Here is a 72,089-nt window from a genome sequence, read left to right on the forward strand (position 1 = left end):
CTAGAAGAAGATGTCACAATTACTGCATATCGAAAGCGCCACCAGCAATTGGAGCCTTTCTTCAGAAAGGAAAGTAATCTGATATTCTGTTCCGATATTGAGGGCCCCATGAATGCTTTAAAAATCACTCATGACCCACAAGAATGGAGACTATTTGTGGACTCTTCGAAACTGAGTCTCAAGGCTGTGCTTTTGCACAATGGAAACATTCTTCCATCTATTCCAGTAGCGTATGCTGTCCACATGAAAGAGACATACGATAACTTAAGGCAGCTACTGAATTCCATTGAGTATAACAAGTACAGCTGGCACCTCTGTGGTGATTTGAAGGTAGTTGCCCTTTTAATGGGACTGCAGCAAGGATATACAAAATACATGTGTTTCTTATGCGAGTGGGATAGCCGAGCAAGGGAAATGCACTACATGAGGAAGGAATGGACTCACAGGCAGAATGTAGCCATTGGAGAGAAGAATATCCAACACCCAGTTCTGGTTGAGGCTCAGAAAATCTTGCTACCACCCCTTCACATCAAACTAGGTTTGATGAAGAACTTCGTGAAAGCCATTGACCGGACTTTGCCAGCATTCCGATACCTGCATGAAAAATTCCCTCGACTCAGCGAAGCAAAGATTAAAGAGGGAGTTTTTGTGGGTCCTCAGATTCGAGAGCTTTTCAAAGATGACCGGTTCAACAACTTGCTGGAAGGTGACGCGAAACAAGCATGGAATGCTTTTCGCCTAGTTTCTACAAACTTCCTCGGAAATGTTAGGGCAGAAAACTATAAGGAACTAGTAGAAGACATGTTGATGAAGTATAAGAAACTTGGCTGCAATATGTCTCTAAAGATTCACTTCCTTCATTCCCATTTGGATTTCTTTCCTAGCAACTGTGGTATTGTTAGTGATGAACACGGCGAACGTTTTCATCAAGATATCGCAACAATGGAACAAAGATACCAGGGAAAATGGTCCACTACAATGCTGGCTGACTACTGCTGGACACTCCTCAGAGATGCTCCCGAACAGCTGTACAAGAGACAGGCGAAGAAATCTAAGATGTAGTCAATGACTTGATTTTTTATAGGTAGGCTATTACAGTTGACCTTTTACTATTGGAATGCATTTCGTTATGTAAACATTAATTTCTTGCAGATTACAAAAAAACTAGAGCCAATTTTGCAATTTGACTGTCATATTCGTGTTCAACACATAAAAATTGATAAGAATTGACTAATTTTATTTCAGTAACATGACTTTTGTAAAAATTTGTTGTCCAGTGAATTATTGGTCCGATTCATAACTCTGAATCTGTTTCCTGCGTGCATCAACATTTTTATTTGTTTAAAGTTGAGACAAATGTAGGTTACATTTTGATCCGAACGAGTAGTTTTTGTAACCTTCTCCATACGAGATCATTAATGTGATACTTCATTGTGATTCACTTTACACCTGTATAAATTCATATAGTCTAAATTCGCTTTTAAGTCGAGTCCAACTGCAAACAATATAGACCCTGATCTGTTGTCGCATAACACACAGGCAGACCAAGGTCTCGGTTGTATTGTTATACTGATTACTCCTGACAAACTGCAAACAGACCCAGAACTGTCAACGCGTTATGCGACGGCAGATATGGGTCTGTGCAGATTGCAGATGGATTCGCCTTATATGCGAGTAGCAGCGGGAGGGGGGGGGGGTCAACAAAAGAAAAGTGACGTCGACCTTGAGGCCCCCCTCCCCCGCCATAAAGGCACCAGTTTACAATCCGGGCCTTGTAACAATTGTAATACCTAACTCAGCAAACCAAAATATTAGGCTCTATTAAAAACTCCATTCCTTTTCCAATAGTAATACTAATAATGATAGGGTGCCCCGATTGGCCAAGTGGTCTAAAGCGCTCACCGTTCAGGATCACTGCCATCTTACCTCTGTCTGCGTGGGTTCGAGTCCAAGGCTCGGCTAGCGTGGGTACGTGGGAAAGTCTGCCAGTAGCTTCTCGTGGGTCGGTGGTTCTTCCCTGGGTTTTCCAAGGTTCTTCCTCCACCAGTTATACTGGCCGCCATGTATAGCCTATCCTGTGCTGAAAGATGTCGTTAAACCCTAGAACAACAACAACAACAACCAATAATGATAATGTAAAAACATGAAACAAAGTCAGAAAAACATGAGGCAATTCACGATGTTGTAATACTTTAATAGCATTGTGAATGGAGTTTTGCATGCACAAATATTGTCCAATTAATGTGAGAAGATTATTTGATGTTCAAGGTTGAGATGTGAGACGATGTTTGAACTACAAGACTTTGGCATATTTGATGTGTCATTTTATCTGTCACTGGAAACATCTACCACGTGCGAATTACTTCTTCCCTTCCTGAACCTATGCCACCCACCCACCATTATTTAGATTGCCATCGGCATCTCTCATAAATGTGTACTCTGTGTTTTATACTAAATGTGAGTATAAAACCCTGCTCTGGTTCTCGTAATTTCACGCTGTTGTCATGAGTATTAATGAATTCGTCAAGGAATTCATTTAAAGACATCAACAATTCTGTCATGTTTACCCCGACCCAGAGTAGCCCAGTTTGAAACATGTATAATCAAGGTAATTCTGACGGGTCATTGTTTGATGTTGAACATTGCCGAAGGCTAGCACTAATCAGTTACGTAAGATTGTTGTGGCCAGAATCGAAAAACCGGACATCGGAGTTGCAAAGTCACAGACAGCCAATTATCACCTAGGTGTCGAAATGTTTCCAAGATCAAAAGAAATTGCCTGAAGAAGTGGGAGTGTCCTAACTTCTTTCCCCTGCAAACAGACAGACAGGTTGAACTGGCCGCTAAGACGATTGGACAGGGGCACAGCGCCACCCAATCAGAATCGAGATGGGGGGAGACCTTGATTTGGGTAGAATGATATCCTTGCGTTTTCCGGCAAAAGTTAGTTCGCTGAGAGAAATTACCCAGAGAAGAGGTTAGCGTAACTCCGAATAGCCATTCGTTATTGGCGGGAAACTCTTAGAGCGGGAAATTCTAAGTACAGGAAGCTTCAAAAGGTCAGTAGATATTTGTTCGGTCTTTGTGGAATGCGACTGCATTTTAATTGTAGGTCGTATGTATACTTTATTAGTACTAGAATCGTAGTACGAAGAATTACTTTGTTTTGTTAATATGTTTGCATATTTTGAAGAAACGAGTTCATATTTGTAAAGAATTATATAGCTTGCCAGCCGTCGTAAGAGTTAATATTGTAATTTACTATGTGGGTATTTTATAGTAGACTAACACATATGTTCATATGATTATAGATTTTGCCATTGTTGAATATTTGTAATGTACAGACATGCGTCTGATTTTGTCAGATTGTAGTACGATGAGATTAAATATATATGTGTATATACTGACGTGACGCAATGTATTGATGTCTGTATAACAATTCGCTGATACTGTGTTATTACGCCATTGTTTACCCTGCAAGAAGTGTGTGGGAATTTCGATGTGTATGCATGCGTGGCCGAAACAGTGACAGCTATCTGATGGTTAATTGTCGTTATAGTGTGAGGTGAGGTTCGATAAAACATTTGTTAACGCCTTGTGGCTTTTCACAGGAAGCTTTGAGGGACAGATCAGTTAAAGTTTGGTCCCGTAGTCTCGGATAGAGAGACGGAGGAAAGGAGAAGAAAGGACAGAAGAAAGGTGAAGTGAAGTCTGGAGCGAAGTTGGAGGAGGAGATAGTAGAGAGGGAAACAGACAAAGGAGGAGTTAGAGGAACGGAAAGAAGGAAGAATCAGCGGGAAGAAATAGATGCGTAGATGCAAGGACAGGGGGAAAATCGAACTCACACTGTAAATCACGGGATGAATTAGGCTGTCACTTGGTCGAGGGAAAGACGAGTGATTGGAAGTTATCGTTTTTAAATTATCACATTTATTAAATTGTTATTGATTGAATTTCATCTTCGTGTTCTCTATAATTTAACCGTCGGCATTGCTGACTGGGGGCTCAGAGCTGTAAATCTACATCATCACTAATTTAACTTTCTAACCTAACGAGCCAGGGTGGAACTTTCAATTTAATTTAATTAAATTATATTGGGAGAACCCCACCCCAATACGACAGAACGTCACAAATTCTACAAGACTTGGGATATCAACATTAAGTGGAAAGAAGTTCGCATAAATGCAGTTATTGTGCCATATTCATTTTCATGTTGGACCACGCGTGTGTCGTGCTGGAATTTCACCTGAGTAGTCTAGGAAACGAATTATCTTACCTTCCATGATTTTGGAATATGATGTTAGTCCATAAATTAGTGACTTCAACCATCCGGTGGAGTTTATTACCGAAACAGCGGAGATGCAGGATAGTAATGGAATCCATGTGCCCAGCCGAATAATCACATTTCTCTTGTCAGTCTTTTGTTGAACAATAAGTTAGAACTAATGTTACTGTTCATTATTGTTTCTTGGTTATGTAGAACTTGCTATTTTACTTTAATGTGCGAAATAGTGTGCATTTGATAGGGGCTATTTCTAACCGTATTACGACTCACTGAATCAGCAGTACGTTGTACTCTATTTTCGCATCGAAATTCGCTTGTCCGTTTCGTTCAGTTCTACTTAATCATAGTTATGAATATATAAATAAGACTAAAAGTAAAAACGCATACCACGGACATTGAGAGGACAAATTACTTCTGTCTTAATTTTGTGTGCAGAGGGATTTTGCCCTACAGTTTGAACAGTTGACTCGTATATCGCCATGGCAAACCATGAGAAGGACAAACATTGATTGGCTAACTAAGGTCATGTGACGTGAATATGAGTCAATAAATACGAGTGCAGACAGTGCACTCGCAGATAGCTGTCAGAGCGGCAGAGTATGAACATCTAAGTAGAAAAAAAGTCAGTCATGTATTCTAAAACCATCACTTACATATTTTTACATAACCGATATTAACTTTGGCACTTTAAAATCCTAAATCTAAATCAAATTGGTATGAAAAATTTTAAATAGATTTGTTACATAATTGCTACTGAATTTAAATGCTTCATAATATTTAAATAATTCTTTATAAAGCCACTGCTATCTCCCAGCACACTGCTTAAGTACACTAGTACTAAAAAAAAATTTTTCATTGGAAATACGCTACTATGTTAGAATGTGTTACAGTCAATCTAATAAATTTAGCTGTTAATACACGCATGAATTTAATATAATTTCACTATAATATGGTGTATTGTATTGGCATTAGACAAACAGGTCTACTTTACATTATCAGAAATTTAGCGTTGTGACAGTCACTGTGTTTATGTAAAGTCACTATGCGAGATTGAAAAGCATGTTCTATCTCACCTTAGTTATTTATATAAAAAAAATTAGGTCTTGAACTCTTATCTTTTTCGGTATATAACACACGAGGTGTTACAGAATGTTGATTTTACCCGTAGAATGTTGATTTTACCCGTAGAAATTCTGATTTATTAGTTACCAAATGTAAATCTGAGGCTTGTATGAAAGAAGATTGCCACGCCCAAGTGAGTGATGTTGAATATTTATTGAATAACTTTCATGGGTAAATGCGAAACGAAATTTTAGAACGAAATTTAGAAATTCAGCGGGCTGTCCAGACTGAATTTTAATTGGCTAAGTTGTGATCAAGCACACACACCCCTAAGTGGGGACCCGGGTGCTATAAAACGAACACCCTTGTTTGGGTTCAGATGGGGGCCCAGGCAAGTGCACCTGTGTCAAGTTTTATAATCAAACTCTTCAATGATATTTCATCTTTTTCAACGCTCGTGGTCGCCCCCCCCCCCCTTATAATTATTTTTTATTAACGCCGACAAATATTTGACCGTCGCGAGATTTGAGTAAATTTCCACAGGTTGACTGAAAGATTGTCTATCCTTGATGCTCTAAACACATTACTATCGCCTGTGTTAAAAACACACAACTGAAATAAATTACATGAACGATACCAGCGGTGATCACATATAATGTTATCAGTATACATGCGTTTATAAACGGAGAATTTATTAGTGTAAACACCAATTATAAACAGACAGAAGAATTTTATCAGTATCAGGTGTCACACGTGCAGTTGCCACGTCCCAAAACGACTCAGCATGGACGGTTTGATTTCAGCATGCCGAACGAAGTTCATCAGGCAGATATATTATTTTTACCACATGACGTCATTGACATATCACGTAAACGGCGCACATACATTTCTCACCCATTTGCTCGAGGTCCACACATCACCACGCCATCGAAAGAAGCTGTGATAAGTGCATGTTTCATCTCTCTGGCAAGACGGTGAGTTGGCGTCAACAAACGATGATGTTTCTGCTAATTTAGTGGTGTGGTAATAAGCGCCGACTGGTTTAACATCAGCTGCTTCAGAATAATTATGTATCTGTTCACGTTTTATTCTCAAATGGCCCCAACGTGGATTATCAATGGCGTCGATAAATAGATTCACAATATCCATTTTCGATCGACTTAAATGAAATGAATCAGTGGCGGCTCTAACAGCATCTGATGAAAACCAGTTAATCATCGATAACAAGTATATTGACGAATATGCGAGCATCGAAAATCTCAAATAAGTAAACTGCGGAGAATCACCATCGTAGTAGCTAATCATTGTGCCAATATTTAGTTCGTCTTTTGTGATTGCACTTTTCCGCGACGTCAACAATGCTCTCGATGTTGTATCTGCGATCACCAAATCAAGTTCTGCTGGGTCCATGATTAATCTTGTGCAGCGGCGTTTACTATTAGATGACACACCAGATGTAAACTTACCGATAATTTTTCTGTATGTATCTTTATCATCGTGTGGTAACTAAATTTTCTTCGCTTATCTGTGAGCAATTATTGCTAATGTCCTCGGTTAACGAAGTGAGAGTCTTAGCGTCCAACATTTATCGTAATAACACTATTGGAGCCCAACCACTCTGATTTTTTGCACAACAGTCGTTGAGATTTACACTGGTATTTGGCGCATTAAAATGACGACCAAACCAGACGGGTACAACTCGATGAATATTTGCCGAAAACTCGAATGATTCAATCTCTGTGAATCCAGTGAGATAAAAATCCACCGGCAGCGGACCATTTATTACTACTCTTGTCAGTTCGTGTGTTGGACGACCGAATCGTTCAAAATACGGTTGAGATTCGCCTTATCCAAGAAAACTAGCTGGATAAAATGCCACATTATCTATATATATATATATATATATATATATATATATATATATATATATATATATATATATATATATCGGCGAAATTATATTTTGTGTTCTAAAGTCCACCTTGTCAAAATTCGACACAAGATCGTGATATATTGTCCAGAGATTCTTTTGGAGTTGGACGCCATAAAGTTTTGTGTTGTGCTATATGCGCCACAACAGATGATATTGTAAAACAGTTTTTGAGTAATTAATCACTTTCGCCGTCATACTTTACCGCAATCGCACGTCGGAAAGATTCCGTCCATAAAGTACACCAGATGCATGCAAAATGTGATCCAATGTTGATTCATCTGTGGCAGGTAAATATGCGGTGTTACAGTGAAATAGCCAGACCGATACAGGGTCGCACTTACTAATATTGTAAATTTCCTCCAAAGTATCACCGTCATAAAATCTAGTTGTTCTTTCTCGTGGAAACTTTGTTCCAGATTCAGTCCAAACGTGACTGTTATAATCAACTATCGCTATTTTGGCGCCTTTACTACAATAGTTGCCATAATTATACAAAACCTCGGTGGTTATTGTTTTTACCACGATTGGAAATTTTAGGCGCTACTCCAATACTAAGATATCATCTTTTTTAGCTCCGTCGATAAGATGGTTTTCCCATTCGTTTATTTTTTTATTTCTGATTCTGTTAGTCCGTTTCCACGTGTCGAGTTAATAAAATGTTCTCTGACACGCTGAGCCACACAATTAAGTAGTCCAGTTCGCATCGGCTCAAGCGCATTAATACCAGGATCGTTTAAACGGTATAGCGCATAAACTTACAGCGGATATTAGGTACGCGTTAACGTAATATGCTTTGTCTATTCGGTAAAAGTGCCCTGTTTAGAATTTTTGTCCACTATGACAACAATTATATGTCGTCGTGATTCCCTAACAGGGTCGAGTTTATCTCGAATAATCCAAGTTGGGCCATCCTGGCAACCATCAAGTTGTACAGTAAATTTTATTCTGAATATGTGCTGCTGTCATTTGCAAGAATAGTAGTGACAGTCCTCGCGCGTTCATCGTTCATTGTGGAGTCAACGAAAACACCATCGCCGTCTAACCTGAATGTTGACCAGACATGAACAGCGCCATCTTGCGCAAACTCAATTTTGGTTATTCAGATAAATTCGTGTAGTTTCAGTGCAAATAGTGGACTTTTTCTTATAGGTTAATCTATCGAAACCGAACCTGGTGATATCCTCTAGTTCAATCACGCCTAACGCCTCAATTTTCTTCGCGAATAATAACGATTTTATGTCGTTGCATAAAATTTTTGTGCAATTTTCGACCTTGGAGAAGGTGGTTTTATATCAGTAATTTTATAGTACTGTTCTCTCTGCTGATTTGCAACAGTCGAAGTACTCGTTGCTGTAGTATACGATATACTTTCTTTAGTATAATATAACCTGCCTCTAATTAGAAAAAAATACTATAATTATGCTAACGGCAACAAATACTGACCGGATCAGTAATTCTTTGTGGAAAAAGCTGCCACGGAGATTATTATAGTTTCCATATTATAAATATCAACCTTGACTGTAGCGGCCAGAAACCGTGTCTGATATGTGGAGTGGCTGAGAATGGGACAACAAAATTATGTGTTGCTTGTGGTGGACGAAATTATCGAGCTCTGAAAAGATATTTTGAAATAATGGAAGCTGATGGTAATATTAAAATAAAGAATAGTCGTGATTACATGATGTACATTAAAAACAATAATGTTTTATTAGAGAAAGTAAAATAATATAATTAATCAAGTTGAAAAAATATTGATCTTGATGAATTCAGGAAGCACCCAATATTTGTTAATTACGAAATTGTCGTCTTAAAAAGAAAATCGGCCATGTAAATAATATGGGGTACCTCACTATTGGTATTGGAATTCCGGGAAGTAAAAAATATAAAAAATATCGTTCTAACAGAATCGTATATGAATGTTTTAATGGTGTGATAGATGACGATCTTGTTATCGATCACATCAAAATCAAGTAGAGAAGATAATCATTTGGAAAACTTGCAAGCGTTAACACAGAGTAAAAACTCCAAAATAGGAAAAACAGACAAACACAAAAAACAGTGAGGCCAGTTAAGTCAATAAATTTAGAGACCGGAGGAAACAATAGGAATTTGTATCAATTGTAGCAGCTGGAAAATATTTTGATATCCATAAATATTCAGTACATCTTGTCGCAAATTGGGTAACTAACTCAGCTCATTCGAAAACATTTAATCAAAAAAATAAAATATGACTATATTAATCAGTAAACATCTTTGCTACTCTTTTGCATAGAAGCCTCTAGTTGACATTTCGATAACAAAATAAAAAATATTTTAATACTTATTTTTACGCAACGGATTACAGCATTGAGGTCTTAATTAGTGGAAGTATGGTCCCGGGGTCCTTTTTTGTAGGGGGGGGGGGGTCGACGACCCTCCCCGCAGAATCACTCATTATTATCATTACAACAACATTTACAGATCACTACCTGAGCTGATATAACAGATTTCAGTGATGTATTTTTTTTTACTACAGCGAATTGCCGGAATGCGAATTCGCCTCACAATTTAGAGGTCCTTATGTCACGTATTGTTGAGCTTAAACTAACGCCATTTAGTATACATATGTACACGGCTACAGATCTACTGGTGTAATTTGGGTCCATGCAGTTAAATATAAAGTCTGTTGTTTTATCAACGTCAATGGCACGTACAAAGCAAATTTGAGAAAATTATTGGCAACCAAGGCTGCTAGTAAGAGCGCATAGCAACTTTTTTTACAGAGAGAAGCAAGGAATCAATGGAACGTTATAAGAAAGTATAAAAATATACAAAGAAGACTTGCAAATTTATAGAAAGAAGAAACATCGAGAGGGAATTCTATTCACGAACAAGAAAGAGAGAAAAAATGGAAAGAACTTTGGAGAAATACTTTAAAACAAGGAGAATAGAAACATAAGAAGTGTCATTCCTTGAATGCTATTATCAGGAGGGTACCCAAGAACTGGACATGAGAAATATACTGAGAGAGAACGTACCTGCTACATCAACTGTAATAATAGCTCTGAAAACTAGAAACCCGGACCTACTATATAAACCGGAAAGGATATGAGGGATACATAATAAGACCCAGAGGAAACTTGCCGGTCCTACCGTTTGGACAATTAAACATCTCGGGAGAGACGGTAATAGTATTACAAAAACAGTACCACTCCTAAAACAAATCAAAAAGCAGACAGGAGAACTCCATATATCCGACATTCCCATGGAGATACCTCTAGAAGACACTGTTTACCGTTTCGAACACAAATTTGGCGTAAAAGCGGCAAAAATCAAGATTGGCGACCGTCCCAGGATTCTCAATATACAACGGCATTAGAATACTGGAAATTGAAAAGACAAAACTATGGGGAATTAAAAGGGCTTTCCATCCACATAGATTCTTGACAAAAGCTTGGTATAAGGGATGCATATGTTATGATAACGGGTTTTTTCATAACCTTCTTCTCATCTCTTGCTATGAGAAGGGATTACTCATAAGTTAAGAAATGTCTTTGCCTATGGTGAGAGAGAGAGAGAGAGAGAGAGAGAGAGAGAGAGAGAGAGAGAGAGAGAGAGAAGAAGAAGAAGAAGAAGGAGTTCAGGCTCTCTCAAGGGTGCCACCAATAACCGTGTAGATACGGCTACATCTTGGGGAATGAGGTATGGAATCGCTGTAAGGAAAAGACAGAGCTGTTCTGACTCGAGGAACGAACTTGTTATTGATATATATAATGCTACATTCTAAAGATACATTTATAAGACCTTTATATTAAAAAATACAAGAAATACATATAAAATTACACTTTCACATCGAGCTTCCCAACTTCATTGTAAAATTTCTGCCTTTTAAATAGTAATACAGATAGTTTAAATCTCGATTACTTCATGATATCCAGTGAGTATAAAATTCAATAGTTGCGTGTGAAGTGGCACATTTTATGTCGATCTAACAAGAACACATTAGTTGAGACCAGAGAACCATTAATTAGATTTATTGAGACAGGCGCGTATCATATCGCCATACTACCGTGTACGGTAATGTCCTTTAGAGGGAGAATTTTGTTCCTAATTAAGCATTTGTTTATACAGCAGCCAGGCGGACTATTTGGGACAAGGAAAACTTCATTTTCATGGTAAAGTTGTCACAAATTGAGAAATCGCAGAAACTCTGTTACTCAAACTACCAGGTCAAGCTGACCCTGACTTTGGCGCCTCTGGAAAAAGGCGGCAGAGATATTTGATTCTGATTGGTTACGTTAAATAAGGGGCGTGATTACCACGAAAAATTTTCTAGGTTTTTAAAATCGCCACATCGAAATTCAAATCAATCTAAGCTTTTCTACGTGGGACAACCAAAGTAGGACTCCTTGGGATTGCAAGAAATCCATCGTAAAAAGGAACTGTTGTCCAAAAGGGGACTATTGTCGAAAGGAACCGACGAACTAATTTACCGATTAGAGGGAGGAACGTTGAAAGCAAAGGTAGTGTGACAATTCCATGTAATTTGTTGATGCCATATATAATGCTTTGCTGAAGTTATTTACTTGTATCTGCATGAATCTTTTTTTTTTTCTACATTCGTGTAATAATTTGCTTTATGAAGTATAACTGTGTTGAGTATATGCATAGGAAGTCGTACATTAATCTTCTTTAGATAAGTTTGACGAACTGTTTGAACTTGTCTTCTTGTTTACATAAGAATTATGTTCTAAGAATTTGATACATTACATTAGTTAATTTGATTACGAGAATCCGTGTGAATTAGCCGAATTTAGAAGATTTCACGTGTGATAAGAATAAGTGTGTATTGACTGAAATGATTTTGTAATTGATTGATGTGATGTATCCTATTTATTTGCTGTGTAAATTGAGGCTGGCTCATAATCCCAGGCCTCGCGTCTGTGGTAATGTGTAAGGTCAAGGCGTAACGAATTAGCCATTTGACTAACTAGGGTCATTAGGGATACATGTGAAGTCGATTGATAGCCTTAGCGTCTGTTTAGCACTGATAGTATAATCTGATAACGAGGGAGAATAATGAAGAATTAACTGTTTCAGAAATAACGGGAAATTTAGGTTGTCTCTATTTACATTTACTTAAAAGGGAGAAAATAGCTCCTGAGACGTATGAGACATATTATTCTGGGGCGTATGATGTGATGTTATTCTGAGACGTATACTGAGAAGTATAGAGAAGTGCAGTGGGACGTATAATCCTGTGACGCAATCCTGCGACGTATTAATTTCTGAAACGTATTCTGAGAGTATCCTGAGACGGATGGTGGAAAGTATCATCCTGAGATCCAAGGGTCTGAACAGCTACAGAGGAAGCAAGACAAACTGAGGACGAGCAGGTTATGCAATCGTACACGACGTTGACTTCGATTGTTCACTCGATCCTATGATGAGCTATATCTATCAGTAAACAGATCGGCTGTTTTATTTAAATCTATTTGTATTTTCTTTGCATTTCGGTGAAAGTTAAATTTCTAAAAGCAGAGTACATTCCTGATGTAATGAATTTTCACAGTGTTTTTATGTAATTGATTAAATTGTTTGTTTACATGTACGGGGGCTCGTGTTGGCTTGTTCTATATACGTGCTCAGATCTCTATCTATTTCACCTATAAGTTTCACCACTTATATTTATATTTACTCGAACCGGGCAATAACATCGAGGGCGGTCAACCCCTAGATAACTAAAACCACATTTTTGGAGGGACAATTCTCCCCCCGTTTACATTGCGATTAATGCAACAATTATTTTGAAGAATGTATTTTACTATATTTAAAATAGAATACTAATTTGGAATAGGTTACTAACATTACTCATTATTACTTAAAGATATTTTTATTTCCAAATTAAATCTAAACATGAAGTTGGTAGCGAATTCATCTTTTACAATAACACATACCACAAGTAGACATTCCATTATATTATAATATAAAATATAAAGAAAAATTATAACCTTACCGTTAAAATCTCAAATATTAAAAAGTGCCCATTCTTTAAAGAAGTTTGCTAACACAGACAATTCTTACCTGTAAGGAAAAGACAGAGCTGTTCTGACTCGAGGAACGAACTAACCATTCGTAAGCCCGCTTCTCTATTTATACAGTTTTCGCTTTCGCTCATTCCAGTCAGAACAAGACTATTGACCTTTCCCAGGAAAATCGTGTGAACCATCTGCGTAACTCATCCATTACTGAGTTAATAATTTGCCTGTTCAGCAGCTTCGACCCAAATCTAAATTGCTGACACTTAGATACAAGCAAAATGAATTTAACCCTGACAATTGCTGACATTTAGATTCGAGCGAAATGTATTTTATGCTGACAATTGCAGACATTTAGATACGAGCGAAATGTATTTTATGGATTTCTGCACCTGCTCGTAAAGCGCGATCTTTATAAAATAACATACAGTTATATTACACAAATATATAAAATTTATCTCAGTATATTTTAGTGGACAATTACTTTCAATATAATTTAATGAAAAATTATTTTTTTATGCAATTTAGAGAAAATTTCAACCTTAATACTTTTACTTAAACGTTCTGTCCTAATTATACCCTCCGGGTCATTTGAGCCGAGTCATCGATGCTCGATAGAGGGAAAAAAATACATTCGTAAAGATGAATGATCAAAAATACAATAACAATTGAAACAGTCGGTAAAATTCTAATTCTACAATGGAAAAAAAAAACATTGCCAGACATTTAGTGAAGTTCAAAAATACAATGAGAAAACTGCAAATACTCAGTATAATGCAACCAAAAAAAGAAGAAAATAATACAATAAAAAGTACATTGCAAAATATTTAGTAAAATTCAAATAAAAATAGAATGAAAAGAACACTTCACGACATTCAATAAAATTTAAAGTTACAAGGAAAAAAGCATGGCACGACACTAAATAAAAATGTAAAGAATACAATGACGAAAAAAGTTTTAAAATTTTTCAGTAAAATTCTACGTTATCTACATTTAAGACTAGTCTTCTTAAATAATTATAACACTATTATTAGTATGCAGTTCTTGTTTTCTTTCTTTTTCTTTTTTTATGTTAGTTTACTCTTTTGTTTTGTTATTATCTTGTTTTTACTTGTGTAACATCAGCAGAACATATTTATGGGTGACTACTGTAATTATTTTCCTTCAGCCAAGTGTGGTGAAATGAATTCTCATTCTTCTAGATAATTCTAGTGAGCCGATATTGAGTTTATCGTCCTATTGCATACACAGGGCCGGCGCTACCATATAGGCAAACTAGGCAGCAGCCTAGGGCGCTGATTTCAGGGGGCGCATTTTTAAAAAAAATTATTGTTTATAAATTTTGAAATTGATATATTCGGGGGCGGGGGGGGGGAGGGCGCCAAAATCTAACTTTGCCTAGGGCGCCAGATAGTCTGGCAGGGTCTGGCGCCGGCCCTGTGCCTACATACTATCAACAATGATATACCAGCGACGTTGAAGTAAAAATGTTTGCGAAGAGAATGGCGTAAGAGTTCGGTATTAACCAAGAGTAAGGAAAGTGAAAATTTTAGTGCTGTGTTAGTCCTACCCTAATAACCATGACGTATGTTCACTTGCAATCAAACCTTGGCCCAAGTGTGTATGAAATAGAAATCGCATTTAAACCAACCGAAGAGTAATAAGTGAAAATATTATAATCGTAAAACTCGTTCGGTGAGATCCAGTGCAAATTTGAAATGGGCGTGTATTACCGACGTTACCTTTGACGTGTGAAAGAGAATGTATCGCCGTTATCGTCTCAAACAAATTTGACTTAGAAAATGGTCGTATGTAGGCCAATAGCTGCTCATGTCTTTTGAGAGCCATGCAGCACAGAAAACTCCGTGTCGAGCAAATGCTATGACACTTTGACTAATTTAGAATTTCATCATGCATATATACATATATTATGAACAACACGACAACATCAATTGATGTTGCCAAACCACGTAAGGAAGCACCTCTTCTGACTGGTTTGAAGGCATTAGAGCCGTTTCTATGGCGTTATCGCCGAAACACAATACCATAAGGTATTCATACGATTCGTATGAAAACATGAGAGAGAAACCTCAATAACATTATCGAACCCCACTGGGTTGACAAAATAAACATCTGCATCAATATGTTTGAGACGGCTAGGCGGAAATTACAATTCTCCCTAAGATAGGCAAATACGGTAAGACCTTGTTATGTGTGTAGGCAGCGAAACATGTATACACTGGTTTCAAATTTCAGTACGAACAGGTTTGTTGTAAAAGCTTATTCTATGGAATGCAAGTTAAAGTCAGTAGGTTCATTCACACTCTCTGTAGTAGAAACCTTAACAAGTGCAATGAATGTTACTGAAGTAGGTATAGAAAAAGTTACTGTTACTAAATAAGAAATTAAATACAGCATAAATTAGATACGTTTTTGGAAATATTTTGAAATTAACGCACTAACCTTGTAATTTTGTATTTCAAGAAACAAAATATGGTATAGCAAAAACATACCTATGCAAGAATTACCACAGTCCAGATATATTCTTCCTATGAAACGAATTTTATATTAAATGAATAGTAAACAATACACGTATTGTCTGTAATATAGAAAGAGTTCAAATTGTAAAAGTTAAAGTCACTATCACTGGAGAGAAAACTGTCATTGCGGCTGTCGTTGATTTGGGGCCTGGCGGAAATGTCACTGTTGGACATATGGAAATCTCTGTTTATGGCATGGATATATGTATTTCATCCTGTGGTGTAGGAAGCTCAAATTCGGGGCTGGGCTAGGTATAGTATGCATTCGACATGTCTGGAATTTCAAGTGTTACTGCAAGAAGAATTCTCACCGGCGATGTATACATTTATGCTGGAAATCGTTTCAGTAATTGTGTTCGTTCCCGTTGTGATGATATTCCTGGTGGTACTGTTTCAGAACAGACCCTTCTTGTGGGCACAAAATACGAAAATCACAGAAGAGTTGTCCAGTCGTTCCAGAGCTGATGCAGCATAGCCAGTGCCAGTAATTTTCCACTGAGGTCAGCATGGATTGTAACCAGTACCAGTAATTTTCCATAGAGATCAAAATGGACCAGAGTGTGAGAAAATCATGTAATAAACACGTGGCAGTAATTTTCCATTGAGATCAAAATGGACAGTAACCAGTGCCAGTAATTTTCCGTTGAGGTCAGCATGGATATTAACCAGTGCCCCAACCATGCTTACAAAACTCTGATTGGCTTTTGGTGATTAATAGGTCAGCATTTTACGGGTAAAAATAAATAAAAACAACCTCTTGTTGCTCGAGTACATGCGTTAAATTGATTGAAACTATGCTAGACTAACACGTTTTTCGTTCACCTTTATATGCAAAAATGCATGAAAGATGCGTAAACAGTCCCTTAAACGTTATCTTAGGTCACGTTAATAGCCTTGACCGCTCCCGTGGCCTTAGTGGTTAGAACGTCTGCCTCGGATGCGGGAGATCGCAGGATCCAAGTCATATCAAAGGTTTATAAAAATGGTACTTGCAGCTACCTCGCTTGGTGCTCAGCATGAAGAGGTTAGTTTTAAGACTGGTCGACCTGGTGTCAAAATAATGTGACTGGGTGGGACATGCTGATACAGGTCACTATAAACTGCCACACTGCAGACATCGTAGCGATATGACTACTTTTTAAAGCTACGTCAAAATTCTTAATCACACACAGCTAGCAATTTTTACCAAATGGAATTAAACAGTTTAAATAATTAGAAGAAGCATTGTATAACACGTAGCTATATGAAATGATACGGTCTGAGACGTAAGAAAGAACAGAACGAGAGAATGTATAAAAGTAACACATAATTATTTGTGAAATACGAATATTTTTAAAGGAGTATGTGTTTCCGCTGCACATAATCTCCCACCAATTTTCCAAGCCCCTAAGGATTGTCTATACGTTCCTAAACGTTGCAATTATCTCCTCTAAATCAAGCAATAAGTTCACGAACCTGTAAATAGGCCTGTGTGTTAGTGACCTGCGCTTCGTGCTAATAAAAATCATATTAGGTTGCAAAGTTTTATATTCACCTTATGGTAGGTCTATATTTGTTGTTATCTCTAATCATGCGTGCTTGTACCAGTCAATGAAAAAGCACATCTCACAGTAATCTAACAGTAATCTCACAGTAATCGTAATATAATCTTAAATAGTTTAGATTTTTAATATTGTTGTGTTTCCATAGATTTACTAAGGGAGCTGAATTCGAACCATACATCCTGTAGCAAAGCTAATCAACCCCACGCCTGTGGAATCAAAGGGAAGGTACAGTTTTCAGACCAGAAAGAATTGGGTGATTATACAGCTATTATAAAGACACAAGTGTTAGTTACTGTAATGACAATGAAGAAGAACAAAGAGGTGGAAGAAGAAGAGCAACTTGAAACGCAAGATGATGGAGGAACTTCTGTATATTGATTCGTTAAATGAAATCCACAGGAATGATGCCATTGCACAGATCAATTATTAATCTTGTCTTGTTGATGAGATTTGGGTGAATGAGTATGTAGCACGATGTTTTTAAGTCAAACTTACATAGACATTTCCTGTGTGTGTGTGTGTGTGTGTGTGTGTGTGTGTGTGTGTGTGATTTGGATTTTTAACGTAGCTTTAACAATTTTTCAGTCGTACCGCTACGATGTATGCAGTGTGGCAGTTTATAGTGATGTTTAGCACTAGGGCATCAATGCTGTAGACATGTAACATGATGTCCCACCCAATCCTATTATCCTGACACCAGGCCAACCAGATCTAACACTAACCACCCAGATCTAACACTAACCACTTAATGCCGACCGCCAAGCGAGGCAGCTGCAAGTAACATTTTTATTAGTCTTTGGTATATCCATCAATGTCACAAAATCTAGATGATCAATCATGGAACGAAAATTCCCCACCACATTGCCTGAAAAATGATCTAAACGCAAAACCTAACAAAGACGATTCAAAGACGTACGTACACTGTGTAACATAAAAACCTTTTGTCCTAAGTATTAGAATTTTTTTTTTACAAGTCCCAGCACAAATGCCTTTAATGCTATCATGCTTTTGTAAATTCAGTTTTAACATTGAAACACTATGAAATGTTTGATTAATGTCACACTTCACTAAAATTAGATAGGTGTGAACAATGGACTGCCCTGTTATAAAGACGTCAGTTCATTGGTTCTATCGAGCCCTGTTATAAAGACGTCATTTCAAAAGGTTCTATCGAGCAAATTGACCGGGAGGTTATACAGGTAATGGCACGAATAAAGCGTAAATCCAGGATATATGAACGTATGTGTATCAGGTTAGTATCCAATAAGTATTGTATAGTTTTAATTTGTTTACATTTGTCAATATATTTTATTGGTGACAGCCATATTAGATTAACTGCGTACACAATAAAATAAAAATAACAATTAGAAATGTGACTCGGGTGAGGGATATTCTTCTATTTACATTTATGTTGCTCTTAGTTACGTTGTTTAAGGTATTGTACTTGATTTAGCTGCATCTTGAAGCTACCGTGAATCTATAGTATTATCTGTATGTATGCATGCATGAATGTATGTATGTATGTATGTATGTATGTATGTATGTATGTGTGTGTGTGTATGTGTGTGTATGTGTGTGTATGTATGTATGTATGTACGTACGTACGTGTGTGTGTATGTATGTATACATGCATGTATATGTATGTATGTATGTATGATGTATATGTGTGTGTGTATGTATGTATGCATGTATGTATGTATGTATGTGTGTGTATGTGTGTGTGTGTGTGTGTAGGTAGGTACGTACGTACGTACGTATGTTTGTATGTATGCATGTATGTGTGTGTGTGTGTGTGTGTGTGTGTGTGTGTGTGTGTGTGTGTGTGTGTAGAAGTCGTGTGAATGGCTTATTCCTTGCCCATTGCTTTCTGAATGGCTAGTAATAGTCACGAGCGTTAATTTTTCTTAAGTGTAATTTATTCATAGAACTTTTGTCAATAACAAGACTTTGTAGCCCAGATCCTCTTATTTCCAAAATCCCAGTATTCGTGTATAAGGAATGGTCAATTACTGGACGCATAAGCACAATAGAAGACATAATCCGAATAAGTTGCGTTGAAATTCATTTGTAGACTTGTTGGGTGGTGCTATTGCTAGAAGTCTATTGAAATAGATCTTGCTTAAACCTTTATGAACATTAAGACAGTTTGAATCTGCTCCGAGTGTGTGTTTTGGGATTTTTAATGTAGCTTTGATAAATTTAGTCGTGTTGCTACCATGTCTGTAGTTTTGCAGTTTACAGTGATGTCTAGCACTGGGGCATCATACGCCATGCATTCACGTTATCCTGACAGTATATGTGTATTAGCACATGCACGCTTGTCTCGTAATGCTGAGCGCCAAGCGAGACAGCTGCTAGTACCATTTTTATAAACATTTGGTATTACTCAGCCGGGGATCGAACCCTCGACCTCCCGCATCCGAGGCGGACGCTCCACCCATTTGAGCGACCGGAGCGGTCTTCCAATATGCGAAATATGTGTTTAATGCATGCATTTTCTAACGTACGTGCAGGTACAGTACATGTACATATTGATGGGAATATTGAACATAGAAAGATCTTTATTTTGAAGCAGATTGTACCATATTTATATTGAATATAGACAATACTTTTATTTTGATTCCATCATAAAAATGTACCATATTTATACTGAATATAGACAATACTTTTATTTTGATTCCATCATAAAAATGTACCATATTTATACTGAATATAGACAATACTTTTATTTTGATTCCATCATAAAAATGTACCATATTTATACTGAATATAGACAATACTTTTATTTTGATTCCATCATAAAAATGTACCATATTTATACTGAATATAGACAATACTTTTATTTTGATTCCATCATAAAAATGTACCATATTTATACTGAATATAGACAATACTTTTATTTTGATTCCATCATAAAAATATAACGTTCTTATATTTAAACGATATATATCCACATTAAAAGTGGAATGTTGACGGACTTGTTGAAATTTTGAAACTTGTTTCTGTTTTCAGAATCGAATTGAAATGTTGGACGGATATTTGTCACGCTTCCGGAAATTTCATTTATTTGTTATCCTTGCCATCGGTTTTGCCACTGTGTATGTTGGATACCGACTCGGTCCACAGAGAGTTTCTATCGGGAGAGAAAGGTTTGTGTCTTAGCACATGCATGTTTGTCTTTTCAACAGAAAACTGTATTACAGGGTGTACGTTTATGCTAGTTTAGTATTCTTTGGTGTTTTACAGCACAGCAACAGAAGTAGATTCTTTAGTTTCCAGGCGATTTGAACAAAGAGCCTTGTCCAGAAATATACACAAAGGTAGTTAAAAACTCATCTAAACTCAAAACCTAACCAAGGATGTGCATGGATGTACGTACACTGCATAACATAAAGCCCGTGTTTTGGTTCTAAAATATTTAAATCCCAGCACATGCTATTATATATTCAGCATTAACAACGGAACACCATACAATGCTTGGTTTATGTTACACTGCACTATGAACAGGCGCAGAGGACGATGGAGTGCCCTTCAGATACGTAAGCGGGTGTATATATATATATATATATATATATATATATATATATATATATATATATATATATATATATAGATAGATAGATAGATAGATAGATAGATAGAGAGAGAGAGAGAGAGAGAGAGAGAGAGAAAGAGATAATGAGGTCATGTCGATCTTATTTTCATTCTACCGCAATTTATACTAAGGCTTTACATTTTGCCGATTTTCTCAATGAAAATCTTACATAATGTACCAGCGGAGCCATCAAGATTTATAGGTTACTGCGTTTGTATGGGAAAATATGAACGAGTTTTTCCGTATGGATGCTGCAAGACCTGTGGGAGTACAGTATCCATGCGAGAAAACGACTTCATATTTTCCCATACAAATGCAGCACCCTTTTTTATATGCTCATTTTCATTTTTTGCCTAAGGCTTAATTATAATAAAATACACTGCAAGAAACAAAGTAATTAAATTAACGCTGTATTTCAAAATAAATACACAACCGTAGATTCATTAATACACAATAACAATAGTAATGCGCACATATCATAGCCCAGCGACCTTTGAACTTCGTTGCGCGCTCGACTGTAGGTTAAAAAAGATTTTGTCGTTTTTGTCTGCTTAAAATTGAAATTTGGAATCATATTGTGAATGAATGCGCATTGTAACAACTTTTCCATTTGGTTTGGAATGGACTTCTTTTCTTCATGTTGATCTGTGTGGTATAATTTCTCTATTATACTCTCCCATGCTGCAGGAAATGCCGTTTAAGGCGAATAACCTGAAAAGAGTAAATGATGATTTTTTTTAAGACAACAAAAACTGCTAACTAATCAATGCATTTTACCTTCGGCTGATATTTTTTTTAAGGTTACAAGATATAAAAGCTACTAACCTGTACGCATCCATGCAAGTTATGTCTTTGTTTTACCGGACGATCAGCGTTTACGTTCGAGTTTGACTTCACGTCGGTAGTGTTTGGGCTGTCACGGTTGCTAACTGAAAAGAGAAGAACTAAACGTTTTCGAACCTTTGAATGATTCCATACCGGAATGTAAATATTTGGGAACAAATCTCTGGCAATTGGGTTTAGCACCGACGGTACAATGCTGGATTCTGCCTATGACTGCACTCAAATAAAATTAAACAATTCTACCTCGGAATCTTCATCTTCAAATTCTGAACTGTCGTCTGGAGTTTGTAAGCTTGACCATGCGTTGATCCGATGATTTCGCTGTTTGCAACAGTTTCACTTCTGGACTTCTTTTGGTGCCAGCTTCCTTTTGCTTTCTGGAGCGGAAACTTGAGGGATTTAAGCTCTTGGCAAAGGTAAAGACATATATGGATGGAGTAGGTTCTGTGGAGAGTTTTTGAAGGCCGGCATCCATTGTGCTTGATCCACACGTACACTAGTATCTCCACATTTGGCTAAGATTTCATTATGTATGTGTCCCGTTGCCATCTATCCGCCTGCTTAGTAGTTAAATTCCACGCCAGAAGGCGAAATACAGTTCTAAGAGGGGTCTCGAACTCGTATGTCGTTGTTGTGCTTCTGCTTATTGTGGCTTTTCATAGTTTCTCTGGTGCTTGTCTGGTAGGCACTGTCGCGACGTTTCTTCAAGTTTTAAATTTAAGAACTTCGACCTTTTAAGCCTTTATCAGGTGGATGGAAATCTAGGAAGGCATCTAGCACTAGATACTAGATGATGGTGTCTCCCAAACATCAAATAGTATGGAGAAAATGACGTATTGTCGTGTCGTGTTGCGTAATACGCGTGGACAAGTGGCGTTTTTATATCTTCCAGCCCTGTTTCTGGTTGTCTTGTAGAGTATCAAGCAGGTGTAATATGGTGTGGTTGAATCTTTTGCACATGTCATTACCCAGGGCAGGGTATGGGTTGTGCGTTGTTTTGTTTTTTTTACACCGGTTATACGACAGAGTCCCTTTATGACGTGTGATTCAAAGTAACGGCCCTGGTCGCTATGAAGGCATCAGGTGAAGTCGTAATGTACAATAAAATTATCAAGCAATAGTCTTGCTGTTATAACTGTCTGGTTTCTGGTTGGAAATATCTGGGCACACCTACTGAAGTAGTCTGTGAATATCTCGAGTCAGCAATTGTATGCAGAGATTCTTCTATCCAGGGAATATAGTAGACATCTTTGACGGTGAGAGAATTGAGTCTCCGGACGTCGATATAATATCTTAAAATGTTGTCTCACTTCCTTACTAACAGTAAATTAAAAGAGAACTGACTCTGTGACTCGCGGATGGCTCCTGCCTCTATCATTTTTCTCAGGAGTTATTTGTCCTATTCAATCATGGATGGAAATATTCTCCAATATGGTTCCTTGAATGGGTTCTTTTCATTAAGTTTGATCTCGTGTTCCTCGATATCCGTAGAATCATGATCCGAATGACTCTTACAGAAACAGCGCTACATCGATCGATGACATGGTTAAACTGAAATCGCTGTTCTGGTGCTAACTCTGCAACATTATCTTTTATTTCTTCTAATATCCTTGCGTACCGGTAGATTTAATTTTCGCTGAGGACGATCAGATGACCAAGTAAGAAAAACTTGTACATCTTGTGGATCACAAACTATTGACCTTGGAGGAATCCTCATGACCTTGGTTGATAAATTAATAATTCCTACGGGGATTCGTTGTTATTTCTTTTTAGCTGACACTCTTGAAGCTAATCTAGAACACATAAAACGACTTCTTGATATCCCAGAAGCATTTTTCTCAGTGACTGGACACTCTACCCCAAGGACTTTCGAACAATGCCGGACAGTATCACTGTCTTCATGGGTTGGGCAGGGCGCTTGACTGTGGATCTGACGTCCTCAACTGGTATTTTGACATCGCTAAAGACTAAAGGCCGGATTCCACTCCTCTGGTACATTCATGTCATAATTCAACAATATATCCCCTCAAGTTTTTTTTTTTTTTATACAGCGGCGAATAACGTTAGTCACGGCGATTAGAGGAACTTTAGCATTGTAATCAGTGTCGGGGACAATGAAAACTGCTGCATAGATAGGATCCTCACCAAAGAAATGAATGACTATCTCTACCTCAATGTAACCTAAACACGGAAGAGCGTTTCCGTCTGTGCCGTAAACGAATAAACCGAACTCCTTTAGTTTATGCAACCACGGGCTGGGGACCAGATACTCATAAAATCTGTTAGATACAGTTGTAACCATATAGCCTTTATCTACTAGACCTTTTGAAGGTTTTCCCACAAAATACAACGTTCGTCTCATTTGAACTACTAATCATGCATCTCAACATGCATCTTGGTTGTTTTGGGGTTCCCAAACCAGTCCTCTATTTGTCCCACTATAGAGACACGGTTAGAAACCGTGTTTTGGCGATCTTTTGATCACGTTGTCTACGCTCTTGTCCTTTCTGAAAAAAGTTCGACTTCCTGAAGCTTCTTGACCGGAATTATTATTTGAACTCGGCTGTTCTGGTAATTGAGTTTTGGAGAAAAAAATCCGCTGACACCTTCTCCAGTATCCGACGAAACCTGATTCTGTCATATATTCTTAGAGACAGAGTGCCAGGTTTCATGGACAAAACGTTACATTGCGTTGTCAAAACTCTATCTACCATTGTCACCTGTGCTTGAACGACCGTGTTGTTTAGTTTTGAAGGCTTTATCACTGTTAGCAAGCTCTTGCTTAATGGCTCGAACTTATCTCAATACATTGTCTTTCATCTGATTATACTTGTGACGGCTTGCGTTATTCAGCTCGTCGCTCTGAAATCCAGTTTAAAACCTGCATCTCAACAAATCACTTCTGGCCAACTACCATATATGGCCCTTTTCAATAGCCTTCTGTAACATCTTCCAATCTGAATTCTCTTGTAGTACGCTCTCACCCTGTTGTTGTTGTTCTACATAGAATTGTTGCATAATCTCCTCCTCTGATGAGACGTTTGCAAAATACACCAGCAAATTTCCGCACAGCCTCCTGACAAGACGCCGTTTCTCCAAGGAAAAGTAGCAAGCGACTAGCGGTACCACGCAAAGACTTACAAATAGCCTGCATAATAACAGACGCCAGATACGCCTTGTCGCGCAAGAAACACCTTACCTCGTAAACCCAACATCAAAACCTACTTCTGTCTTTGGTGTTGGATCTTCACTGGGAAACGTCGAAATTCGCGGCGTCTGCATCGAAGATGCAAGCGTACTCAACTCGGTCCGCGAACGACGGACGAGGCTATTGGTGTACTTGTAAAATGAAGTGATCTAATATGACTTGTACGGAGTTCGTTGTTTTCCTCCGTCGTAAGCACCCTATACGTACCAGTATAATTAAGATACCGTTTTAATAATCTTCTTCCTGCCTATTAAAGACTACATCATCTTGCTCCATTACAATAGAATCTCTCGAAGACATACTTATCAAGTACTTATTCTACTTACCACAGTAAGCTAAATAATATTGTTAGAGGCAATTTCACTAGCATCACGTGTAACAAAATGAGTTCTCATTGGAGCCGGTTTATCTAAAAATAGATTAAAACTATAATAATATCTTAGACCTCAGTGAATGATCCTGACACTATGCCAGTGTCGATGCCGTTGCTGCTGTTGCTACGGTAACAGTTATGCATATGACAGCTCCCAGCGGATCACAATAAACATCGAGGGACGAACAATAATTAAATCTTCTGAGAAATTATTCTTACTGACATACACAGATAAGATGCAACAGATAACATAAATCAAATGCACCCAATGCTATGAGATCATCTGATGTGACTAGTTGTTCATGACAATTAAAAAGATCTAGTTCAATTTGAAAACTTGTTTTAAAAAAAATTTAAGGAGAGGGGACGGTCTCCGTACTTTATTGGAGTATAGATATGCAGAGTAACGTGATGCCAGCAAAGCGCTTAGTTCACGAAGTGATTGGTTCTCATACCATTGTTAACATTCAAAGTCCAAAATATGAAAACTTGAATTTAAAATTGAAACAAATTACCAGTTACCAAAGAAACATAAACGACAGAAACTATATTAATAGCTATGAAAAAAATCTACAGCAAATATGATTGTGAAATACTATGAATGTAAACTCAGCCGTTTTCCCAACAAAAAGAATATAACACACAAATATTGCAATCTAAGATCTAAAAATGTCCTAAGCGATCAAAATGTCCATTTCCAGCGCCAAGAAGAAAGATAACAATCTTAAAGATGTTAAATTTTTCCAAAAGAAGAATGCCGGTGAATCAGGTATTCTAGTGTGCACATATCACAGACAGTTTCGGTGATACATTCGAGTTGACCTATCGAGTGTCTGTCCTTACTGGCCAGAACAACCTGCAGTAGCCTTATGATTCCGAATACTTACAGGTGACTCCAACAAATCTAGCCAGTGATGACGCAGGGGTATCCCTCGGGCGTGGCACCATGTCAGCAATCCAAATGCCGATAGTGTGAAACAATGAATTCTGATCCCTTTTTCCGTTGCCCCACATCGGGAGTCAAAGTGTATGTGTGTGTGTGTGTATCTTGTGTCTGTGTGTGTGATTTGGATTTGTAACTTGGCTTTAACAATTTTACAGTCATACCGCTGCGATGTCTGCACTGTGGCAGTTTTATAGTGATGTCTAGCATCGGAGCATCATGCTACAGACATGTAGAATGATGATACACCCAGTCAAATTATCCTGACACCAGGCCGAACAATCCTAACACTAACCTCTTAATGCTGAGCGCCAGGAGAGGCAGCTCTTATTGAGCAGTTAGAGGATGGCTTACTTCAACAAAATTTCTTATTATTAGATTGTTTTATTAAATAATTTACGTGATGGTTTTGGGGGTTTGCCATAGTTATATGTATTGCCATAAATGTTCATAAACGGAGTTGGGCTACAAATTCTCACAACTTACAATAAGCCCTTCCCCTATAATCGATGTGAAATTTACACGGACAGCGGCAGTAAAAATAATACGATTTCAGACTGTTATAAGAAAAGATACATGATTCAGGCAAGATTTTTGAGACAGAGAGAGAGAGAGAGAGAGAGAGAGAGAGAGAAATTAATACATTAATTAATTAATGTTCAGTGAATGATCGTGTCAAAATATGGACATTATGTTTTAAAACATACACCAAAATCAATTCAGTCCCTAAAAATTAAGAAAATCGTGTCTTTTTTATATTAAAAATTAAAATTAGCTGTAATTAATTGAGTAGAGAAATAATTAAAAAAATGTGAATACTCCATAACTATGTACAGCGTTTGGTGTCTTTAATATATGTTTGGAACCAGTCAAATAAACTATTATTAATGCTAGCTTAGTAAAGACGGATGATTTGTATAACAATTGATCTATAGTCTCTGCTGTATGGAGATGGTTTAAATAGACCAACCAGTTTCTTCATATATCTTATGCCACGAGACACTTCTAGTAAGCTCAGTTACAATTCTCCCTGCTTCTAAGGGGCGGATTTCTGTAATATATATCTTATTTAAGGTCTTTCTGCGAATTTATATTTCAGTATTTTAGGGCAATCATGTTTTAGGTCGACATAAATGTACTATCAATATGTTTGGTCCAGTTCGTAGACTAAACGTTACGCCAAGATTCTTGTGGAACTCAACAAAAGAGATTATTTCGTTTTTGAATTTTAGTTCACGGAAACTGGTTCTAGATTACTCGAGATTGACATCACTTCAGTTTTGGTTAGATTATCATAAACTAATCACTGCCTTGTCCAATCGTCAACCGTTTGTAAATCATCAGCAATAAGCCTCGTTGATCTCAAGAGGTCATTGCCTACACTGTTAATATACAAAATAAATAATAACGGACCTAAAACAGAGCTCTGTGGTACGCCACCTGCAACATATTTGCTATTTTGATTTGTGCACTATTTGCAAAATCTGTTCGAAGTCTATTTGATAGGTAGTCAGAGAACAAATCAATAAGCAATATCAGCCATAGCGCTTTGATTTAAGTATTAAACTTTTATGTCAAACCCGGTCAAATGCTTTAGATATATCGCAAAAGACCGTTAAAATGTCATCCATGTTATCAAGTGCAGTGCATATTCCATGGCACATATGTATGAGCTGAAATGCTGTAGAATGGTTGGTAATAAAACCGGATTGATATTTAAAATAAGATTGAATGGGTGGTTATCGAGATAATTAAAAATAATTCTTTCCATAACTTTCCCAACACAGCTTAATAATTAAATTGACATGTAACTGGATGAATCAATGGTACATTCCTTTTTATACACTGGCATTACTTTCTCCGTTTTTAATAAAGATGGGAAGGAAGGGACATATTGAATAGGACACAGAGTGGTTTAACTATGGGTGCGATCGTTTCTTTGAGCATATGGTGACTTATTTTATCCACACCATATGCTTTGTTGGCGGATAAGATGTTGAATACATCATAAACATCTTGTTCTGTTATTAATATATTCGTTAGTTTGTTAGTAATTTTGTTTTAACAGTGGAACAATGAGAATGCGAGCGTCGGTAGAGGAGCGTAAGTTTTATATGGAGTGTACACACGAGTGAGGTCAGATTGGTATATCTGACTTAAGCCAGTCAACGAAATGTAGCATGTGAACAGATTTTGTGTTTAATTATGGATCGAAACGGGTAGCCTATGAAGATTACAGAGCAGTAGGAGGTGTGCTCAGTTCTTCGTACTCTAAAGATGATACGAGCAGCTGTGTTCTGAGCTTTTTGAAGTTTCTGTAGTAGATACTGAAACGAACCAGACAGAAGTGAATTACAATAGTCCAGTCTTGAATGTACTAAGGAACACACGAGTGTTGTAGTGGCATCAATCGAAAGAAAATTGAGAGTGGAGCTGATACGTCTCAAAAGTCCAGATATGCAGCCTTGCATATGTTCATTACATGTATGTCTTGGCATGGTGATCAGGATGGCCTTAGTTTTATGGTCATTCATCTGCAGCTTGTTACATGTTATCCATGACCTCACATCAGAAATGCACATCTCTACGCCTTGGATGGTTGCCTCAACTTCAGCTGGGCTGCTAGATTTGTATAGTTCAGTGTCATCAGTGTACAATTGGTGAGACAACAGATGTTGATCTATGACACTTGAGAGCGGCTGAGTGCATGGAATGAAGTGAACTGGGACGAGAACAAAGCCTTATGGAACACCACAACATAGATCAACTGGACTGGACTGGAATGTTCTCCATTTACAAACACAATTTGTGTCATGTTGACTAAGTAGGACTTTAACAATAGTAAAGCTGTATCCTGAATACCAGATACATGCTGGAGGCGGTAAAGTAATATATCATGATCTATTGTGTCAAATGCCGCAGACAATTTAGGGAGGGTGAGGACTATAATCCTTTCACTATCCAAAACAGAGAGAAGGTCATTAATTATTCTCAGAAGGACAATTTTAGCATTATGGCGAGGGCGATATACAGGCTGTACATTGATATAAAGACTATTTGAATTCAGATGAGATAAAAGTTGGGATGGAACAACTTTTTCTAAGATTTTTTAAATGAATGAGAGGTTAGAAACAGGTTGGTAGTACTTTAAAGCGTTCGGGACTAGTGTAAGTTTCTGCAACGGAGACTTAACAACGGCAGTTTTGATAAATGGGCATTCCCCGGAAGAGAGAGAAGTATTGGTAACATCAGTTAGTGAAGGCAATATTGAATCTAGCACTCGAGTAGCAATGAAGTCGAAACCGGATTTAGTTCACGTGATTTTGTTGCGCGTATCGTCACATTTGTATGTACCAAATCCATACAGATAGGTTGAAATCATGTTGCCGTGTATATTCTGTATGGTGAGTCAACTGAAATTGTGTTGTCAAGCTTATCTCTAATAGATTGAACTTTGTCACGGACGAAATTTGCAAACAGGTCCGGAAGGTCGATAGGAGATCATGTTGTTGGAAGTGGTGTACATTTATTCCTTGGCAATAGCTTGTTCGTAATCTTGAACAGTTCTTTGCAGCTGGAACTTTCAGTGATCTTAGTACTGTAGCAGGCTGATTTCGCTGCATGAATTATGTTTGTAAAATTCTTATTAGCAGCTTCATAGATCTACTTAGGAATAGTGAGTCTAGTGGAAAGCCGAATTCCTCCAGCCTTACGGCGTTCCCTTTTAGCAGCGCGAAGCTAGTCCCGAACACTACTATACCATGGAGAACATTTTTGAATTGATACTCTGAAATTGGTTGCTGGGGCATGTTTGTCAAACAATAAACGCAAGCACTTGTCAGATTGTACTGCTGTAGAAAGAAATGAAACAATGTTGTTAGGGTTGCTTGGATGGCATGCATTAGTTGTGTTCTTTTTATCATAAGGAGGTTTCTCTTAGTAGCACACATAGATGGAGGTTTGTGGACTGATACGTTCAGACAGCATATGATGCAGAGGTGATCTGATGCAATTACAGTGTGGGACTACAATGTCACCTATCGTATTTCCCTACTCCAGAAGTTTAGGAAATTGCTCCAAATAGAGAGATTAAGTCAGCTTGTTTTCTTCAACTAGGAAGAAGGTTGTATGTGCAGTAAAAAATGGACAGACCTTTGTTCCATTGGGTGGGAAGTTTGGATCAGTTCAAACGATGTGTGTTCCAAAACTGATACTTGTAGTGTATTTAAGACCGTGAATTATGGAGTTCTTTGCGATGACAGCAAGTCCACCTCCGCGGGAGTTTCGTAGAAACGAGTTGATGGAATAACCGGAAGGCATCAGATCCACACGCTTTGACTCATCGCCTGACTTTTTTAGCCATATATATGTTAGGAAGAAAAGAATCAGTATCCCGACCGTTGATAAAGCTAACTATTGACTCTGATACATCATATATTGGGCCTGAATTCAGTTCAATATACCCTGATATTACAAGAATTAGAAACATTAATAATATACATATAAACAAATTTGGGTACATTGGAATCGCGAAAATATTTCAACTTGGATTAATTTATCATATCTATTAGTACGAATGATGTGTTGCTAAAACTCGAATAACTCTACATTGCAGCAATATGAACGGTACAATTTATCATAATATTATTAGGACAGCATCGTTACCCAATATAATAATTAAATTGATAAATAAAATATTGTTACAGTTTAAACTTTTCTTACTTTTCACAGTTTAGGTAATTTGAGGAAAAGTCCGATATTTATCCTATGTGAAATATTTAAAAGGGACATAGCGTAAAGAATGATTTAACATCAGTAGTAAGGTGTACTTTGCCTCGTGCTTTAGGTCTACCGAACACATTTTACGAAATATAACATCAGTGGTAAGATGGACTTTACCTCGTGCTTTAGCTCTACGGAACACATTTTACATAGTAAGACATATACAACGTACACAATGCAACCGGCCACTGTCGCAACGTGAAGCAGGAGACGGAAGAATGAATGCATGGCTAATAAGATAGAGAAGACCTTCAATTATTAGATTTCTTGCCATCTGAGACATTACAATCGTCAATGACGTAATTATGGACACTAATGAAGCAAAGTATATGCATATGTGACGATGCTGTTTCTAAAAACATCTTTGTATTTTACTTCAAGTTGTTGGCTTATTTAGCATAAGAAAACATTGGAATATATTTGTAATTGAACATGTATTAAAAATATGCATATTTTTTTCTTCAGGTTTCTGAGTCGAAATGAATCTTCAAGCCTCGGAAATCGTGATTTCCTCCCATTAAAGTTCACCTTACCAGACGACAACTTAACCGATCATAAGGCGACTGCCTTCGCAAACAATTCGAGAATGTACCTGGTAGATAAAAAGCGTCTCTTTGAAGTGGGAGAAACTATTGAAGTAAATGTTGAATTGTTTGATGGATACGGTAAAAGAAGGACTATTGGTGGTGATGATGTCAGAATTAGACTTTACAACGATGACCTAAAAGCATATGCTTGTGGCCACGTGATAGATAATGGTAACGGAAGTTACACTGCTAGACTGGTTGTACTTTGGGAAGGAAGGTCTCGAATTGATGTGACTTTGTATCACACTAGAGAAGCTATCAAGGCCTTGTACCGCACATGTGAACAGGTTTGAATCTTTCTCTTACACACATGCCTACCTACCTGACTACCTGTCTTCTATAGTTAAAGTCATGCAGGCGTTGAACAGCGATTATTTCAGTAATGGGTGTCTATTTTTAAAATCTGATTCGAAATACCTTTAAATGGCAATTACTATCTTTATTTGGATCCTCATACATTCATATTCCTTTGGATGGTCATTCTGTACACTGTCCGAGAAGTACGTACAGAAAAATCAATGTTGAAGCACGTATATATTTTGGACGAGATCATCCTAAAGGTGTGATCTAGTTCAGCCCGCATTTGAATATCGCGCGCTGTGATATCAAAATAAAAGCTACACATGCTGATAAGGAAACTCTTCCTACCATATATTGTGACAATTAGACTCGACGTGCTCTCTTCATGACCCAGTTTAGTACCTGTAAAGGTCCACAGAGTTCGATAATTTTCGTTTGGAAGTTTCTTGATAACAGTTAAGGTGATAATCATTCAGTAATCAGAACTGAATAGACTTTGGTTGAACAGAATTAGCGTTATATTGTAAAACAACAATTTGTATTTAGTTTAAGATGTGTAAATGCCCATACATGACCTGTATGACTTTTACTATATCATAGTCTGGAAGATGATAATAATAGGATTTTCAATAAATAATAATGAATTGTATTCTTGTACAGCTTTATACTTAAATTGAATGTTTGAACAGCATGACCACTTGAAGGGTAAAGATGTTAGCTTGCCAATTTAACTCTATACAGGAGAAGCGTTCCAGTGATATTTAATATTCTTCAGAATTCGAAGAAATCATACAAAGCATTTTATAATCGTTTTATAAATCGTTGCGTGACGCAAATAATAACTAGTACATTTGCTTGTACAGAGTGTAATAAAGAACACGATCCCTCAATACCTACCTTTCATCTCATTATTTTATTGCTCAGTAACATGTGTGTAAACAAAGGGGTATATACGCTGAGCTAGGCGCTTTAGCCTAATTTGCTCCAGAAAACAAAAACAGTGTGTGTGTGATTTGAACTTAAACGTAGCTTTAACAATATTTCTGTCATATCACTACTATATCTGCAGTGTGACAGTTTATAGTGATGTCTGCACTGGGGCATCATGCTGCAGACATGTAGCATCATGTCCCACCCAGTCACATTATCCTGACACCAGGACGTCCAGTCCTAGCACTAACCTTTTAATGCTGAGCGCCAAGCGAGACAGCTGCTAGTAACATTTTTATAAGTCTTTGGTATGACTCGGCTGGGGTTCGAATCCGCGACCTCTCGTATCCGAGGCGGACTCTCTAACCACTAGGCCACCAGAGCGGTAGAAAACATAAAAACACGTGAATAAACCACTCAAATGTGATTAGCAAATGAAATTTGGATATTTTTAAGATTCGACTGTTTGAAATTATATCAACGGTTGACCTAAAAGATCAAATCTTATCACAGACATTTTCTATAAAAATTAAACCCAATTTTAAAGAAGCAAATATATAAAATGTTTTATCAATAAATTTAACTTGCACGGCTAATATATTATTGACATTTGGCACAACCGTTACATCAATGAATATGTTTAGTATTGGAAGGATGGCTCGTTTTGGATGGACATCATTTATAGCTGCTAAATCAAAGATCACGGACAGCTCCGGTGGCTGCATGGTTAGAGTGTCCGCCTCGGATGCGGGAGGTCGCTGGTTAGAACCCCGGTCGAGTCATACCAAACTCACACACATTCAAAGACCACGTCAGGGGACGTAATGTAGTCAATAATTTCGACCATTGCCTCTTCACCCATTTTAGCACGAAATTGTTGGAATGGGTCAAAGTAAATCTTAGAAGCGGATCAGATTTTTGAGTTGCACAGATAGTTCAACAAATGACATTAAAAAGTTTCTTCTAGAAGACTTTGTTTATTATTTTTACCTTTCTGAATTCAGTCCGTGGGATATATTATGGGGAAGTTCAAGGCTGGTGACGTTGAGGAATATACGCGCTGCCATCCATTGGCACGTATACTTAAAGGGAGAGAACTATGTAATCTAACATTGGAAAATGGCGGAATGTCCTGGTACTGCTGGAAACCTTCCAATATTAAATTACTGTGTCACGATTGGGACGAAGTGACTTTAGGGGCTCCAAGTCATCGTCCTCTTTTCACTAATGCAGAGGAAGGTCTACTCTCTCCGTAAGTCATCGCACTGACAAATTTACATGAAGCAAGGTTTAGTTTGCATTTTAATTTACTTGAGTTTCAACAATTCTCCTTTCTTTTGACTATTTTTAGCTTATTGATTAAAATCCAAATAGAATGAGATAAATTCAAGTTGCAGTTTTTCTTGTTAATCTTTTCATATTTATTAAAGTTCATAATTTTAAAGTATTCACGGCATTTGTATTGTCCTTACAGTCTGTTTAACAGATTACAGAGTATGAATTTGTATCATCGTTGTATTCCAAAGGTCTTGCGCATGTTATTCTTCCGCGAGAGTGTCGAAAGGCTCTGTACAAAATTGTATTCAAAACTCCATTATGATGTTTTTCTACATTACTCTTTTCTAGAGGTGGTTATGGAATCTCTGTTCCTGGAAACATTGAGGTGGACGTTAAGAGTTGTAAGTAAGCACTTTAAAATTGTAAAATTGAAATATTAAATTTACGATTTCTTTTTGTCGTCTTGCAAATTTGTTTACAGTTCCCTACTTGTTATATCAGGTTTTTGGACAACATATTAACATTTACTGTCTGAATCATAAATTATGTCTGTTGGTGTAGGCGATCATAAAAAAATGGTAATGTTCTCCTCGTCGCTTCAACGGCAAATGTAAAATTTATATGCGGGTATGTATGTAACCAATAATGTATGCATTTTACATAACAGCAAAAAATATCAGTAACATACTAATAACATAAAATGTGTAACAAGCATCTGTTCATTGGACGTAGAAGTTACTTTAAATATAAAAGCAACATAATGTTCATGGAAGCATAGATGAACTACCGAAATGATAATAATAATAATAATAATAATAATAATGTGGACTTAGTACAGCGCCTAATGTTTAGAAGCTCTAAGCGCTTTACGATATTGGATAACACATTCAAACATGTACAACAATATTACAAAAACAAACACCATGAAATTACAAAACAAAAATCAAAGATGTTAGGTTTGCTTGAATGACATGCTTTAGTTGGGTTCTGTGCATCATATGGAGGTTTCTCTTAGTAGCAGACAGCGATGGAGGGTTAGGGACTGATGCGGTGAGACGGTGAGATGACATATAACGCAGAGATGATCTGATGCAGTTATTTTCATGGGACTCCAATGAAGGCTGTAGAATATTATCATCAGTTCAGTGAAGAATCCTGTCTAAAATGTGACCATGTTTGTGGTTGGGTTGGCTAACTGACTGTTTGAGGTTGAAAATGTGATAGAATATCTGAGTTTTGACGTGTAAGCATTTCCACGGCAGTCAAAGTTAAAATTCAAATCTGAAAGAATAATAAGGTTGCCACCCATCGAATATCCAGTCACAAGGAGGTTAAGAAACTACTACAAAAGGAGTTTTAGTCAGCTTGTTTTTTCGATTAGGAGGAGGGCGTTAGAAGAAAAAAAATGAACTGATCTTTGTTCCATTGTGAGTGAGGTTTGGACCAGTTCAAACGATGTGTGTTCAAAACTGAAACTTGTAGTACGGTTAAGACAGCGAATTATGGAGTTCTTTGCGATGACAGCGATTTCATCTTCACAGGAGTGGCATGTGAACGACTTGAAAGAGTAACCGAAGGGTATTAGATCCACACACTTCGACTCATTGCCTAAACATACTGATTTCATTAACTTATTGCCTAAATATACTGATTTCATTAACTTATTGCCTAAATATGCTGATTTCATTAACTTATTGCCTAAATATACTGATTTCATTAACTTGTTGCCTAAATATACTGATTTCATTGATTCATTGCCTAAACATACTAATTTCGTTAACCTATCTGAATAGTAAATAGTGCCTACTAAGAAGATAATTGACAATAAACTAAGATGTTTCTCTCAAATATTTTTACATTAACTGTTGCAACTTTAACTCAAGGCGGATTTTTCAAACATAAATCAGTAGCTTTAGCTTTTGATAGTTTTCCAAGTAAAACTGAGGACGTATTTTATTTAACGTTCGGTGTACACCTTCCAGTGTTACGTCAAATCAAGCGCCGAGGTGCAGCGTCCGGGACAAGAACTTTCTGCAATCCTCAAATGTTGGTGCATGGGTATAATGACGTAAGCACAACGACTTGAGACATTGACAATTTAGGTAATGCGTTTTTTTCCTCCATGAATCGTGTAAAGCTACACCAATGCTCCATAACAGCATTTGAGTTTTTAGTTTGTACATGAAAATAAAATAGCCTATGTTAATGTACGTATATATTACTATTATCTTAAAACGTAAGTGTCACGTGATCAGTTAGGCGGATTTAATGATGTGGCTTAAAGTCTTTGTGGTATTGGTTACGTATGTGCATTTGATAAAATTAAATTAAATATTGTTATTCTAAAATTTAATACTAATATAGTCGAACCAAAGCCTATTAAATCCTTATTGTTGAATGCTCTGCGTCTTAAATGTGATTTTAAAAAAAAAGCAACTTTCCGAACAAAATTATTGATCGCTATTGAGTTTTACGATGGTGTCAGGCCATAAACTTAATCACGTGAACAGGACATCCAGTCTATCATAAACAATGACAGGATAGTACGAATTTTTTCGACACTCGCAGCTTTCATTGTGACATCACAGCGCGCGATATTGAATCCAGTTTGTACTGGATCACATCTTTAAGCTGACCTCATCCATGTCTACGTACTTTCACATCGATGTTGTCTTATGCATTTCTCGGGGTGTGTAAATAAGAACCTTAGAAAAGATTTAGGATGTATGAAGAGCTAATAAAGTGAATTATCGCCATTTGAAAGGACGTGTAATTAAATTCTAAGAAATGAGACCCATTACTGAATGAGTCTGTGCTGAATGCCTACTTGATTTGTATGACTTGTATTATTTGAATCTTATTTAAATGTGGTAAACTTATATTATTTCGTGCTTATTGAAGTTTAAAACTCTGTGGGATGGTTTGCCGAATGTTGAATGTTTTTATGGATATTTCATTGGATGATGGCTGTTTTGCATATTCAGACTACAAAATAAACAGGAAAATAAGCATTGAGCATCATCATTACCTACCTAATAACGTTTTTATGTAAGTGAGAAGCATGCTGCTGGTAACTCAACATTACTAATAAAGTTACATCTCTGTGAAAGAGCTGGGACTGCAATAGAAGGCATAAAATCTTACTCAGACCCTTTTATTGCAAGATCATCCTCCAATGAATGCAGAGAGAACCTAACCTTCTGTTATGAAGGAAACCATCTTTTTATTAATTCTAGGAACTGCGCTCGACTTCATTCAGTCTCTAGCAGTGCACTGATCTAGTTATTTAGTTTAAGGAGGAATCAAGTGCGCCTTGAGTAACACTGTCAGTAGTAAAGGGGGACGCTATAGCGTCAAGGGGAATTAGCATTACAAGACCCTCATATCCACTATAGCGTCAAAATGTATAGCGTCAAGGGGAATCAGCATTACAAGACCCCCATGTCCACTATAGCGTCAAAACTTTGAAGTACACGCTGGGTCACTATAGCGCCAATGGAAATTGAACATGAGACTATTGAGTTTGTATAGCGACAAGGGAAAGTTGGGTTTGTATAGCGTCTGACGTCACGGTATGGGAGATTGGTAACAATGTTGCAACCCTGTGAGGTGACGTCACAGTACTCAGCAAAGGAGTGGGACTTAGACTGATATAACACAGAAAACAGACAAACAGTTATACAACATGCTAAAAAAAAGTTTGAGGCAAGAAAGCAATTCTTTTCGAGGCATATGAGTGGCCCTGAAAAGGGCCTTTGTGTTTATGTTAACATTATTCCGTTAACATAGAGGGCATCGCATTGGTCTCCTTCTTTTCCTCAAACTTTGTCTGACTTCTGGTCCGTAAATCAGAACCCTCTTCAAACAGCCTTGTCTCTCCACATACGTTCTTCTTTTCCAAATGCTTGTATCCGTGATCCTGACAATTGTCCATGATCACCTGACGACATACATGGGTAAGCGAGAGTAGAGGATTCTACGTTGGTCCACATCTTTGTGACGAGAACAGGTGAAGGGAATGCAGTGAACTGCGGTTATTTATAGGGGAAGGGAGGATCGAAACGGATTGAGTTTATTCACCAATCCAAACACGCGTTACAAAATTTAGTCTCAACACGGAACCAATCTTCCAATCCGAAGAGAGTGGACTGTGAAGTCACATTCCCTACATAGAGGCGCTAGCGTCTGTGCGCAGTCAATCCATGCGACACAGTTTTCAATCATGACTGAACCTAAGAAGACGATGCATTGGGGTGCACCGGCCGTGGAGACGGGAAGGAATGGAATAACAGCGGTTACTCAAGTCAACACAAGCCTACTTCCAGAAGAGGTTGATTTTAATTGGGATTTTGTCAATTTTCTTTCTTCTTCGCAAGAATTTGTTCCGGTGCGAGTACCTTCGCCATCTTCTCCTTCTTTACCACATGTGGATAATTTTAAACAGCGACAGAAAAATGAAATGGAGAAATTTTTACAGCAGCAAAAGGAAGCAGAACAAGCTTTTCTTCTTCAACAACAGCGAGAAGAAGAGGCAAGAAAGAAACGACAGGAAGAAGAAGCAGAGAAGAAAAAAGGTCTAAGAGAGAAGGAGGACAGTGAAAGTCAAACGATCACGGTATTCTTATACATTTTAGCAGAGTTAAGGAGTCTGAAACAAATGTATCAGACTTCTTTATTACGACCGAAGAGAAAAAGACCTTCCCGAGCTAAACAACCCAACCCTGTTCCTACGCCTGCCGTACCACCCCAAGTGATTTCTACCAAATCATCATCGACAGGAGGCAGTCCAGAAGTAGGCCTTGACCGTAGCAAAGGCTTAAGGCAGTTAAAGCTGATTGATTCCCATTTCTAAGTTTGTTTTTCAAAACAAATACTCAACGGTCCTTTTCAGTACCACTCACTTCTCTCGAAAAGAGATATTATTTCAATTGCCAAAATCAATTAAAACTCAAAAAGCCCTTTTTACCCATATTGTACGTGTGTGAGTGCATGAATGTAGTTTCTTATTCTAAAACTCAAAAACAAAAGACACGGTTTATGCCTGGTCTATTCTGGTACAAAATTTACAATCCAATTCACAGCACAATATAATACTTTAAAAAGTTCATAGGCTTCTTTTTTGTCTGTCTTCACTCTCTCTGTTTTTTAAATTTCTTCACTTTCACAAGTTTTTCCTCCAATCCTTCCTCACTTTCTCCTCGTCTTCTTTTCTTCTCATGTTTCTCTTTCTGCACGTGCCTGGGTTCTTCCTTTGGCGAGGGTACCTCTTCTTCTTCCTGTCCAGAACCCCTCTCTTCTTCATGTTCCTGTTGTTTCTTATGGCAATCTGAAGACCAATGTCCTTTTTCTTGACAATGATAACAGGTATCTTGATTTTTGTCTCTTCTAGCACCTGTTTTGCTTTTTTGACGGTCTGGACACTCTGAAGACCAATATCCTTTCTTCTTACAGATATAGCAAGTATCCTGACTTTTATCTCGAAAGGAGGGTGAGCAGTCCATCGGCTTGTCTGAAGAAAATTTTCTTATGACACCTCGCAAAGTTTTGATCAAAAGTTCGATCTATGTAGGTTCTTCCATCGTTCTGCTCGGTTTAAGAGTGAAATGACTATGGGAAGGGAAGTCACACACCCTTTATATATACACGTGGCTGCCATGGATATAAAGTGTCCCATGGCGTTTAAATGTAGTCATTTGACTTTTTGCAGTCAAGATGAAACGATCGCATAAATTAGTGAAGAACGGAGAAGAAAGTAAGAGGCAGAAACGTGATTTATCGGACCGAGCCAAACAACGAAGTGAAGCAGAACTCCTGTTACAGCAAGCATGGCTATCCAAAGACACACCCTGTGACATTCCTAAAATGCAAAAATTGCAAGACGTCTTGGCACCAAGCTACACCTTGAAAGTGCACCCTCAAGAAGTGCGCGGACCTCTGTTGTTTCGAGGCAAAGACTTCCAAGACGGAAAATACATTCACGTCTATTATCACAATGAGCATTTCGATACCATTACCAGTTTCATTGGATTCCTGGGATACAAATATTATTGTGAGAAATGTGACTATGGCTATAACAATCGAGAGCAACACAAACATTGTGGATCAAAATGCTCAGGATGTTTGGCCTCTCAACCCTGTCTGGACGAAGGACAAGAACGAGTGCATTGGCCTGCTTGTCAGCGCACTTTTGTCTGTCAAACCTGTTACCAACAACATCTAAAGACGCAAGGTTGACAGCAGAAAAGTGCTAGTCAACTCCTGAGATTGTGTCCTACGTGTGGACAAGACATACGTACAAATAATGTCAAGGCACACGTATGTTCAGGAAAGAAACGATGTCACATGTGTCACCAAATCGAGGACTTGGAACACCAATGCTACATTCAAAAATATCGACCCCAACAGGAAGATGATGACCACAAGAAGAAAGAAAATTTCATCTTTTACGATTTCGAATGCATGCAAGAGACCGGCATTCACATTCCTAATTACTGTGTGGCTCATCGAGCGTGCGAGAAGTGCATCCAAGAGCCTATCTTTAGTCATTGTCCTCACTGCAGTAAGATTCCTAGAGGACGTGAAAAAATCTTTCGAGGCTCGAACACGCTGGCCGATTTCGCCCAATGGATCTTAGACCCCATCGACGAAACGTGGAGCCAAGAGGACATCGAACGTTACGGAGATTGTCATCGCCATGCCACAGTGATGGCTCACAATTTCTCTTGATACGATAGACAGTTTATTTTGAGATACTATACGGAACAAGGCACCGAACGTCCTAAAGTCACTTTGAACGGAACCAAAATCATATCCATGCAAGTGGGACAAGTACAGTTTAAAGATTCGATGAGCTATTTCGCCATGCCTTTGAGCCGAATGCCAAAAACGTTTGGAATGACATAAATGGCCATGTGTTATTTTCCTCACTTTTTCAATACCGAAGCCATTCAACACGTCGTTCTACCCCATTTTCCCGAGGCTCACGAATACGACCCCGACAACATTCTTACGTAACAACGAGAAGCTTTCTACGCTTGGTACCAGGCTCACGCCTCGGATCCCTTCGACTTTCAAGAAGAAGTGTTAAACTATTGTCGTTCCGATCTGGACATTTTACGGCGTTGCTGTGGAAAATTTCGCGAACTGGGTAGATCCTTTAAAAGAAGCCTGCACCATTTACAAAGAGTGTTCCTTAGTGTACCGTCAAGGATGCATGTCTGAAAACACCCTGGCTGTCATTAGTCCTCAAACAAACAACTTTGTCAAACGTCAGTACTCGGTCAAAGCCCTACGCTGGTTATATTCCTTGTGCGACAAGGAAGACAAATGGATTCAGCACGCACGCAACGGAGGAGGCGAAAAGACCATCGGAACGTAATCGGTGGATGGCTGGGACTTAGAAAACCCCAAGATCGTGTACGAGTTTAACGGTTGCTTATTTCACGGATGTCCCATCTGTTACCCTGAACGTGGCACTAAAAATCAGTTTTTGCAACGAACCGTGGAAGACTTGTACCAGGCCTCTTGTCAGCGACGCTTGAAGTTAGAACAGCAAGGATGCCAAGTGGTGAAAATGTGGGAACACGAATACGATCACCGTTTGAAAACTGATTCCGAGTTTAAACGTATCGTGGAAAGTTACACGCTGGTGGACCCACTGAACCCGAGGGATAGTTTGTACGGAGGACGAACAAATGCTACCTTTTTGTTGTACCACGCTGACGAAGAGAAAGGAGAAGAAATCAAATACTTGGACGTGTGTTCGCTGTATCCTTACGTGTGCAAATATTGTCGCTTTCCTGCAGGGCACACGCAATTGCTGACAAAACACAATGACCTTGACAACATTCGACAATACGAAGGTTTGATCAAGTGCCAAGTCTTGCCTCCCACGGACTTGTACCATCCAGTGTTACCTCACCATTGCCAAGGGAAACTGATGTTTCCCTTGTATCGTACTTGTGCCGAAACATGTAACCAAGACCAGGCTTGTCAGCACACCCAGGAAGAACGCGCCTTGATGGGAACGCGGGTTAGCGTAGAATTGTTTAAAGCTCTTGACCTGGGATTCCAACTGTTTGAAGTGTACGAAATTTACCACTTTCCCAATACACAAAAATACCACAAGGGCGACGAGACTCAGAAAGGCATTTTCGCAGACTACGTGGATGTCTTTTTGAAACTGAAACAATAAGCCAGCAGATATCCCTCCTGGTGCCAGATTCCCGAAGACCAAAAGAAATTCAAAAAAAATACTGGGAGCAGGAAGGCATCACTTTTGACCACGTGGAGAAAAACAAGGAATTTTGCTTGTGGGGTAAAATGGCACAACGACCGTGTTTACCCAAGACAGAGTATTTGACCGAACCTTCCCAGTACTGCCAGATAATTTACGACAAAACCATATACATGAAACACGTAGACGTCGTTCGTGAGGACTTAATCTTAGTCAATTACGAAGAAGAAATGGACTTTGTACAAGCCGACGAATTTGGAAATGTCATCATTGCGGCTTACGTGACAGCCCATGCTCGCTTAAAATTGTACGAAACTTTAGAACTGTTAGGTGATCGCGTCCTGTACTTTGACACGGACAGTTGCATCTACATCGATCTCCCGGGTCAACATCACCCTGACATCGAAGGAGACCGTTTAGGAACCTGGACAGACGAACACCCCAACGAAAAGATTCTAAGTTTTGCTAGTGACGGTCCTAAAAATTACGGCTACGAATACCGGGACAAACAAGGAGATGTGCACACCGAGCGTAAAGTCAAATAATTAACTCTCAATTATCTCACCTGTGAAGTGGTGAACTTTGGGGTATTGAAAGAAGCCTTGCAGTCTGGAGAGGATGGAGACTTTAAAGCGACCACCTACCAACCGAACAAGATTGTACGTTTGCCCGCTCATCAAATCGTCAGTCGACCTTTGGTAAAGCTGAATCAAATCGTGTACCAGAAGAGAGTGCGTCTTCCCAATCACTTTACTTTGCCGTACGGTCACATCGATATTGGTCAGTATATAAAAAAGGACAACGTCCAAGATCGATAGTTCATTGTGACTACCAAGACCAAGCGAGCAAGATTAATTCTTTTAAACAATCGTCATTCAAGTTCAATGATTCTAAAGATGAGTGCGATGCTGTGCCTTGCGATGAGAGCGATGCAGTAAAGCATCATGAAAACATTGTTCTCACTACTACTACTACTACCACTACACCTACCATAGAAAGGGATGCTGTGCGTGTCAAACCTGATGGATGCAAAAGCGATGCCACTCGTTATCGTGGAGTCTTTACTGGTTTTCATTGTCAATGTCAACTTTCACGTGAGGCCATGCGTCTACCACCCTACGAATGTCATCCAACACTGAGCCAACTCCTGTTGATTTCACCCTGCCCTCATGAACACGAACCTGTGAAACACGAATATTCGTTCCCTGTGCGTTTGCCTGAATAATGTGACTTTGAAAATCGTCTTCAAACCTTCCAAGGAAAATGGCCTAAATCTATGGGAGGACCGACCCCCGAAAAATTAGCCAGAGCCGGATTTTTCTACTTGGGCGAAGGGGATAAAGTCAAGTGCTTCAGTTGCGGAGTGTCACTTCACCAGTGGGAGCAACAAGATACGCCATACCTGGAACGTGCTCGATGGTCCCCAAATTGTCACTACCTACCTTTAGTGGGACCGAATTATTCAAGTGACATACCATGTCCTTTAAGAAACTAGATTGGCTAGGAGTCAAACGTTGGACACCACCGAGACCAGTATTTAAACCCCATTTAAAAATAATATTCAAGCATTACCAAGCGAACTGCAAGAGAAGATCTACAAGGACGTTTGGCAGGGACTTGCCAGAGCAAAATCTCAATGGGTGACTGTAGAACTTTTGTGTCGAGAAATTCACAAGAGGTAAATGAAAGACGTCAACAAACGGATTAGATTTTTCTGGATCAAGTGTTCGTTCACCCTATTATTCAGCTTTAGGACGTTTACATTAGAAAATTTTGTTGACATTCTGGACGGTTACACTGAATGGCAGTGGTCATAAATTACTCACTATGTTCATTACTTTCGCTCTAGGAGAAGATTTTAAATAGAATAATACTGACTGACATGATCATGAATACTTTGCAAGAGAATATTCGGGGCTTGCCTGTGGAGTTGAGAAAAGTATTTACTAAGAACAGGTCAAAATTCAAGTAAAACGCAAAGAACAATTGCATCCGTTACGTCACCGGAGTTTAAACCACTGGTACCTAAATGCTATAAGAGGACTGATTCATTTGAAAATGTTCCAATGGTCAGACATTGTTCAACTGGACAAGGACAGTAAGACTTTGGTGTCTATTCATCCTACTACTTACATGTTGACCATATTATAACGAGTACCAGAGGAAGAGTTAGTGGATTACCAAAATCTTTTATGCGATCGAATTTTGTCTCATGAGGTAAATTCTGTGCAGTGTGTAGTGTGTCAACTACAGACTAACAAATTTGGTTTAGCTACTGGAGTACAATCAGTTTTGAACAGAAAGTACACTTATTACCTCCGACAAAAGAGCGTTTTAGTATGACATGATCACGGATACTTTACAAGAAAACATTCGGTGCTTGCCTGTGGAGTTGAGAAAACGTATTTACCGAGAGCTGGTCAAAAGTGAAACGTAAAGAACAATTGCATCCGTTACGTCACCGATGTTTAAACCATTGGTACCTGAATTCTATAAGAGGACTGATTCAGGAGAAAGTGTTCTAGTGGTCAGACCTTGTTAAACTGTTCGAGGATAAGAAGGATCGGTATTTTAATGATTTTTTTAAACTACGAGATACACATACTGCAACGAATTCCAGAAGAAAAGTTGGAGGATTACAAAAATCTTTTACACAACGCGAACTTAGTTGAAGAGGAAGGTTCTGAACGAAGTGTGATGTGTATGTTAGTGACTGAACCATTTAGATTCGATGCTGGAGTACGATTATCTCTGTGCAGAAAGTACATTTATTGTTTCCGAAAAAGAGGGTATAAAAACAGGCTACCGTGCCACAACTTTTATCAGAAGTGATACAACAGATTCCATGGAAGGAAATCAATGACTCTATTCAGACAGTAGAAGATTACCAACACTTATTACAAGAACTGTGTCCGTTGAATCTGGGGCGACGTGTGGTGTGTGTCTTAGTGACTCGTTTTCTGGGATTTCGTTTACCAGCCGATTCCTTGTGGACTCTTTACGAACAGTACTTTTTACCACCCAAAAAGACATGAAAGTGGACCCTTTAAATGTCCACGAGAGACTCATTCTGCTCAAAGCTTTGCTTTTTCGTTTGGATACTTCTCGACCTCTACGGGAAAACAAGATTCGTCAATTTTTAGGTACCAAAGATGTGTATGACGATGTGTGTGTAGCTTGTGACTTACACCCTCATTAGACAGATGTACGTGACTGGAAAAATTGGGGGTTTGAGGCTTGGACCCAAGAAGTGGCCCATTATGCTCAAGATTTGTGATCTTCCATTCAAATGTCCAAAGAAAAAAGTCACTTTTAAACCTGTGTTAGTGACAGTGCCAGAAGAACCCGTCACCGAGGACAATCACTCTCTTCAGTACAGGACTGTCATGGACATTCATGAACGACCATTCCGGGAGGATACTTGTGTGACTGTACACTATGTAGAGCCTGTAAGAACATTATACAATGACCCTAGGACATCTTGGTTACCAAACACATGTTGTACAGTGACTTGTTTATATTCCATTTTGATCGTTTCGATGTGTTTTTTTTATTGCTGTACATAACCCTTTGGCTTTTGTGTATTTTTGTCTTTCGTGTTTATTTTTTAAAAAAAATCATAAAACGTGTCCTGAAAAAAGTATAAAAACTCTTGTCTTGTCTGTCTTCGTGTCAAAAGTGACATTCCTGACACTATGGCTACCTCTGCTGTCTCTGCTCCCACTTCCTCCACTTTCAAAGTCACCGACGAACACTTAGATCTTATCAGTTGGGAGGCCTTGTATATTCGCCATCCCTTGAACATGTTAAATGCTGGACCTAGCGGTTCAGGCAAAACCGAATGTGTCAAACGTTTGATCGAAATTAACATCATTTGATCGATCGTCCACCTCACCGAATCGTGTGGTGTTACAAAGAATGGCCATCGGCGTACAGCCTCTTGCGAGAATGTGAAGACGATTCCATCGTGTTTGTGGAAGGCATTCCTAAAGAAGACGACGGAATCGTGTCTGACCCCAGTCAAATCCATCTGGTCATTTTTGACGATATGTTAGGAGAAGACGAAGAAGAAATTAAACTGTGGTTTACGCGCAAAGGGCATCATCGTAATGCCAGTTTCATTTACATTACTCAAAATTTGTTTCAACAAAGTACAGCCCATCGCACCATCAGTCTCAATGCTCATTACGTGGTCTTGTTTAAAAGCCCTATAGATAAATCGCAAGTGCAAGTCTTAGCCAAACAGTTAGGAACGCCTTGGCTAACTCAGGCGACGATGCCACTCAAACCCCATACGCCTATTTATTCGTCGATTTGAAACCCACCCACCCCCCGATTATTTGCGATTTCGTACCCATTTGTTTCGCCACTCGTGTCAAGACGCAGGGCCTGTCCTGTACACGTCCCCGTCGTCGACTTAACCAAATAATCTATTAAAACCTCGGACACTTTGGGTCTGTCTCACACAGCGTCAACATGACCTCAAAATGATTAGTGCCTTGTATGGCATCAGTCGCGAAAAAATCCATAAATACGTGCTCGTGTCTTAGAAGCCAGTATCACAGAAGTCTTACGATGGTTTACGGTGACAGCACTTAAATTACTGCAAGGCATCACTCAGATTCCTCATCGAACCAAACGCTTTTTTGACAGAAACAAAGTAGCCTTGACATAATTGGCCAATCCCTGCATCGACACTCAAACCAAAAAGCAAATTATTTTGAAACCTGGAGGGAGCGGTTCTCTAGGAGGTGTCATCATTCGCTCCCTCTTAAAATGGGATCCTAATGCCCCAAAGTTCTCCCAAGAAAAAAGTCACTCTCAAAAAAAGCCAAACGAAGCCCAAAGAAGGAAAAAAGCAACAGTGGCAAGACCAGGTCACAACCCCAGAAAAAGAAAAAGAAAAGTCCACAGAAAAAGAAAAAGAAAAGTCCTCAGAAAAAGAAAAGCTCTCAGAAACCATGGAAACCCGCGTCTCCAAAAACTTCTCCTCCAGCGGTGACACACCCTCCTTCTCTTTAGCTGCAGTGGCAGCTGCTCACAAAGTACCTGCTCCCAAAATCAAAGTCCAAAAGAGATCGGGTATGTTACAGAGTTTACTGGATTTTTCCAAGCAAGAACTGTCCCAAATTAGTCCGTTGCGACCCCCCTCCACGACGCGTGATGCCTGCCATCAAGTTGATAGGGCGTAAAGACAATCAGTGGCGACGCGTTCCAGTATAAAAACGCCTGAGGCAAAGCATGAGTATTAGTGTTTTTGTGCTCCTAAATACCCAAAGATGTCACCTCAAAGAAGTGCACACCGTCACTATCGTCATTCTTCTGTCCAAAAAGGAAAGATACAAGGACGGTCTCGTCATCCGACAAAATGCTTAGCCAAGCATCCACGTTACCTCAAGAAAAGACTCAGCAGTCCAAGGAAAAAGAGGAGTAACCAATGGGTAAGATTCTTTGGCGATTTTAGAAAACACATTGTCACTTTTTTGACGAAGCGATAGTCAAAAAAAGATTAAAGGGCGTGTGCTTAGTCATGGACGCCAGTGTATTGTTTGTGTGTGTCCCGGAACCAACAAGCAAAGATGTCACACACACACGCGCGAAAAACATCCCTCTCCTAAACCCAAAGGAAAGAAAAGGAAAGGACTGCCTCCTCGTTTAGTCAAACATGGGGACATGTTGTCCGTCCTGTCCAAAGCTTCTCCACCCATGCGGAATAAGACCTCATTCTAACTGCCTCCAAAGATGTCGTCGATACCGTGTACGAATGTTGTTTGAACGTCTTAAAAGGCACGATACCTTTGTCAAAACACCAGAAACAATGTTTAGCCAAACATCGTCATGTTCTTCGCCAAATGGTTCACAAGAAAATCCCCATTCGTCAAAAGAAAAAGATGTTGATACAACGTGGAGGAATTTTGTACTTTCTGTTCAAAACTGATTGTACCTGTTAGGACCCGTGCTGAAAGGAGTACTGTGAACCATGCTGGAAGGTCTCGTGAGAGCAAGATAAAAGGGGCCTCTGGAGTCCAAACATTAGACGTGACCATTAAAATCGAATGGAAGCACGAAAACTGACTTTAGTGCCTTACAAACGATGGATGGAATACCATCGTTGGCAAGAACAATTTGACCGAGATGTCCCAGTTACACCACGAATTGCAGTCATTGACGGATCGTCACGATTTGTCCGAAACAGAGAAATCGCAAAAGTACGGTCAACTCTTGCAACGACTGCAACTCTTTCACCAGAAAGCTTAAGAAGAAACAGCTCTAACCACACTGAAATATTTTAAGGCCTTGATGAAAAGCCCACCACCATCACTGCCCCCACAGCCCCCAGTGGTCAAGACAGACGCAACCTCACGAAAGCCTGAGGAAGAAGAGGCACGAGAAGTCTTTCAAACACCGTCAGCAGCTCCCATTTCTAGTAAGATTGCAGCGTCCTTGTTGACCCCTTCTCCTACACCCCAACGAGAAGAAATGAAAGCTTGGGTGAAAAAGATGATGTCCACTCCTCCTTCGACAGAAGTGAAAAAGAAAGAAGGGGAACCAGAAGTGAAAAACGAAAAGATGACCAAAGTCATTCCATTACCACCACCTCCACCACTACCATCGACTTCTACTCTCGTAGCCCATCGGACACGTAAAGCGGTTCCCAAACCATCCTTTCGCCCCGTCCAAAGTAGCATCAGCGAAGAGTGGGTAGCTTATTAAAAATGGAGAAGGTTTTAGCCAGCATTTACTACGATCCAGCCCATCCAACAGGTTACAGAGGAGTTCAGAAATTGTATCGTGATGCCAAACCTCGACTGAAAATTCTCCGTTTACCTCAAGTGCAACGATGGTTACAAGAACAAACCACGTACACTTTACACAAACCCATTCGACGAAAATTTTCCAGACGTCGCACTCGAGTGGAGGGCATTGATCATCAATGCCAATCCGATTTAGCCGATGCCTCTCATTTGGCTACCTACAATCGTGGCTACAAATATTTGTTTTGTGTCATCGATGTCTTTTCCAAATTTGCCTGGGAGGTACCATTGACTTCCAAATCGAGCAGTGAGTTAGTGCGAGCCCTCCAACTGGTGTTAAAACGAAGCGGTCGGCACCCTCTTCGATGGCAAACTGACAAAAGGCACCGAATTTCTGAACCAAGCTTTCCAAAACGATTTAAAGAAACGTGACATTTACTTTTTCACCACCGAGAATCCCGAAACCAAAGCCAGCATCGTGCAACGTTTTCAACGCACTTTGAAAGAACGCATGTGGAAATATTTTACACATCACCACACTCTCAAGTACATCGACATCTTACCGCACTTGGTCCAAGCGTACAACCAATCGTACCATCGAAGCATCGGACGTGCTCCCCAAGAAGTGACTCCCGATAACGAAGCGACCGTTTTTGAGTGCCTGTTTGGTACGTCCCCGACGGTAATTGTCCCCAAGAAAAGTGAAGTGTTGGCAGTAGGAGATTGGGTTCGCATTGGCAAAACCAAGCGCACTTTTGACAAAGGTCACTTACCCAACTGGACCACTGAATTGTTTCGTGTCACTGGACGAGTGCATGGTCGTCATCCTGTCGTCTATAAATTGGAAGACATGAACGGGAAGTGTTCAAAGGAACGTTTTGCTTGTCCGAGTTACAACGTGTCACCAAAAAAGATGACGACGTGTACGACATCGAAAGCATTCTCGAACGTAGAGCCCGAAAAGTGGGTTAACGACGTGTCAAAGAAGTCAAACTACGTTGGAAACAATATCCACCCAGTTTTGATTCTTGAATCGTCGCTTCGCAAGTCATCGACTATAAAGAGTAGTGACCATCATGCCCTCCCACACAGCCTCAGCTACCGCTGCCACTGCAGTGACCACTCCTTCACCCAGTTCTTCTCTGCAAGGTCTACAAAAGCAACCCTTGTGGGTGTGGTGTGGAGAACGTGTGCCTAAAACTCAAATCGTCTTTTTCTACCAAATCTTTGTGGTGTATTGTGTCATCGGTGCTGCCATTGCCAATATGAGTTTGCAACAAGGAGTACAAACAATTGTGGACCATTTTACTGAGCAGTTGCATCGGTTACCTTCTTCCCAATCCTTCCCTGAAATACTCCTCCAACGGGAACAACGGGAATCTTGCGACTAGTGTCAGTCACCACTCCAACAACAACAACAACAACCCTGTTTTGGGCGGAGACACTCCTCTGACTTCCATTGACCCCTCGGACAGTCACAGAACTCTGGAATTGTGAACCACAACGACCAATTTTACTTAACCTTACCCAGTGACAGTTCCAGGGAGGTGTTTCCCAATAACACTCTGTGTTGTTACACGACCAAATTACCTCAGGCCATCCAATTAGATCACGAAGCCCATTGGGAAGTGGCTTTGGTGGAAATCATTCACCCGTCACAAGTCCTCAATGTCCTTCCAAATGAATTTTTTGCGGTTGAAGTTCATGACGAGCAAGTACAAATGAACTTGGATTCCAATGTAAAATATGAGAATAAAACATATAACTCACAAACTCAAAGGTGGACCTATCGCTTGATAATTCCACCAGGCTATTATTTTAGTGGTCAACATTTAGTGAGCAAAATTGCTACCAGGTTTCTTAAAGCTTTGGAGAGTGCCAGAAAAGGTATCACCATCGAGTACCATAAAGTGTCTTGTCGCCTGCTAATGAAATTTCCGGAGGGTAAAGTGGTGTCCATTTTATTTTGTCCTGAATTGTTTGACATCTTGGGCGGCTACATGGAGATGAGGATGACAATGCTCAAGAAAAAGAAATTACAAACCATTTACGACAACGATTCTTTTACCAAGTTATTTCGTTCCCCGGTAGAAATGAACCAAGGACTGAATTTGATCTTTGTGTACTCCGATGTGGTGGAGTATAATGTGGTGTGACACACCTCCGTACCGTTACTGCGTGTCATTCCTTTCAAAGTAGATTCTGCCACGAACGCTGACGAGGAAGTGGAAACACCTATCACGTTCACCGTGAATTTGTACATCCTTATTATTTGCCCATCAGCAAGTTGTATTTGGACACTGTCAACATTGCTATAAAATTAGATCCGGGACATAATATTCCATTCACCAAAGTGAAAGTCACGGTGAAACTCCATTTTCGAAAACGATTCTCTAACGACCCGTAAGTCATGTATCCAGTGTACCAACGTGTCGCTCGACAGCGAGGACAAGGTTTAGGAGATATGCTGAAATCGGCCTTTCGTTCGGTGGTACCCGTGTTGAAACCTATGGTGACACGTGGACTGCACGCCTTGAAAGATGCCGCATTGACACAAGCAAAGAATTTCTCCAAAATGTCATCATCGACAAACAAAACCCTAAAGAAGCATTCTTGAGAGCAGGCAAAAATGTCTTGCTACAAACGGGCAAGGATATTTTGGGCCGACGAGAAACGCCTATAAATGCTCTGGGCCTGCTGAGTCAGGCATTCCTGCTTCCCTGACGCCACAGCAAGGTCAAGGAAGAAAGAAACGACGAAGAAAACACTCCTTCAGAAGCCTTCACGCTTATAAAGCTAGAAAGACTAAGAAAATAAGAACTGCTCGAGACTTAGAAGTTTTTGATTATTAAATCATAGAGACAAAAGAAAATGATGCACAGAGAGTCTTGCGCCTGCTCCAAGTCGGAACTAGATCTGTTTGCCATGCCGCCCACTATGATGACGATGAAAGAATCCCAATGGGTCGAATTTCATCCCTTCTCGTCCTTGACGGATTCAGCTCCCATCGAATTTGAAATCAAAGGACAGCCCGAAGATTACCTTGACCTGAACAGCAGTTACTTGTACCTGAAAGTCAAAATTGTAGATAAGAATTTAGGTAATATAGACGGCAATGAGAAAGCAGCTCCAGTCAACAATTTCATGCATTCTTTGTTTAGCGGAGTGGACTTGTACTTGAATAACAAACTAGTCAGTAGCAACATGGATACTTACCCTTACCGTGCCTACCTGGATAATCTCTTGACGTACGGGACAGACGCTAAGGACACTCATCTGGATGCCTGAGTGCTATGGAAACCAGACGACGCAGACAAATTCGACTTAATATCGGATGACAATGATGGATTTGAACAGCGACGAAACAAAATCAAAGATGGACAGATTTTAGAACGAATGGATCGTTTGCATTTTATTTCTTTATCTTTGTTAGAAAGTGCGACTATAAACACTTGGTTTCCGTACTTTGTCAAATTTGTCAGTAAAAAAGTGAGTGAGTGTTTCTTTTAAATCCGCCCGTTTTTTGTGATAATATGGGCAATGGAGTACGCCCGACGCCTGTTTGATGAGCTGGCCATGTAGGCAATTGAAGAGAAAGAGAGAATAGAGAAGGAGGAGGAGGAGAGAGAAAAAAAGAAGAGGAGCAAAAGAAAAGGCCAATGTTGCCTCACCTTATCACGAGGCAAACAAGTGAAGTTAAGCCTGTGGCGAGGACGCCTCCACAGAGAGCACCAGCACTAGCACGACAACCACAGCCACAACAACCACATCAACCACTTGCAGCAGTACCACAATCTGTAGCAGTACCAACACTTCGTCATCCACGGGTGTGGTATAGAATACAAGAACATTTCAGAATCCCCCAAACGGACGTTTGGGATTCTGAAGTCAATCAACCAGCCTCTGTGCTCCCAAGAGCAAGACTGAATTGGGAGCAGGATTGGAGTAGGAGATGTGTTTGTGGTGCCAGGCCGGGGAGATGTCACCATTAGTCAGGTACATCTGGAGTTTAGAAAAAAACCTTTTCATGGCTAACCAAAGCTCTAGAAAAGAGACACTATTCAAGTTGCCAATTTGTGTGAATGTGGAGTAGTGTGAATATAAACACTCACTCCTTTAATAATATGATTGTGTGTGTGTGTGTGTGTGTGTGTGTGTGTGTGTGTGTGTGTGTGTGTATGAGCTCACGTACGTTTGTGTGGATAGTAGATTGTTGGGGTTTAGAAGCACTCTCGTACGTTTGTGTAGATAGTAGAGTGTGTGGTTTTTGAACTTTCCTTCTGTGTGGATAGTATATTTGTGTTTTGTTTAGCTCCTTCCCGTGTGTGGATAGTATAATTGTGGTTAGTTTATGCTTCGCGCGTGTGGATAGTATATTTGTGGTTAGTTTTTTGATTCTTCGCATGTGTGGATAGTATATGTTTGTTATGTTTTTTGCTTCTTCTCTTGTGTGTATAGCATATTTGGGTTTTGTGTTGCTTCTTCACGTGTGTGGATAGTATATTTGGGTTTTGTTTTGCTTCTTATCGTGTGTGGATAGTATATTTTGTGTTCGTGTTTGCTTCTTCGCATGTGTGGATAGTACATTTTGGTTGGTTTTTTTTGCTTCTTCGCGTGTGTGGATAATATATTTTGTGTTTGTTTTTGCTTCTTCGCATGTGTGGATAGTATATTTTGTTTTTGTTTTTGCTTCTTCGCATGTGTGGATAGTATATTTTGGTTATGTTTTTTGTCTCCTAACCTCTGTGTGGATAGTAGATAATATGTGAAGAGAGAAGTAGGGGACGTTTTCCGTCACGTCCGTGCTTAACAAATATAAAGTCAAAGCATTGGTCGTTCGCGCCATTCTACAGAATAACCAAAAGAAGATGGTAGCAGTCTCGGTTTTATTCAACAACTTGAAAGAAAATTGGTATTGGATAGTGGATGGCTATTATGTAGTGGAAAGGCTTGAGAAGGAATGGAGGCTGTTGTCTGTGTTATATCAATCTATGTCCCACTACTTTGCTCAGTACTGTGACGTCACCTCACAGGGTTGCAACATTGTTACCAATCTCCCATAGCGTGACGTCAGATGCTGTACAAACCCAACTTTCCCTTGTCGCTATACAAACCCAATAGTCCCATGTTCAATTTCCCTAGACGCTATAGTGGCCCAGGGTGTACTTCAAAGTTTTGACGCTATAGTGGATATGGGGGGTCTTGTAATGTTAATTCCCCGTGACGCTATAACTTTTGACGCTATAGTGGATATGAGGGTCCTGTAATGCTAATTCCCCTTAACGCTATGCGTCCCCCTTCACTACTACTGTCATTTTAACAAAAATCAGTGTTCAGCTATATTGTCATTGCACTTTTCTCTACCTTTTTTCCTAATGGTACATTGTAGAATCAATAGGTAAGAAAATATGCGCGATTGATTTATATCTTGTTGTATATAATTACTGAGACAATGAACTCAATTATTATTTTTAAGAATTCTTTATCTTCACTAAACAGTGAATGAGTTTCTACGACGCTTTGAATGACACTTGTTTCGTAAAGTGGGGGATTTTAGAACCATTTTCGTATTGGATAGTACTTTATCAATTTCTAGATCTTTCTTGCAATTGTTTTATTCAAAGAAGTTTGAATCCCTTGTTCTAACTGGCTTCTTTCTTACAAATTAATTAGTCCTTATCTGCTTTCTATTTATTTACTGACGGTGAAAGAAAATCTTAAAAAGAAATCCATGTGGGATTTTTTTTTTGTTTCGCAAACAAATGAAAAAATATATGTTGTCAGAGAAAGACCATAAAGACATCTCTTAATGATTTCTTTCTTTTACATGAGTACAATCATTCATGGCATATTTACCATATCGCATGCAAGGTAGTGGGTTCTTTTAATCGGTTGTTTGCTTCCATTACTCTATTATGGCATATTTACACTCAGAAGGCGTCGAGATTTTTCTAAAAGGATGTTTGTTTCTGTAATAGCTTTTTTCTTTTTGTGGTGGCTATCGATATTTAGAGGATGATCGACCACGGTGTCATTTCCCTAATCGAGCGAATATTAAAATATGAAATTAATGGATGAATTAATTGAAGATCTGAGCAGAGATATAGAACAGAACAATAAGAGCTCCCTTTTATACAAAATATAACAATTTAATTAATTAGATAAACAAATGAAAATTGTGCCGGACTAATGATACGATGCATCTCTGCCAGAAATAATTAATTCAGTGTTCTAAAATCCAATTAGCAGTTCCGCTTTATAAAGGTACTGAAATTTCATCACAAAATCGAGTGATTCGAACTTTAATTGTCCGGCATGTCTTCATAACATGTTGACTGTTTGCTGGTCACTCTCCAAAATCAACATAGTGTGTCGGTTGGGGTCGACGTACACTGGAACACTCTCGAGTTCCCTCTGGCCTACTTGTGCATTACCGCCTTATGTAGATCCTCGCGGTCATCTTATAGTGGTCGTCTTATAGTGGTCGTTCACTCTCTTACATTCAGTCGTGGAAGCTATTTTCATCATAAAAGAAAACAAATGCAGCATAATCTTTGATCATGAACTGAATATACACACCACTGTCCGGTACAAAATAGCCAATATCAAATTTCCCAACAAGCAAATATTGTTAATTGGTTTCAGGTCATAAACTTGCATCCAATACAAAAATGCCGTATTTGTCTACATACCCTTTAGCTTATCTCTTTCCTTATACAATTAACATAGTACTGGTTAATTAATGTATTTCTCCAATGGATATAGTTCCGATACTAGTTGATCGATAGGATAGTCTGTTCTCGTGTAATGACAATGAAGCCCTTGAAGTATTAGCTATTAATCACTACCTCGAACTAAATCCGAACTAAATCCGTAATAACATTATATCCTACAATCCTGCTAAAATGTTAATACAACTAATTCAGAGGTTTAAAAAAATCACTTCTTAAATAAACAGAGAGATTAAACTAAACTCACTTCAAAACTTAACTACACTATTGCTAACAAACAAATCTCCGTCAGGAAACATCCTACAAGCCTAATAATGACCAATTCTTGGCATAAATGATTTATATATCATTTAAGACAAATCAGTTCAAACCATTATCTTAAGACTTATATTAAACAATCTGTATGAAATTAAGACACAATCCATTTTTAGCGTGGAGGTTCGCCCTTTCTCCGTTTAAGCGGAACCGTTCCTTACACCCCTGGCTACGTGTCTCTTACAGTCTCTCAACTACACGTCCCTTGGTCTCGCCCACCCCCGGGAGGCAAAATCTTTTCACATTACACAGAAGCATGGACTTCGTGATTTTCGGTGTAATTCATTTTTAAAACACCAGACTTCGCCTGGGAAACACACCCAAAACCATTACATTACCCATCAGAACTCGGGTAATATACGCACCTCCAGGGCTTAGAAAATTCAAAACGCTGTTTCTGTAACACTACAATCCCTGTGCATTTTGATAAACAAATCCCAATCTTCACCCGTGTACAGTTTCGCCTGACATAGATATCAAACGAAATCTCATTAATAATCCATCAAGTCCCCCATCCATATGTACTCAAGGACTAGCATCGTTAAACATGCCACATATTTAACCAGGTACAAAATTGCATACATCAATTTAAAATTCCCATATGTTACAACGACATCTGCAAAATTCTTTCTATTACAGTTTCCATTACTCTTTCATGAAATATTCACTTACACACATGCAAGGCAGCGGGTTTTTTATGGTTGATTGTTCCCATTCTGCTGTACTATATTAATTCATGTATTATCGCTTTCTTTTCAGCGTCCATCATGTACATGAACTTGCCTGAGTGTGCAAATGTCGGCTCTGCCATTACATGGAATCAGCAATCACCTACAGGGTATTACTATAACAATGTATGGAAGCCACTTCATTGCAAGGGATTTTCAAACCTCACGAAGATACAGATGTGCTTAAAAGGGAAGAAACTCGTACTTTTTGGAGACTCAACAACACGACACTGGTTTGAAAAGTTGGAGCCTCTCTTGGAATGCAAATTAGTTTCAGAAAGCTGGTCTACAGCCAAGTGGCACAAACCTACAATAGCATTGTGTCAACATAATTTCTCAATGCAATGGTTTCCACACGCAATGCCCTTTAGTGTAGGACGGAGGTGGGAACCAAGACGATATTTACGTCCTATTTCGGCGTATCTGGAAGAAATTGGACCTAATGAAAACATCATAATTGTGGTACACATGTACGTTCATTTACTAGAATACCATCCTGATGTTTTTTGGGACAGAATGCAAAGAATAGCACGTAGCGTAAGACATCTTTTGCAGAGAAATCCGCATGTCAAAATTTTCATGAAAGGGACACACACATTTTTATCTTGGAGTCGTGACAATTTTAGCTCTATGTACGATAACATGGCATACGAAGCATTTCATGGTTTATACGATCAAGTTGTTTTCTTGAAAATACGAGATTTCACAGATGCAAAGAAAACATTTGATGCTCATCCACCTTTCGAGGAAGTTGAGGAAATGGTTAAATATATGTTGTCTTATATATGTTAACTTCCTAACGTATTTCTACTTCCTCTGGTCACCATAATTGCCATTTCAAATTACGTCTACACCAAGAAAGGAACGTATTTTCGTGCCTAGTTCTGAATGAGCCTTATAAACTTGTCGCATTTTAGGTTTTAGTTCGAAGCTGGTGTGGTTGAATATAGGTGTGGCATATAACATGTCTTTGCCAGTAAATAATTGTCTTTCATTTCTAAAGATATTACTCCCGACGTTTATAAGAGTGAAAAATGAAATGGACAGAAGTGTGATAAATCCACCACGTTGAGTACGTTGATGGGGATAGGGTAGACTACATATGGTACAAAGTTTAGAGGTTACACTCTGCACACATTTAATGCATGAGGTATACCTAGTTAGTATTAAACACACTCGAATTCAAGCTCACTGGTACGTGGAATTTAGATACATGTATATTCATAGATATTAATATACGCACAAGTCGGTGTAGATGGAATGCAGGTTATAAAGAGAAAATACAGACGGAGGGATGCATGGGAACTGACTGCCGTACAAACAGACATGACCAGTCAAAATATGTCCGTTGAAGGATAAGTTATGAATAGGTTAATAATAATAATAATAATAATAATAATAATAATAATAATAATAATGATAATGGCTACACAAAGAGCTTAAACTTAATTATTCTGTGATGCATGTTTTTAAAGATTATTTTTTATACACATATAAACAAATAGAATTATCAAGATAACGTAAATTGAAGCAACGTCATTTAACAAGTAGGTATCTGAAGTGATACTATCCGAGGCGTAACTAGAAGTAACAGAACGAAAGAAAGTGCAAATAGTAACAAAGAAATATTTGTGAAATACGAAAACGGAGGCTGTGTTCTTACAAAGTAAATGCAACTGGTTATGTACACCATTAACTTGATTTTGGAAGAGGTCAAGCACAAATATAGATGTACATACATATACTCATCAAGAAAGGTCAACAAATAATACAAACTTAATATAACACCTCCCCTCATAAAGAAAAATAATGATTTATAAAATGAAGCTTTGTTTTAACTATTAGCCGAATATACACGTGATTGAAAATTATATAACATGAAGTCTTATGAACAACGCAATTAAGCAATATAATATTTTTAAACATGTGATAGTGCATATGCAATTAAATTATATTTTTCTGTTGATGTGCTTGATTTCAATATTGTATTTCTGCAACATCAAAACTCAAACTTAATAATCTCTGATTTTTGTTTTTCATCTTGCTAATGAAAGTAAGGGGATTGTCATCACAGAATATAATGTTTAGAGAAGGAGTTGAAATGATGTACACTTCAAAGTGTTGCAAAGCCAATATCAAAGCCAAACATTCCTTCTAAATTATGGAGTAATTTCCCCGGTGCTTTTTAATTTTTTTTAGAAAAATAGCACACTGGATGATCTACACCATTTTTATCTTCATGAATCAATACTCCATCAACCCCAACATCACTTGTATCAACAGACATTTTAAATGATTGACTGAAATCTAGAGCTGAAAGAACTGGTGCACTCTTGAGTATGGCCTTTAACCTATCAGAAGCATCCTGGCGTTTATCAGACAAATAAAACTTGGTTTTCTCCCTGAACAAATTGGTCAGGAGTTCAGCAATTATGGAAAACTTTGAGCAAAATTTCCGTTAAAATCCAAAAATTCCTGTTTAAGAGGGTTCATGCTGTCTGCTGCTGTTTCGCAAATGTGGAATCTTCAATTTCAACCTCATGGTAGATTTTCTTTATTCGTTTTGAAACATCTAGAAACAAGTGCCCACATTCAAATAATAGCTGTTTTAGTTCACTCTTTTATTGTGGCTGGAGATGTTGAGTTTCTGGTCGAGATTATTAAATATGTCTGAATTCCGAAGATTGTTTACATCAAAAGTCCGTACAGTCTGTTTGCATTTCAACGCTTAATTCTTCCTGGTACAGCTAAATTGAATGTATGATTAACGTGGCTCTCTCTATCAACATACTCCTTTAACATATTTATATGGTAATGTTTTTTTGGGGGTTTTTTTTGCCTCACATGAGTGTTAATGACAATCTACTTCACTTATTTTGTAACTTTATAAAGACCACAATATATAGCCTGATGAGGATGCTGAGGTATGGGCAAAAGAGGCAGAACTTTATCACCAGGCTAAAAACTAAATTCCTTTCTTTTTCGGTCATACTTTAATTTCGTTGTTGACTTGGTCTTAGGTAACGGAGCGACACAATGTACCATTCTGTCAAATAGTTCGTCAGATGCAAGAATAGGTTGCAGATGAGCCTTTGATATCTTCTGATTGGGTTTTCCTACTGTCACAGAACTATATAGATCTATCGTTTTATTTATATTAAATACATGTACTCGGGTTTCGTTTTTGTATACAGCGTTACCCGAGGCTGATTTATGTATATCGAATATTATTTCGAAGTCGTGAGTTCGGTTCATCCTATGCTGCACGAGCGAAGTGCTTACGATGGGAAAAGCCGATATTCTTCAAGCGTACAGACGATGTAAGGCTACATAGTAGGTGTATAAATTACCTCAGCGTAGATCAAAATGGTACAATACGAGAAGTCTTGTCAGTGAGCAATCTACTTTAACGACTCCCGATCTCCAGCTGTAGAGGTATGTGAATTATATCTTAGTTTCCAATTTGTATTATAGGATATAATTTTTCTACTACCACGTTGGTTTTGTATTTTAGTAGCTCCGACTTGTTTCTTATACTGCAATGTTATAGTCTATAACCTAATTTACTTGTATGTGATTTAACGATTTATATTTGCAATAATGTTGCATGTATTAAGGGACGTTAAGTACTATAAGATTCTTATCGGACACAGGTTCACTTTTAAACATGCTTGCATACTAGCCCCGATAATATAATGAGTATAAAAGAATTAACTAAAGTTTACAGTTCATAATGTCATTACATGTTATTATACATGTTCGTGTCATTTGTAGTACACGGATTTGGATATATTTACAGGTGATTGAATGATTGATCGACCAGCTGGAGATTTGATTAACTGATTGTCTGACCAGTGATTGACTAATGGTTGATTGACTGGTAGCCAAGTGTTCTACTGGAAAAGTGACGGAGTGATATGCTGCATCTTCATATATGCACCGATTGTAGGTGTCTTTTAGCCGTGGGCTAATTTGGGTTCTGTTATACCCAGTGTGCTGCTGACGGAGAGGACGTTGGCCGGAAGAAGCTTCTGGACCAAAGAGTTTGCCCTGAACAAAATATTGAAGGGATTTTTAGGCAGACTAGGAGGGGCGGACCATTGGTGGTGGTTCCTCAACCTCCCGACATAACGTTGGGGCTGAGAAGATATTTCGAATTTCATTATTTGAATGAAAATCTCCTATATGAGTAAAGCATATCATATTTCATTGAAAAATATCATTTATTATTATTTGTGTGTAAATTGTCGACGTCTACGTGAATCGTTTGATTTCATTGTGTGAAATCACTTTGCATCGTAAATCTCTGCACTATTGAAAGTTCTTTTCTTACATTACATTACAGGTTCGTGCATATTATGTTAATTGTCCCACATTTAAATCTTGTATGCGTACGAATTGAACATTATTTTTTTCATTGAATTATTCATAAATGAACACTGTATTTTTGTTACCATCATGATTTTTTTTTCGTTATAATCCGACCCCAACTTGGTTATCTTGTTACACCTACTATTTGACATGTGTAACAAGATCTACAGTATTTACAAACATCACTTTTGATTTTGGCTTATAAACATTATTCAAAATCTTGTGGTAAGTCTTATTCACCCCTAAATGACCAGCCAAAGCAGTTTCATGGGCTAGACTAAGAATATCCTTTCTATACGAGTTAGGAACAACAATTTGATAGCTCCCTCACCACCCGTCACCAGCATGTACCTCAGCTGGTCTCCATTTTCGTAAGAAGACCCATTTTTAAGAAAGTAGCATAACGGATACTTCCGTAACTTCAGTTCGCTAATAGCCCTCTGAAACAAAAATGATATCTCAGAATTTCGTTACTGTTCGACTATGAGTGATTGTCGTTTGTCAGCCTGATTAGAATAAATATAATGAGTAGCGAAAAGAGGATCACTGTGATGAATACCTTTTTCAATACCAGGAGCAAAAGTGACCTCATCCAAAGCTGACTAATACATGTGTCAGTTAAAGGAATCATTTCCTGATGAACAACATTTTCAACAGCTTTCTTTGCCAAAAGCTCTAGTAACCGCTTAAGCTGGATATAAATCAGGGATTTGTTTTCAATAGTGTGATGTATATTTAATTTGTATTGTTTGTTAGTTACTTTTTAGTTGTTGTTTTTTTTTTCTCACTATATGATATTGTATGTTGAACGTGACCTTATCCAAACTTGACTTCATTTCTGCTTGATCTGAATTGAGTTTTTTATATTTTATTATGTAATAAAACTAATACATTGCTAACATATTCTCTGTGCATGGTCTTAATATCAGGATTATTATTAAGAGATGTAAATATCTTTTTTGGGGTCTAAGTCAAGATTATTGGAATTTACCTGGTCTACCTGACATTATCCAGGTTCTTCTTTTTAATTTTAGTAATAGGTTTCCAATAATGACTAACATTTTTATTTTGTAAAAATCAGGATCATTCTAGAAGGTTAGTTTCCATTAGGTACGTTTTTTATAGAAATGATGGTTGTGATCTAAGGTCAAGTAGAAGACTGTATAATCTTGTCGCGGAATGGAAAATCCATTGGTGCTTTAATATCAAGCATAATCAAGTTGTGTTATACGTTGTGTCCAGTATTTCATTTCAGTCTGGAATCTTTTTCTTCAAATTATTGTATTCAATTGATTTTCTCTGGAAATACAAGAGTGCTCTGATAAACGTTTTGGACAGATTTTCACTGAAATGTATACTGAATCCAAAACTGAAATTAATATACTGTTATTCAACAAAAGACTATTGACACATCAGTCTTGTACAGGTTATAACAGACGCATCAACACCTACAGCTTTGGATTTCTTTTGGACTTCTACTGAATTTTATTCAGAACTTTTAATTATTAGGACTTGTGTCTGTAATTCATGGATTATTTTGTGATTTAATTCGCTATACCGTAAGATCTTTCTTTTCTTATTTTCACATTGTATTACAGGGAAATAAATTATTTGATGAATATTATAAGCTTGTTGATTTTTACTCTTTTCTGTTACTTATTTTAAGAGCATTACTGACTGCTTGGGTTCGAACCCTGGTCGAGTCATACCAAAGACTTATAAAAATGGTACTAACAGCTCCCTCGCTAGGCGCTCAGCATTATGAGGCTAGTGCTAGGACTGGTCGGCCTGGTGTCAGGATAATGTGACCGGGTTAGAAATGATGCTACATGTTTGTGGCATGATGGCCCAAAGCTAGATATCACTATAAACTGCCACATTGCAGAAATCGTAGCGATATGACTAAAAAACTGTTAAAAGTACGTAAAAAATCCAAATCACACACACATAAAAGCATAGACTCGTAACAATAGGATCGACTTTCTGATGCAAACAAGGCTTGCCAGTTACAAGTGGATTAAACACAACCTTATCTCCAGCTAGGTCATTTCCTAGTAATAAATGAACACCCTCAATTGATAAAGACGTCACAGTTCCGGCTGTTACGAGTCGAGACAAGTCTGACGACAAATTCATTCAATGGGGTGGAACATTAGCAAAGGTAAACTCTACTCCCTGAAATTAACACTTTCGTTAGAAGAAAACTTCTCTGATAAAGGCAAAGTACCTGATAATAAATGACTCTGAGAAAATACTGTTTTAATTTTAATAGATATAGACTTGACAGAAGCACACAAAGTGAAAAAGAACATTTCAACATGAATGGTTCATAATTCTCCATGATAAAATCAGAGTGAGGTTTGTTTGACTCGACAAATATATTGCTTTCAATACATGACCGTATCCATGACCTTTTAGAAATAAGAGCATTTCGAATAGGTCTGTCTTAATAATGTTCCTTATTTTTCAATCTGTAGCACTCAAAAATAGTGTGCCCTTTCTTCTTGCAATAGGTACACGTAGGACGATATAAGGATGTCTCATCAGTCTGATCAGAAACATGATTCCTAAAAGTTGTGCCCGATTGAGATTAGGAAGTGTTCGTATGAGACTGAAATGGCTTTTTACCTATGAGACTGAAATGGCTTTTTGGCCAATAGATTGATCAGTGGAATACTTAACTGACAAAGGAAACATTATGAGCCAAAGAATAATAGACTGCTGTACGAAAAGCATTTTCTAACTTTTCGTCCTTTTGCTCATGAAGATAGGTGTTGACGTCACTGTTGACGCAATTCTTGAACTCTTCAAGTAATAAGAGTTATCTAAGAATATCCTAGTTTTAAGCAACTTCCTCTGATGAGCACCACCTATCAAACAATTGCTCTTTTTCTACTGCAATTTCGACATGGGTCTGTCCAGTTTATTTTATACAGTTCCAAAACCTTTGTCGATATGCCTCAGATACCAACACATAACGTTTCAAGATACATTTTTAAACGTATGTTAATCAGCACTATGTCGTACTGACAGTGAATTGTAGACTTCACGAGCTTTGCCAATAAGTTCACTTTGTGATAGTAGAGTCCTTTTGGAATGATGAAATTATTTATCTACTTCTTTATCCTTAAAATGGGGTAGGTTATCTTTTCTCTTTCTCTCTTTCCTCTCTCTGCAACTGCATTTGTCTCTCTTTCCTCTTTCTGCAACTGCATTTCTCTCTTTTCTGTAACCGCATTTGTCTCTTTCCGCTTTCTGAAGCTCAAGCTTTCTCCATCTTTTTTTTTTTTAAATTTCAATTCCATTACATTTATGTCGGATACCGACTTACCAATGAAACCTCAAGTACTTTTATCCAAATAGTGAAACATAATATTTTTCATTTCTTGCTTCGTTAAAGCTCTCGCCTCAGATCATATTGTCTGGCAAGCTGAAGTAATTTATCCTTTCTCAAGGACTCTGACCCTTCCTGGGAAGGATTTAAACTGTTCTTCACTTTAGATGACATTATGAAAGCTTGTTCGTTTCACTATAGATTTCTCACGTATGTAAAATAATACCTGTAACTAAGAGAATTCTGCAACAGATGAATTTGAATTTCAAAAACAAGGTTTCATTAAATATTTTAAATAAATTCTTATGTTACGGACGAGCTCCCTCATTTTTTATTAATAATCTATGGTCTTAAACTAAACAATAGAACACAGCGAAAACGAACAAGATTTGCCATATTCAATAAATAGTTTATTTCTCTAGAATACAAAGCAAAAATGTAAAAAGAACTTGCAGTGTTGCTAATTAAATCCCAAATAATTCAAAATGTTCTATCAACAGTCATAATTAATAAAGTTCTAATTAAAATTCCGGTGCTAGTCCAAATAAGACCTAACGATGAATGTTTTGATGAGCATGTAGTGGCCTTTGATGTGGAGATGTGCCAACAATCTTAACGAATCACAATAATATAATCCAAAATATCCTTGTCTGAATTTAGTATAATTCAAAGTTAATGCTTCAATGCAAGAAAACTATTAAAGAGCACTTTGTATTTCCAATGAATATTAATTTGAATAAACAAGCCACCCAAAACAAATACTGAACACAATAAGACTGTTTGTGCCTAAAGATATTAAAGCAAGAATGAATAATTTCTCAGGTAAACAATATTATATACACCTCTACTTGACTTAGGTTGCAAATACCATTTTCTGGAAATACTCCGACCTGAAATTTTCCATTCGAGAACATTCCAAGTTCTCACCAAGACAAAATTTGTTACTAAAATTATAATAAAGAATGGGGTAAATATCAGGTAGTTTATGTATTTTTATGGGGGAATTCTAATATTCTAGATCAAGACACAGAAAAACATGTTTACTTGTGTTGATAAAGATCTTAATATTTAACCCACACTCATAGAAAATTGTTAACTATGTATTATTTGTTTATAAAATAAAAATATAAATGTCCCTAGTCAGGAATACAAGTACTTGATACAGTTAAACATAACACAATGATCTGAGAAAAAACTAACAAACAAACACTATAAATTAAATATACACAACACTGTAATTATACAGATTATAGCGACAATATGCGATGCCCGAACCCATACTAACATAATCTTGAATTCATCCGCTGCTTGACAGTTCCTAGAGAAAGTTAATAGCAAAATTGTTGTGCCAATTTAGAGAAGCTGCGAGCTAAATATATTGAGTGACGGGGAATTACAAAAACCGCAAGTGGGTTCATTCTTGCATATAGATAAGGGCGCTAATATCCCCTCTTTACAGATTTTTGAGAGTATTCTTCTATGAGAATATTATCTGGAGGAATAATGTGCACCAACGAAAGCAGAATTGCTGAATTTCGTCGAGATGAATCAACGAAATAAGGGGAAACTTACGGGTACCGGTTATGAGAAACTCGTACATTGCAGATTAATTATATCAACAATTTCTACTATGAGAAACCCTACTTATAGGAGTTTTATTTCATCGCCTATGACGCAGTTTCTAGCTAGGGATTTACTCCAACAGTAGAAAAAGTTTGTCAAAAATTCATCCAGCCGTTTAGGAGAAATATGGAACTCATATTTGGTAAATTTAATATTGATCATAGCCAATTTCGGGAAATTGGGGGTCTAAATAATGGGCGATGTTTATAATACACGCCGAAAGAAAAGCCAACAAATTTGGTCAAAACTTAAAGAATAATTTAATTGTTTAAGTTATAAATGAAAATTTAAGAGGAACTTATGGTATTGTGAACGAACATTCAAACTTGTCCAAAAGGTTCTATCACAGGTCGAAAACAACAGAGTGCTCCCAATGAATACCAGGTCCTGAATATACTGATGTACAACAATGGCACTGAAAAAAACAATAATCCCAAAATGCTGCTTTTGTCCAGACCGTCGTATGAACATTCTGTAATTCCAATAGTTTCAATAAAGTTCCATTCAAACAAAATCCAAACACATTAAATACATCTGCAGACTGAGCATAGAAACAAAATAGGAATTTGAAATCAGAATCACTGTTCACTTTTTCGTATATATCATTCCCTCTTTAAAGTCTTTGAGAGTTACTTTTTCATATATATCATTCCCTCTTTAAAGTCTTTGAGAGTTTAATCTCCATGGTTATTTTGGACCAACGAAAAGAATAACCACGACTGACAGCCTGCGGTTATTCTTGGAAATGGAGGATCTGTATGGAAACATGGCCAAGGATGTAGGACACGAGTAGGCGATCCCCTTTGCATCATGCCAACAAGGTCTTAGCAAGGTTCCAGAGTGATTGCAATGGAACCGAAATTGCCGAGTTCGTGGCCTGCGCTACAAGATGCACTCGATTCTGTGTGCCGACAGCACCAATATCAAGAAAGCCATTGGTGTGGGGCTGGCCACACTTAAGGCGGACCATCGACACGGCGTATATCTCTTGTATCTGCAGAAGAAAAGAACTCTGCCATGTCATAGCCGCTATCGCAGCGACCATATTAGGGTAGGAGTGTTAGGCCTCAGTAAGACGAACCTATCCTTGAACGGGAAGACGTTGATTGCGCCGGACGGACTTATGACCTGCGCATACTCCCACCTCTTGACAGCCCAGGGGTTGTACGGGCAGTTTGACGAGTACCTCACCTAGTTTAGAACGACTCCACTATCAGCCAGCCCATTGCGAACGAAAAATGACGCATAGAGAGCTGGCCCGAGATGTCAAAGTGGTCGGTCAGTCCGTATGTTTCAAGCGACCACTAGGATACTGAAACACAGCGCGTCCCACTCTTAATCTCCCCATACACGTGCAATTACCGTACCAGGACCCGTGTGCCAAGGTTTGGCCTCATTGACCTTTAAAGGCAATCTGCAGGGCGCCACGAGTGTGGCACGAATGATTCCGACCGATCTTGTGCTTGAAAGGCAGGTAAACTCGCCTTTCAGGAACACCACCGCAGCCGGCAGCCACCAAGCCCACTATACGCTTCGCCCGGAAAATCCTGTCTCGAAAGGTAGAAAAGCAACAATGCCATCGAATACTGGTGACAAACAGCCGCTCAGTCAGGATGCGTTTGTATTGTTCCCTAATGTCCTGTGATCGGTGTACACATCCCTCGCCCTGACTCACGCGAACACAACTTCTAACTCCTACGGAGCTGGAACACTGTTATGTATATCAATATTGTGTGCTTAACTTTAATCCATGATTGTAGGTTGTAGTTAAAGCTAATAGTCATTTGTAATGTTTATATATATATATATATATATATATATATATATATATATATATATATATATATATATATAATTTGTTTGTTTGTCAGTTTTAATTTTATTTTATTTTTCTTACATGCTATTGTAATGTAAATTTATTCACTGGAGATGATATTTTTCCAGAAAATTGGTTGACCTGAATCATTCTTTCGTAAACACCAGGTGTTGGCCTAGAAGCTGACCTTGATTCAAAATTAGTAAACACAGTTCTATTTTATTTTTAAATGATTGGCTGTTGCCAAGGTCATGATGGGGCTTTGTGTTTAAGATGTAAACAACTTTTTTATTTTTATTTCTTAGAGAAAATCATTGGTCTAATCAAGGCCATATTCTGTGTACGTGATATAAACATGATCACGTGACACCCACCCACCCCCTTATGATATCAGAATTTTGGTTTTTCCACAACTACGCATTCGTTAGTCTTAATAGAGATGTTTAGAGAGAGAGAGAGAGAGAGAGAGAGAGAGAGATTAGTTTTTCGGGCTTTTACACTTGGTATCAAGTTATTTTCTTTGTTTTGCCAGATTTTGAGTTAATTATATTCAGATCATTTGGATTTCAAAAGATTTCAAAAGCATTAATTCTTTGTTCTCTGGAAATATTTGAGAAGTGGTCATACATAATTTTTGGAAAGACATTGCTTACAAGTTTAATCTGAATTTCCAACAACACCGGAGTGCCATTATTTGTATTTATACAAGGAACTGTAGATAAGCACAGTACTGACTACAGCATACGTCATCGTCATCCATCTTGAATTTTCCATCAGCAACTTGAAATTATTAGAACATTTTATTATTAGGACTTTTGCAATTTAATTCCTGGATTATTTTTGGATTTGATTCTTGAAACCGTTCTTATTTTTTCATATTTACAGAATTTTTCCAGGGAAATAAATTATTTGTTAATTTTTAAAGAGCTTGTTGTTTTCACTCTTTCCGTGTTACTGTTTATTCGAGCCTAAATACGTAACACTGGCTGAGACGTTTATTCACTGTTGTTCAGGTAGGATGGAGTGGAGGTACCAGACGCCCTCGCGGCAAACTGGTCGATGGGGCGCGGGTTGAGAAGTTGAAATTAAAATCCTCTCAGTTTGGGTTCCGTTAGTATTAAATATTTATAGAACCGCTACACATTCTGCGGGTTTTTCACACCCAATATTCATAATTATACCGTTATTTCACTGATTCGTCTAGACGAATTTCATCAAGACTTCTTTTATGGACCGACCATATGCCCAGAGATTAAATTTAAAAGAAGGGTCCATGTCAAAACGCTCTAAAGATGTGATGTCAGGTCCCATGTGTATATGTTATATGTAATGATTTTGAGGCAAGTTGTGTAACTCCCCATGTATCGAGCCCCCAATTTCTCGAAATCGACTCGACGAATTTTCTTTCAACTTTTCCTACAAAAGTTAGGAAAAATCCCTACTATGAAACTGTCCAAGAGGTGCTGAAGTAAAAACAAATCGTCCAAGTAAGAGATCAGTTCTTGCAAAATATTGATAGGATCGATCTATATTGTACCTGATTTTCATAGCCGGTACACATAACAGGCCCTTTATCTTGTTGATTCATCTCGACAAAATTCATTAAGATTATTACTTTTGTTGATCGAACATATATTGAGATATAATCTAAACACTGGGTCCATGGTAGAACTCTTTAATGAGGGGATGTTAGAGTCCATGTGTATACATTAGATTAAATCCTCTTGCTGCGTGTGTTATTCCCCCATCCATATACTTTTAATTTACTTTGGCTGCTCTTAGAACACATTCCAAAATATGAACTCTGAAAGAGGAGTTGAAATCAAAATGCATTGTGATAGTGTTCACGCATCTGAAAGTTTGGCTAAAATGTTTTCGAGCAATACTACACTTCAATAATTTCGGTATCCATAAAGACCCTCCTATGCTTCGTGTTCCACTCCTCGAACTTCGTCAATACTTCTTTGGGAGTCAAATATATTCCTACATAAAAACTAGCAAAGAAAGATCCATGTCAAATTCATATGTAAGGGTGAAATGTAGGGTCCAAATATGGACTGAAAAGGTTATCTAATTGTGTGCTTTATTATATCTGCCATATATCGAGCTCTCGATTTGTCGAAATCGGCTAGACAAATTTTCTTCAAACTTTTCTTACTACTGAAACAGATCCGTAACTAGAAGCTCTCTCAGAGGTATTGCAATCCTAATCCTCTATGTACTGGTTCAGTTAATACAAAATAATGATAGAATCGGTTCACATTGTACTTGATTTTCACACCCGGTACCCATAAGTTGTCCTTTATTTCGCTGAATCCTCTCGAAGAAATTTGTAAAGGCTTTTTTCCTCCTAAAAAAAATGGGTCAATCTCAGAACTCTTTGAAGAGGTGATGTTTGGGTCGATGTGTATACAAGACTAAATCTTATCACACACGGCTCGGCGAATTTTCTTTAAACTTTTCCTACTGTTGAAACAAATACATAACAAGACACTGTCCAAGAGCCGTTGAAATCAAGATCCATTTTGAAGGGGTTAGTTAATGCGAAATACGATGAAATCGATCCACATCAGACGTGTTTTTCATACCCAGTATCCATAACTTTCCCCTTATTTCGCTAATTCTCGTGTGTATACATAATATTTAATCCTTTTACAGCACATGTTGTAAAGCTCCCTGATTATTTCACTCCCAATTTTCGGAAATCGGCTGGACCAATTCTTTAAAAAAAAACTTTGGCTACTTATGGAAAATGTCCCTAAATAGGAATTGAAACAGATGTGGAAATCAAAATTATCAAAGTAGGGGTTCACACATCGCAAAATTGGACTATAATCTGTTCAAAGACTGTAACGCCTTTATGGTGCTGGTATACATAAAGATTCTCATATTTTTCCAAACTTCGGCAATCCTTCCTTTGGAAGTGAAATATATCCCTACGTACAAACTGTCAAAAAACGATCCACGTCAAAATAATTTTAGAGGTGAACTGAATGGACTGAAAAAGTAATCTTATTATGGGCTTTGTTATACCTACTATATATTCATGTTATATTTCTCGAAATCGTCTTGACGAATATTCTTCAATTTTTTCCTTCTGTATGAACAGATCCCTAAATAGATTCTGTCACAGAGGCTTTTAAATCAAAATCAAAATCTTCATTGTAGAGGTTTAAAGAACAGTTTCGACCTGTCATTTCGTAAAGTTAAAATAATTTTTAGAAACCGTCCATAATAAAAATTATATTCCCAATAATTAATTTTAAAATTATGAAATAACTGATGTCAAAATCCAAATTTGCAATTATATCAATAGGATTAGGACCATTCCAGAATATAATGTATTTTGTGGTGCTCTGTCAACTTGACACCAATTACAAATAAATGCTCAATTTTGAAAAGTTTTAGGAGAAAAAAACAGCGCTAATGAAACATGATGCAGCATTTAAATATTCCAACAATTATTTTTTTTTTATATATAAAAAAAAAACAAGCCAAGGTAATAAAAAGACAAAAATAAATAGCATGTATGTGTTAATCCTTTGTGGACTTTGTTATGCTTACCATGTATTGATTTCCCTATTTTTCGAAATCTGCTAGGCGAATTTTCTTCATTCTGTATTCAGCTTTAAATAGCTCGTTTTTTTCTATTTGGATTAGACTAATATCGATGAATGCCCTGAAGAGTGTTAATATTGATAAAGGGTTTCTTTTAATTGGCAATAAGTAAGTGGTAGCCAATTACTTATTGAATCACGAATACAGAATAAGTAGCCAACTGGATATGAGAATGTTTGCATTAGGAATTAGTAACTGGTTACTTTTTCTTTATTGAATCGGTAACTGGTTACTTATTCCATAGTCAACCAACTTGATCTCAATGTTTGTTTGTTTTTCATTTGTAGTAAATCATTTACTCCCTTCCAAACTTTAGTTAGACTGAAACAGTGGTGAAAATTA

The 72,089-nt window shown here is 38.1% G+C and overlaps 1 protein-coding gene across 1 annotated transcript; it reads left to right on the forward strand.

The window, feature by feature from the left end:
* The first annotated feature begins 23,695 nt into the window (after positions 1-23,695).
* LOC149781337 (NXPE family member 4-like) lies at positions 23,696-57,987 on the forward strand. Its single transcript, XM_089934700.1, has 5 exons — positions 23,696-23,811; positions 31,591-31,999; positions 33,947-34,194; positions 34,569-34,621; positions 57,017-57,987. The coding sequence occupies exons 1-5, from the start codon at positions 23,696-23,698 to the stop codon at positions 57,775-57,777; spliced, it is 1,587 nt and encodes a 528-aa protein (XP_089790826.1). The 3' UTR covers positions 57,778-57,987.
* Positions 57,988-72,089: the final 14,102 nt, after the last annotated feature.

This window comes from Sinohyriopsis cumingii, chromosome 15 (assembly GCF_028554795.1).
Source record: "Sinohyriopsis cumingii isolate HCF-2022 chromosome 15, ASM2855479v2, whole genome shotgun sequence".
NCBI classification, from domain to species: Eukaryota; Metazoa; Mollusca; class Bivalvia; order Unionida; family Unionidae; genus Sinohyriopsis; species Sinohyriopsis cumingii.

Bases quoted from the DNA above. Each gene is read 5' to 3' on its own strand.
- LOC149781337 (XM_089934700.1), top strand. From the start codon at position 23,696: ATGCCGGACAGTATCACTGTCTTCATGGGTTGGGCAGGGCGCTTGACT. The intron at 32,000-33,946 runs GTTTGAATCTTT...TTCTGAATTCAG, and splicing joins TGTACCGCACATGTGAACAG to TCCGTGGGATATATTATGGG. The intron at 34,195-34,568 runs GTAAGTCATCGC...ACTCTTTTCTAG, and splicing joins GAGGAAGGTCTACTCTCTCC to AGGTGGTTATGGAATCTCTG.